The sequence below is a fragment of the Mytilus californianus genome, unplaced genomic scaffold (assembly GCF_021869535.1).
Source record: "Mytilus californianus isolate M0D057914Y unplaced genomic scaffold, xbMytCali1.0.p SCAF_12, whole genome shotgun sequence".
Lineage (NCBI taxonomy): Eukaryota > Metazoa > Mollusca > Bivalvia > Mytilida > Mytilidae > Mytilus > Mytilus californianus.
Window position 1 is genome coordinate 43,696,828 of NW_026262604.1, and position 72,089 is coordinate 43,768,916.

The 72,089-nt window shown below is 32.0% G+C and overlaps 1 protein-coding gene across 1 annotated transcript; it reads right to left on the bottom strand.

Annotated features, from left to right (window-relative positions):
• Positions 1–18,361: 18,361 nt before the first annotated feature.
• Positions 18,362–41,049, bottom strand: LOC127721084 (hepatocyte growth factor receptor-like). The gene is made up of 17 exons (XM_052227766.1): positions 41,044–41,049; positions 39,285–40,502; positions 37,834–38,043; positions 35,129–35,290; positions 34,396–34,538; positions 33,271–33,403; positions 31,334–31,473; positions 29,985–30,232; positions 28,161–28,249; positions 25,956–26,121; positions 23,455–23,607; positions 22,590–22,673; positions 22,125–22,309; positions 21,624–21,733; positions 20,692–20,854; positions 20,023–20,183; positions 18,362–18,721 (listed from the first exon to the last, which is right to left on the bottom strand). The coding sequence occupies exons 1-17, from the start codon at positions 41,047–41,049 to the stop codon at positions 18,505–18,507; spliced, it is 3,588 nt and encodes a 1,195-aa protein (XP_052083726.1). The 3' UTR covers positions 18,362–18,504.
• Positions 41,050–72,089: the final 31,040 nt, after the last annotated feature.

The window sequence follows — 72,089 nt, forward strand, 5'->3', positions numbered from 1 at the left end:
GTCTGTGCATTGTAATGAGTAGAAAATCTGTCAATAGTAAAAGGACCAAATTTACAACTAAGATCATGGAAAACATTCCTTTCAATACTCCAATCATCGGGATCAGTGTGTCTACTTAAAAAATCGGCATGCTTATTCTCAGTTCTCGGTACCCAATTGGTTTGTAAACCTATACTCTTCTTCGAGCAAGATTTATGAATATCTGTTACAACCTTCTGTAATTTGTAATTTTTGCTACCAACATTCAATATATGTGTCACATTCTTATTATCAGAATTTACTTTAACTGTTCTGTTTTCAAGGAATGAATCATATGTGTTCAAAACTCTTTTTACCGTCTCTAATTCACGCCAGGTAGAACTTTCAAATTGTTCACCCGCAAACCAATTTCCATAAATCTCATGATTTTCACTCTGAAAATCCAAAACTGTGGAGAAATATCCACCAAAGCCTACATCTGAGGCATCACAAAATAACTCAATATCATAAATGTCAGTTAAATTAACCGAACAAATATCAACACCTACAAGATTAAGTGTTCTGCAAGAGTTTTTCCAAAAACCAAGCTCATCAATAGCCTCTACTGTTATTTTAACAGGTGCGTTCCAACTAGCACGCGCTTGAACACAATCATATAAAAATCTTGTGTTCAGTCTTACAATATCACCCAAGACGATTTGCATTGAAATCAGCTGACCAATAATACTAGCCAATGTTCGAGCACTGAACAAAAGTACCCCTTTACCAATATCGCTTAAAATACGATTCGCAGCTTTTTCTGCTTTGTCAATTCTCTCATCACTCACACAGATTTTTCCTATCTTTGTGTCCCAAATATAACCTAACCATTTCACATACTGTGAAGGGAACCAGCTACATTTTTCATGTGCAATCAAAAATCCAAGAACTTCCAATTTTTGTTTTACCTCTTGACTAGTTTTAAGACACGAGCTCAAATCTCGATCACCACCTAAACCATCATCCAGAAACATGATGATCCTTTTGCCTTCAGATCTCAAATGTTTGACCAGTTCTCGTAGTATTTTTGAAAAAATATACCCAGCCGTAGCTAAACCAAAAGGCAGTACATTAAAAACAAAGTATCTAACTTTGCCTTCAAAATCCCATGAAAATCCTAAAAAACTTCTATGTATTTGACAAATCTCAATATGATGATAAGCCGACTTAAGATCAAAAGAAAACAGAAAATCATCTTTCTGAAACATTTCTCGGGCTATTTTTGTATCTTCATACTTAAATCTGAATTTGAACAAATGAATGTTTATATGTCTACAATCTAGTACAAGTCTAGGTTTGCTCGATTTGTTGTATGCGACCGTTAAAGGGTTAACTACCTGTGGAACCTGTTGTACCTCAGAAATACATTTTTTCTGTAAAAGATTGCCGATCTCATCTTGAACAAATATCTTATTGTTTAATGACGATCTGTTGTTTTTAATTACAGCGTGTTGAGGCTCGGTTTTGAATGGTATTTTATAACCGTTTTCAATAACGTCAATAATGTGTTTGTTTTCGGTAATCAATTTCCATTGACCTATATTGACCTTGAGTCTACCAACTGGCGAGACGCATTCATGCTGAACGGTTGTATTCGTATCAATACACATTACCGTCTGAGCATTTTTAACAGTATTCACTTCTGTAACAAGATTATTACTTGAAGTATTGGCTACAGGCACAAAGTGACCTTGTATTACATTAATGTTATCAAAAACTAAAATTTGTGAATAAGAATTACTTATCTTATTTTTCATATCTGGACATTCGTCTATCCAATGACCCTTATTTCCACACTTGAAACATCTTCCAGGCTTAACCGATTTGGTTTCTTTCTCTGGGTTCCTGCTATAAGGTGTTGGTCTTGGTTTGCCTTTCTTTACTTTTTCTGCCTTACTCTTTCTTTCCGCTCTAGACTGAGCCCTCATCATTTTCTTTTCGTCTTCTGAGTCGTCAGCGATAGGATTAGCTACGTACTCACTGACGACTTTCCATCCAAGTTGGGAAGAGTCGGCCAGTTTTATAAGTTTTTGCCTTTCACGCACTAAGTCAATACCTTCAATAATCTTCATCTTTGCTATCTGCACAGAATCAATTCCCAATTCTGGAGCCTCCAGGTTAGCTTTAGCTTCCTTCAGCTTGGTTAACACTTTCACCTCATGACGATACTGGTTTTCGTTTCCTTTACGCTGAAAACTATAATTGTCAGTCATTGTTTCTTCAAGCTTGGCTATCTGAGTTTGGGAAATCTCCTGCTGTGACTGTTGCAGATTTGACTGGAAAGATGTAAGCCTACTATCCATCACTGTAGTTATGCTGTTTAGAAGATCTTGCTGTGAAGAGGAAACTGCATTTTTCACCTCGCGTAGAATTACTGCCTTAATTGAATCATCTAACTCGGTGTCCATCTTGACCAGTTCGAAGTTGGCGAGAGAATGGTCTAATTGGGAAATTAACCCGCGAAAAATGACCACTCACGTGATACTACAATTAATATCACGTGTCCATACATATATATGAAAGAACCGTTAGTACAATAATTTTCTTCTATACTTCGAAACGCAGAAAATTATAATTCTATTCTTTTGATCTTCACTCAGTGAATTTTAGCCAACACGGTTCACCGTTACAGGTTTGAACAAAATTTCGTGCGAATGATAAATACATTGATTATTTGGGGAGGAATATGGTGGCAAAATACCTGAATCGCCATTATATACATGTATATCTTTTATATTTTGCGTAAGCTTAATTTTAAAATAGATAGGTGAGTATTTTGTTGTAACATCGAAATTCTGAATTACTTTCAATTAGATAATTTTATAAATTAAAATGGCCCACGAAAACGAGCGTATAAACCAAACACTGTACTAACTTTTTCAAATAATCATGGGTATTAACCTTGAATATTTCAATGTTTAGAGAAATTTATCGCGGTTACATGATTAATATAGCTTGGTCCGTCCAATCGGGAATGCCCTTATAAAAATATTTAAAATCTAACAACGTATACATACTTTAGCTATTTGACCAACGATGTTTAAAAAAAATAACAGAATCAATCTAACGTCAACTTTCTTTTTTTGAATGGACCGGCGGAATCAATTTTCAATGTGCTTTATAATATCTTGTACCTTTGCAAGACTTATCATTCATTCATAAACCCACAATATACCAGAGACATATATGTCAGTCTTAACTGACAAGAATTCACCTAAAGCGGACAAGCAGTATATTCTTTAAGTTTCTGTGATTTAATACCAAGAAAGAAAAAAATCCCGAAATTAATTTGATACTTTGATACTCAATATTTTTCCGGGAAAATATTCACCTCCTCGTTTGGTCTAAAAATAAGATAAGAATTTGGTATACAGAACATGCAGAAGTGTGAATGTCATAAAACCTTGTTATATCAGAAACCATTATAAATGTGAACCTGTATACGTAAGACCTCATGGGACGTCACCTAACCACATACATGTAATATACAAGTAGCTCTGTTATACCCGGAAATGTCAAGGTAAATCACTACCGATACAGAATGTACCAATGCAAAGAAAATTCTGATGATTGTGAAGCATGACCATTCATGATTTTAGAGGAGTCTCAGGTGGACATTGCCGGTACGATTTAAATTCTGACTAGATTTTTTTCTCTCAATTTAAATCACTGAACTTAAAAAAAAAGAAACCTACGCCCAAGATCAGAATTCTTCATGTAAATTCAAAAATACAACGTTCTTATTTTGTAACTTTCGATATACTTCACCTCCAACCACCGCCCCCTCCCAACCTGGGAACAGTATATCTAACATTACAATGTTTGTGTACCTGCCCAAATCAAAAAAAAAAAAAAGAAGAAAAAAGAAAGAGATGAACGGTAAGTCATCAGATTCAAATATTTATATGGTTGATTGTCGCTAACTAGAGATGTATAGTTGCATGTCTCTGCGTTAACTTTTAAGAATGACAGGAAAGTATATACTTGAAATAGATTTATGATGAATAATATGCAACTGCAGCACCCCTTGTTATCAAAGTGTACATGCATGTATTTTAATGACTGTCCGTTATTTCGTTTAAGAATGACAATTGTACGTGAAATTCTATAGTTGCCAGTGAGACTTTTTTTTTACCAGATATGCGACTTTTCGTATTTATATTTTCTCTTATATTACTCTCATTTAATATTGTATGCATAAGTGCAATATTAGGAATGGTTTATCCCCCCTCCCTTTTAAGCTAACTAAATAAATTAATCAACCCTCTAGCTGACCAGACGTTAATACATCTACTATCAGTCTATTCGGAGTGAAGTTTCTTTATTTCTTCAAATAGGCTTTTTGGGGATCAGTAGTGTACGTCCAGTGGCATATATATTACATGCAAGTCGGAACAGGAAAATTGACATGAGGTACTACCGGTATAATAGAACCATGTTCACATTATTACATTATTATACATAATACACAACCATTGAGATGATGACGACTTTCTTAAACTGTTCAAAATAATCTAATTGAAATAAAAATCTGTGATTTTACTATGTGCATAACTTCGATGAATCAAAGCAAGTTAGATGTCGACCTGTATTTAAATCAGATTGGTTTTGGATGTTTCTCTCGTATATTCAATATACATGTATATATTCTAAATTGCGACTATCTATAGTTCCATAACCTTCTATCTAGGCGTATAATCCAATGATCGACAAGTCCGTACATTTTGTTAAATCAATATTTGTACGTTTCAAAATGTCCATAATTATTGACAACGAGTAATAACTTACATTTTCTCCAATTTACGTTTGAAAAATATGTAAATATATTTTTATTTTATCAAATCCTTTTTTGGAATTATTTATATTTTCATAAATGTTATTTATAAATGAGCGTATGAGTTTAGTCATATATAATGGCCATTATATCTATGGTTTAGTAAAGAGTAGCATATCACTATCGGACACGCAAGACAAAGATGTATATTCACCTGATAGTTTCAAAATGGAAAGTTACAAGTTATCGGCCGTGTGCACTTCTCAATACCCTCAGAGGTGAAGTGATGCACGAACTTGCTTTATGTAATTGTGTACTAAGAGTTTTAAAGCCCGACAGGAAATCGCTTGAATACCTGGACGTGTCAACTCACAATACCTCTGGGAACAATTCCTTTAGCCATGCTGGTGATCAGATAAGGGAAGGTCCGAATTTATTTAAATAAGATTATTACATAAATGAATTATGAACACACTAGATTTTCGAAAACATTTTTACACGGAACACTTAATTTATCACTTTGAAATTTTTAACTAATTTCCATTAAAATTTCTTGTTTCAAAAACTTAGTAAAAAAACACAAGTTTTAAAACGACATACCATAGTACTAGTTATTCCAGAAAAAATATATATAATAACATTTTCCGTATCAAGTTAGTTAGAAAAGGTTGCATGCACAACCATGTCTATTATAATCTTTTTTTGTGACCCGGGAAACTGTTTAGGCATTCCTTGTCGGGTAAAACAACCGTACGTTTGGCAAGATATCGACACTCCATTACGGCTACGTTAGGTTACTGCTTGTTTTGGTCCTTTGTGGTTTATAGATATATCGTGGTTTCTATTCAGGGATGATGTCAAAATGGCCGCACGCGGAGAAGTGATACTCTAAATTTAAAATCGATGGTGATCTCTTATCTAGCAGAATTAAACTTTAATATTTATGAATTTGTGGTTTTTTATACATAATCAACATAATATCAATTTTTCATTTTTTGCGAAGTATCCCTTTAAAAGTTTTAGACATCTTTTTAACTACCTTTATTATACCTTACATTATATAGTTATTATTTGATTGGCTAATACGGAACCATGTGTCACAGTTTAATTTTGATGTTTTTCCCAAAATTGGCAGGAGCGGTGAATAACCTCGACTAATTGAACAACCCTAATATTCCCCGGTGAATAACCTTTTCAGTCCCTTGGTTTTGCGCCAGTTATCTCCCATAAAAAATGACGTCATTGACGCCTGTAAACAAAATGGCAACGGCCAGGTAAGAAGTCCATCAAGAAACAAGGAAACAAGATCAAACAAGACTTGGAAAATCATCTAGTTTAGAAGATATCTCTTGTAAACGTTCCTTTTCAAGGCCATCAATATTTTACAGAAAGAGTCTACCTTTGTTGTACATACCAAAGATTCTTAGACACAAAATAATTTACTAACGTAAGTGTTTTGAAAATCTTTTTTTCTCCCGTAAGACATTATTGTACACTCAATTATTGTTTGTTCGGTATAACAAAACAGTTATGGTCTATTGAGTCGGTGCTAAAGTCCTCGTAGAATAACCATTACTTTTGACAATTAAGTTGACAATTTTGGATATTCACCTCTTCAGCGGGCCATAATTGTATATTGATTACCTATTACTATTTAAAGTAGTAAAAACCCTAGTTTATCAAACTTATGTTTAAAGACAGATGTCCAGTGACCAGAAAAATATAGATTAAAAACTTTCCTTATCTGAGGCCTGAACTCTAAACCAAAACTTCATTATCTCCTGATCTGAGTTTCACAGTCTATCAGATGCATATGCTTGTCCAAAGTCATGTGCTTCAATCTTAGAATTTCTTTTGCCTAAGATAAGTGTGTGCTGTTGGCAGATTTATTGCAAGTCTTTAGTAATTTTGTTCACTCTAACATGTAATTGCAGAAGTTTCACAAATTGTATGAAGATTTGACAATCGTTGAAAACAATATTCATGATACCCGTTATAAAATAATGAATGTTTGTGCTTCTTTTTGTGTTTCTGTGTTGATGTCTTTTTTATGTATACCCCAATCATTTTATTAATGCCATTTCAAATTGAAAAAAACAATATAGTAATAACATCTCAGACTGGACAAAACAGTTCATTCATGTATATTCAAGGTTCGTCATTAACGGAGAACAATTGAATATGTGATAGTCACCATCGGGAAATTGAAAGCTCTGGTGTACGTGTCCGAGGGGCAAAACAAAAAGAAACAGACATAATTTCCAAAATTGAAAAATTGGTTAATGATAATGAGGTCAAGGTCAAATAAACCTTACCAGACAGACATGTCCACCGGACAAATATTCCATACACCAAAGATAGTGGCCCAATGGCCTATAGTATCCGAAATATAGCCAAGACATGAAAAATCATCATGAAAAACTTAACATTGTCCAATGAACAATGAAAAAAGGGATACGTTCAGATGAAACCTGTCAGACGGACATGTACACATTAAATCACACCAAATACAGCTAACTTATTGCTTATAGTATCTGCGTAACAGACCAAACCACAAAAACTTAACATTGACCGATGAACCATGTATACCTTATAATCGTTCCACACAACAAGTATAGTTGACCAATTGCTCATAGTATCTGAGATACGGACAACAAAAAATTAACCTTGGTCACCTATCTATAAAATGAGGTCGATGTCAAGTGAACCCTGTATAACAGACCTTGCAAACATTCCATATACGAAATATAGTTATTCTATTACATTGTATTACTCATGATAAGTGAGTAATTCACATGACAAAAAGTTAAAAATTATTTAGACGCAGAATCAATGATAATGAGGTGAAGGACAATGGACATATGACAAATGGAAACTTCGTTCAATAAGGCATCCGCATACAAGGTATAAAGCATCCACCAGGTCTAATATAAAGCTTTATGAAAATAGATGACGCATTCGCCCCTGGATTGTTATTACTATGTCGTGCATGCGTAGACTTTCGTCGCACGTGAGACAAAAATTATCCGAGACACAACAACATAAATTCGACTTCACCTTAATATCATCGATTTTCAAAACCCTTGAACAAAAGTGAAATAAAAAAAAAGAATAAATATAAAACTGATATTTATTGATATTCAGCACTACCTTATTTAAGGGAAGGGTTTCTGCTAGTGAACATTACGAGAGCTGAATAAGTTAATCGATCCCAGATTTAGCACAAGAGCCCAAAACGATTGTTTTATTCCTTTTGTTTTCACTGGATAAAGAGCACATTGCGTTGTAAAATAAAAGACAGGCGAAAGATACTGAAGGGACATTCGAACTCATACGATAAAAATTAACTGATAATATTAATAGAATGTCATGGCAAAAAAGGAAAACAAAAAACAAATGACAAATAACAGTACACAAAACTCAACATAGAAAATTAAAAACCCTTCTAAACATTGGGTGATCTCTGGTGCCTCAGAAGGGTAAGCAGATCCTGCTCCAAATGTGGCACCCGTCGTGTCGCTCATGTAAGTACAAATCCGGAGATAAGTCTTATTCGGTAGGTCACATTCGGGACAAAGAGGATGGGATTGTGGTTACATCAATCGGAACATATCCGCCGTCATCTGTAAAACAGATATTCCATAACGGTCAACCAACTCGTGGTGGCGTCCGTAAAATCGTATCAATTGGGAGATATATACTACATATGCATGCACTGCTGGAATGTTGCTACATAGAAATGGAAAGTACACAATAATGGAAGCTGAAATCATCTCTTTTGTCGTTCAGATTTGTTTTCAACCGACACTCAATTTCTATATGTAAGTCGAGAAGTGAGGCAAACTCAACGGTATCTGTTGTATCCTTTATCTCAAGTTCGAAGGGATAGATGCGTTAAAAAGAGTCACCAAACTTTGAATAATTTAGTGAGAGGACATCATCTATATAGTGAAAAGTAAAGTCAGGGGTTAATGCTAACTTCTTTTTAGCAGAATACCAGAAAAACAGAAAGCTGAATTTTACATGCTTTTATGTCTTAACATGTTTGAAATAGCTGTTTACCAAAAAAAATAACAAGAATACCGAAATCCAAGGAAATTTAAAACGAAAAGTCCCTTATCAAATGGCAAAATCAAAAGCTCAAACACATCATACGAATGGAAAACAACTGTCATATTCCTTACTTGGTACAGTCATTTCCTTATGTAGAAAATGGTGGATTGAAATTGTTTTTATAGCTAGCTAAATCTCTTACTTGTATGACAGTCGCATACAATTCCATTATATTGACAACAATGGGTGAACACAACAAAGAGACATAATAGTTAAAAATGTCATAAATAGGGGTACGACAGTCAACATTGTGTTATAATCTTAATCACTATAAAAACCATTGGCATATAGACAAAGCACATAAGCAAAAATGAAAGACAAGAATACAAACATTTAGCATAGCACAATACCAAATGACGGGATGTATACGTACCGAGCCACGCCAAAGGGACATTTCCAAAATTGGCCTAAACAATAAAGGTAATAATTTACAAAGAAAAATAAAAGAATACTATAACACGTAATTAAGATGGTAAATAACGTCCGTACCTAGAATCTATGATTCAAGACCATCATGTATTATTTGTGAAGTTGATACGGATGTTATAAGCAAGAACAAGACAAGTTTTTGTCTCTTTCGGCCAAGTAATATATCAAGGTCACGTAAATGCCCAAATGGTCAGTTGATAAACAAGTTAATGTCAAAACCCTGCTATTATTCCAAGGTTATCGTCCAATTCTGTGGAAAATATTGTATTATGTTAAGGTATTTACAGTTTTATTAATCTAAGGTTATCATCAAAAGATGCGGAAAATAGTGTATTATTCTTAGGTACTTACACCGGTAATATCGTCCCATGCCTTGATGAACATAGCATTGTCTATTTTCCCATCATCCAGGTGAGCCAGTAAGTTTCTGTAATATTTTATCCTGGCCAAATCTGAGGTAGGTGTTGTTTCATTAGGAGATGGCAGCATGTCATAGTCACCATGGCACGGGGACAAGTTGGCCGGGTTTCTAAGTAATGATATCATTAGAGTTACATCAAATGTTTAAGAACAGGTACATCTATAAATAAAATATAAGATCAGTAAATCATTGAGGAGTGAGTGAGGGAAATCACAATAATAAGCAATTAATATCATGAGAGATGACGATGATGATAATGATGATTCACATTCTTATCGGAGAGACATCAAATGTTAATTTTAGTCATTGGTCTGACCCGGTCAGAAAGTCAGGGATCAAGCCCACAACATCTAGCACACACTGGTAAGACCACATAGGCAGTTAGTTAGAATTGAAGATGAAAGAAAGTAAGTCTTTGTATAAAATGCATAATATGTAAGCTCTTCTAAGCTTTTAAAATGAAATGATATGTAATCAATTATTATTCTAAGGTGAGCGATTGCAAGTGAATATAAATAATGATCGTGCTAATGAAAACAAAAGGCTACACTAGAATTAGTAATACAATTACAGAAATACCATAGTTTCATCAGCCAATTTCGATCTTTATGAATATGCAGTAAACGAAACATTTTTTTTTTTTCATCGGGTAGGTTTTTCTTATCTTTAGTTGACTAAATTTATGTTTGTCACTGACTGATATATTGCATGTCTCCCACTACTTACCAGGAAATCTATGGAACAGAAAGTTACACTGTTACTGACATATAACATGTCTCACAAATTACATACCTACTTGATAGAAGATTGCAGTTTACAAAAACTTGTGAACCAAGGGTCCAAGAGGTAAAGTAAAAACAAAAAATAAACTCGCTATTCTTGATTTATCCCTGTCAGGAACGCTCAAAGCTCTACTCAGGTCGAAATATTTATTTCAGTTTAAAGCTGGCATAATTTTTCAAAGAAGTCCCTCCACAATTTTTACTCTTATAAATAAATGGTTGTCCACTTAGAGAAAACTAGATTATTTTTGTGATGAAAAATATACCGTACACAGGAGGCAGCTTTTAGATGAAAATAAAATCATCAAAATGCATTTTTTCTGGCCATTCTATACTTCCGAGATTATTTTTTTTTGACATGTAGGTCATATTTTTGTTTCATAATCAAACTTGTAAAGGGGAGATAATTTGTCAAAACAATACTCATAATTCCATGAAATAGTTGTAAATTCAAAGTACTTGCCTTCAATTTACAATTCTTTTGAATACATTTTTGTGTATGATATAAAGAAATGATTCGGTAAAATTGCTAATCATCAACCATTCGACAAAGACTTATGATCTGAACAACTACATATAATTGTACCTGCTTCAATAATAAATAAAGTCTATCTGTATCATGTGAATGGTAAGCTATAAAATGCTCCAGAATATCAAGCAATGTAACAATGAAATAAGGATATCCAAAAGCCTGAGTAAGTAATAACGTTAAACCGAAACAGTATTTGTAAATTATGTTTTCATTACACGTTGTGTATGTATGTACATTTTGAAGTTATTATGTCACTGCTACATACTAGGAAATCTTGGAAACAGCAGGTTCCACTGTTGCTGATTGATTATTCGCCTCTTCTGAAGGTCTTTCAGTTTGTTGTATTCTTTTTTCAGTGAGGAATCTAAGCATGCTGGAGCAAACTCATAATCAAACAAGGCTCGTGCTGCACGAGAAGATATTCCAGTCAGAAGCAAGCTCATTCTGACATAGTTTTCCTCCTCTTGTGTGAGTCCAGATGCCATTGTTTTTGTCTGTACAAATGAAAATAACTTTCTTGTTTTCTTTTGTAAAGAGTTCCAACTTTATTTCTATAAAAAGACAAACAGAAAAATAATAGTACAGATGACACAACATAGTTACTAAAGAATTAACAACACGAACCCCATATACAACATATACAAAATTAATCAAAGCTGTTCATACACAGATCTGGAAGCTGATTTTGGGCCATTTTTTGTATTGATATAAATCAAGACGGCTACTCTTCTAACGATTACTGTATTCAATATAAACCTGTGACAATTTTCTGAAGGGAAAATCTATTCACTAATAAAAAAAAATGTGGACACATACATTATTATGTACTTTTTTGTAATAAACAAATTATTGCTGTTATTTATATAAAAATGAAAAACAAAATGGTCAAATCATTCAAACCTGTCTAAATTATTCTTTTCTTATTGATCAATGAACAAGTAGACATTATCTGGACACTTTCGTAACGCCCGTGTAGACTAGCTTTCTCTTTCTATTGCCGTTATCAAGATAATAGACAAAACTGGCATATTTGAATAACCTATCTATCCTATTTTTTTTCTGACTAGTGCATTTGGCTTTACATGAATAGAGTTTAAATATTTATTTTCACACAGTATATTCAAAATTTTACATGGAAAAGTAGGGGGTCATTTGGTTTTTGTGTATGAATAAGTTAAACTATTTGAAAAGTCAAAATGTAACTTTAAATAAACCAGCCAGTAATCCTGTCAATAGAAAATAATTCACACTTTCGAGTTCGCATTGGTCTCTAAGGGTATTTTCCTGGGAAAGTTTAAAAATAGAATAGGTAAAACCAAAACAGTTATTTTTGGTACTTTTTTTAAAATTTGTTCTATGTATGTATTATACTCCGCTTTTGGGATACGGGTTTAACACGACTATTATCACCAGCCAAGTAGTCAACACGTATGTGGTCACACAAAATATCATTGCATTGGTCATATTTATAAATTAACTGCTTTAATACAAAATTTCAATTGTTCGAAAAACTAATGATTTTCTACCACAGAAATAAAAAAACATATCAAAAGACATATAATAAATTTTATTATGTTCTTTGTGCCGTAAATGGCGATATTATGAAGAACAAAAAAACAGCAGCGTATTCACTTGTATTCTCAGTCAGGCAACTGACTAAAAGTAATATAGGGTTCATATAAATCATATCAGACTGTTATGAAAAGGGAACAATTAATTTATTAGAACCAGACGTAGATCAAAAAACGAAAAGTACTAATTATACACATTATATGTTTCTGCCTCAGCTGTATGTACTATTCGGAATTATTGGTCCTTAATTTTCTTTGACTTCGGACTTTCCAGCGTTCCACATTATAAACCGGGTAATTTTGATGAGTTTTTTGTATTTATAAGGGGACGACCATTTTATTCTGAAGTGGGGGCCTGGCAAATCTTTTGAGGTCAGAATGTTTATTTCAAACTTAAGATCGGCCAGATTATTCAATTTCAATCATATAAAGGCCAGAATATGTATTTCTGCTCGTTCAAAAAGTGATATAAAAACTGTCAGCCCCCACCCCACAGAACTAAATGGTCGTCCATTAAAGTATTTAAGTTTTATGATACAGATAACCTTTTTGGGGTATACCCGTATTCAAAAAGAGTAGTCAAAATGAAGTCTGTAACATTTGTATACCTTTGCTAATTCGGTGAGAGAAGTGAGCACAAGTATTTTACGCAAGAATATTTATTTTCATGTCTGATGAGGCAACAATATATATTTCCAACTTAATGGGAAAATCCAATGTACTTGATGCTTAGGATTTGCACCGTATCACTTTGGCCCTTTTGATTGAATTGCTTCCCTTAGTTGTAGATTATAAAAATATAAATTATATCAAATTTGAGGATAATCAAGTCTTTTTCCGTCTTAGATCTAAAACAAACGTGTCTTTGCAAACTTCCTTTGGTAGATATTTTAAATATGTTGTGTAATTCTAAGGGAAAAATGCCTAAAAATTTACTATCTACGAAATGGGAAGGTTGAAATCATCATGTTTTTAAAAAAATTGGCCGAAAACTTAAAAAAAAAACACCAGGTGATATAAAAGTTATTAACCCTGAAAATCCAACCTGCAAGGTGTTTCCCTATATGCGGACATTTCATGTAGAATCTCTTCTTGCATCTAAATTTCTATTTGAATATTGCTTTTTTCACGAATTTTCGTTATTTTATATAGCAATTGTTCATTTGTACATGAACAGTAGGCAAAACATGTACAATTCACCTATTTGCGGACAAATTGCTGATTTGACTTAGGAATTGGCATGTTTGCATATTCATGTCTGGGACATATATAATCCCATTGTAATGTAAAGGCAAATGACCGCTATGCAGAAATCAAAGTACTCTAAATATTTCCCATTTTTAGTTCTAAAATGTGCCTTCCCATTCCCCTTCTGCATCAAATGGTCGTCAATAAAAATGTAACAAAATGCTGCATAGATTTCTATAATGGTCTTGCTTCAACAGAAAAAAAGGTGTGCCTGTATATTCCTGCAAACCATATAAATACTCATCCGCAGATATCTTGGAATTACGTCATGTTAGAACAACAGATCATCAGAAGATTTTCACAATGTGGTAATATGAAGGAATGCTAAAATCTAAAAATTGAAATTAATGCGTCTTTAAAAAAAGGAAGATTGTGCGATGATATAGAATAAAGGCAACAGTAGTATACCGCTGTTCGAAAGTCACAAATCAATTGAGAGAAAACAAATCCGGGTTACAAACTAAAACCGAGAGAAACACATCAATTATAAGAGGAAAACAATGAAATAACAGAAACACTGAAGTGAACAAAAAACAAACGACAATGCAACACACACAGAAACGAAATATAAGTTAATAACTGCCATTTTCCTGACTTGGTACAGGACATTTTAAGACAAAATGGTGGGTTGAACCTGGTTTTGTGGCTATCCAAACCTCACGCTTTTATGGCAATGTTAAATATAACACTAAACATATAACATATAAAAAATATGAATTATCTTTTGCATCTTTCAAAATGACAAAACATAAAATGCTTGATTAGTAAAACGTTTGGTCTGTATAGTCATGAGATATCAGGAAAATAGAAAATATCAGCAAGGGTACATAGTATCAAGACGACCATAACTTCATGGTTATCTACCTGATACATTTATCTTTAGCCTATATATCTTTAGCCTATATATATTTTACACCTAAACTTTAACCATTAAAGGGACTGATAATCAAATAAATAAACAGATTGAGGCATGCACAAACCAGAACACATCATGCTCACTGCTATTGAAGAGAGTGCATAAAAAGCACTGATTAAAGTTGACAACTATTCATGGCACAACTCATATCATGTTTCCTTACATTTCTGTAAACAGTTTTGACTGCATGTATTTGTCTCGTATTGTTTTTAATCTAAAAACAATAAAAAATAACTTTGTATAGTGTGGATATAAATTTTTAACTAAAACAGAATGTTGGTAATTAACTTTGATAAGAGTATAACCAAGGGCACAATTAAAAAGTTTGCAGTATGTATATTTGTATTATCCTTTTTAGAAACATTCATATAAGTACACCACAATAAAATCTGTCCTGCTATATCATAAATCTCTTTCCTTTTCCCCAGCATGACCGAGTGTGATCTTTGTAAATAGTATAAAATTTCATGACAAATCACAATAAAAGTATTCAAAATTTGTATTTTAAAATGCTTTCTTTGAAATTTCAGTTGCGTTTGGAGTTGACACATCACAATTTGCCCCTCAAAAAAATCAAGATGCTTGATTATTTATGCAACATCTACTTAGTTTATTTATTAATCACGATCTGTGTTTCCTACAATCTCTAAAGTCACTTTTATATTAAATTTTCTTATCAACCAAATATTTATTCACATTTTCTTCAAGTCATAAATATGTCAAACATTAGTCAGTCATTAAAATCATTTAGTTATATTTTGTTGCCAGTTTTATGTGTACAGAAAATTGTATATTAGCCCCAATCTTTGATGATATAACATTTAAAAGATCTCTTTTGATTAGTAATGAAATATTAGGAAACTCAAGTTCCAACTTCCTCGGTTGAAATTGGCTCTAGGTTGATTTGGTTATTTATTAAAGTCTGTTTGGTCATAAAGCTCTACCAGAAATTTAAACAATGTTTATTTTTACTTTCGGATTCCTAACAAAGGTTAACAATCAAAATGAGTTAATTAAATTAATAATAGTATGCAAAATAAGCATGCATAAAAATTTCTTGTGTACAATAATAAATGACTCAGATTTAATTCATAAAACTATAATAACTTAATAATAAGAATAATCATACAGCTTTAGTAAATTAACTATTCTGAGACTTTCTACTGCCATTATATCCTGATAATTGTTTTATCTACATTAACATCAAATATCTGCTTTAAGAGTTAACATATTCTCCAGTGTGTGAACGCATTCAATGAATAATAAATCATAATCATGATTATCTCTATGAAATTTCGCAACCAACTTTGATAAATGAATTTGAAAATTATGATGAAAAATGTCATGTATTGACAACTAAAATAGTAAATTATATCACAAAATCTTATCCAAATTGATTAAAAAATAGAAATCGAATGATTCTGAGCTAAATGACGAACATCAATCTAATGGAATGTAAAATGAAAACATTTAGTTAAGTTACAACAAAGTTCTGTGTCATGGCAATAGAGAGGGTCTGAATTGGGAATCGTCATTTTTGTGTTCTTGATTTTTAAGGTCATTTTTTCCAATCTTTATATTTTTGCTTTGCTTGTTATTCACAATTATTTATATTTTATCATCCAATTATTCGCTATATTTCATGCTTTTCTACTTTTCTCTCTTTTCTTAATTTTTTTTCACCAATTATTCTCTAATGGGGAGACACAATCCAGACCCAATAAAACGAATGTACATTTGGTTTGAATTTCTAGAAACAAAAGAAACATTTGTTTAAGTTTACTGTGTTTGTTCACAGAAGAATTTTTTAAATGTCAGATAAAGATTTTTTTTTTGGAAATTCAAGCATGCTCTGCAAACCATTGCTGACAAGAAACAAATTCAACACTGGCCTCAATGGTCATTGTAGTAAAAAAAAAAACCAAACAATTCAAATAAATTGTTATCATAATGTTAATTAATAAATATACATGAAACCTGATAATTTGACTAAACTAGAGGCTCTAAAGAGCCTGTGTCGCTCACCTTGGCATATGTGCATATTCAACCAAGGGCACTATCAAACATAGTAGACGAGAATAGAATTCATGATAAAAATCTCTGTTTGGTTGATCTTGTATTACTGATCATTTAGTCTGTTTAGTTTCTCTCTATCTTCTTTAGCTTTTGCTCAAAACACAAAAGAGGGTGAAAAAGGTCCTCATTTAAGGGCACACACTCCTATAAAGAGTGACAGTCGACTTACTATATCGGCAAAATTTGACTTGTTAGTAGATCTTGGCTTGCTGAATCTTTAGTGGAGCATATATATGTGGAGGAGTAGCAAGAAATGTGAGGAACAATATTTTTTTTATTTTGTTAAAAATTCAAAGAGAAAAAGGTTGAAAATAAAATGCCTTACAATTAGGCAGAATTTATGTGAATTTGAAAACCAGGTTTAACTTGCTTTGAGGAATTTATTGATTGAAGAGTTGGTGAATGGACATTGTCCCTTTTCATCCCTATATTGTTTAAAAAATCGATGTAAAATTTAAGAAATATCAAGAATGACAAAAAGTGTTTTTATTGTTAATCCTTATCCATTAAAAAAAAATAAAGATGTATCTTGAATGAAAACTGGCTATTTCATAAAGCTTACTATAACTAGTAAACTTTTCCAAATACTAAAAAAGAACCAATAAAAACAGGAAAAAAAACCAGAAGAACAAAAATGACCTTTTATAAAATATTGCATGTGTTTATGCTGTAATTGAACAACTTTCATAGGACGTTCTTAAAAAGTCATCCATATTTCAATACATTTATCAATTTAACTAAAGTCAAGTAAAATATAATTATATGTTTCTCATCACATCTAATTCTTTCAAATCTACAGGGATGTATAATATGTAGATTTTTAAATAATGTTCGTCAGGAATTTTTGGTGTGTTTTTTTTATTGTTGTTTTTGTGTTTAGGGGAAGGGGTTTGAATGTTTTTTTTATACAACTTAATTCCAAATGTGATTGTCATATAACACAATCTGAAATGTCTTCCTCTAACAAAAGTAAAATCTATATAGAAATCCAACTACTGTAAATTCAGAAATTATTGTGATGCTTTTATTAATGCAAAGAATGCGACAGTATCAGTTTCAGTTGTGATTCTTCTTCATAAAACTTTTGCAATCGCGGTAACAAGATTTTGCTTTTTTACCAGAGGTCAAGGATTCGCCTTATAAAATGAATGCATTCATTTCTGATTTTACAGTGTGTATTTTTTTGCATCAATATTATTATAATACACACTAACAGCAGCTGATTTTTTTTATAACTATCAATGCAGGTCAACTATAAAAATTATTTTAAAGGCCTAAAAAATGAATTCTTTTTGTGGTAGGCACTGTATTTACAGTATACAAATGTCGTTTGTATCATTAATTTTTATTCTCAACATAGAGTGTTTATTGATTTGTATTCTCAATATATTTGACATCTTACATATAATTTGCTATTTTTATTCTTCATATACTATTTTACAAATTCTGTAAATAAAGCCACAGACATATATTGAACACATTTTGAAGATTCAAAGTACAAAACTATAAGATATCAAATTTCAAAATGTAATTTTGAGATCAACATGTACTGTGTAGGGAAGGAAATATTTTGCTGTAGACATAATTAAAAAATATTAAATCAAACTAAAAGAAATTCGTCACTTCATGTCATAGCTTCTGTTTCTTCAGCTGGATGTCTGTTGTCATGGTAATGATAGTCTGTACAAGTTTCAGCGTTTACATATGTACTTTGAATGTCTGCTGTATGCTGGCCCTGCTTCATCTGTTGTTCCAAAACATTTATCATTTCATGGCCAAGCTCTGAAAATTTGGGACGATCATTTGGGTTAAATGACCAACACTTTGACATCATTTTGTATCTGCAAAAAAATTAGTGGATGATTACCGTATAAGTAAATAAAATAATTTGAAGTTCATAGGCAATACTATAATTTTATTAAAACCTATTTAAGTGATGCTGCAAAAGAGTAAATGGTATCAGAAGATTCCACCGACCGTGTGAGAGCTTTATGGCCAGTCAAGGTCGTTAATAACTCCCATCATCATCGTCAATGGTATTGCTGTATATTTGTAAAAACTAATATGAAAGCAGCGAAAAAGTACCAATAGCCCTTTGACTATTTGGCTTATAATTATCATTGCATAGCCACAGACTTTTTGTTTTGCGTTTTGTGTATCCTTTTCTTCCCTTGACTTCTTCTAAATAGAACATGTATATATCATATAAAAAGTTATCTCATTTAATATATAGTCTATTCATATTGTCATTAGTAAGAATAGCTTTACGTGAGTTTTACTAAAACTTCTAAAGTTATTAAGTGCATTAGTTGTTACCTTCCATACATGTAAGGGTTACAAACAGAGAAAACTATTCAGAGGTAGGTTGAACTCAGGAAAGAACTGTGCATGCACTATATTTGAAGTAATTTGTTGCTTGTTTTCCTCCCCAATGAAATTAAAGAACTATCAGCAACTATTCAAACTGTAGTTTATGCCAGAAGTAGTCCTACGTTTAGATAAAAATACAGAGTTTCCAAACTCTTTAATACAAAGAATGTAACAAAAGGTAATATAACATAAACTGAAATAATTTTATTGCACCAGATGTGCATTTGGACAATCAATGTCTCTTCAGTGATGTATGTTTAATCTATATCACATATACTAAATTCTAATATTTTACTGCTTTCATGTATATACATTTTAAAAATTGATATGTTGGGTTTTTTTCTTTTTAAAATCAAATAGTTGACCATTTTACAATCCTTTTTCAGTTGAAATATTGCAGTCTTTGTGGAGAACATTTGACTTTCAAACCAAAAATCAGTGTTCATCCACGTTTTTTGGTAAGGTTTGTGTTCAGTCTTTAGTTTTTAATGCAATATTCTGTAGACCATTTTTTGTCTTTTCATATTTTTTCATTTTTTTCCATGGTGATGATGGTTTCTCTTTGAGTATTGAATTTCATTTTCCGGATCCTTTTTATTTAATATAAAATTTCTTTAAAACAATATGTCGTGTGAAGCCACTTTTAGGAAATGTTTAATGCCACACGACAACGACATTTTTACTGGACTGGGCTGTAGGTAGGGCTTATGGTTAATCATAACGTGTCATGATTGATTAAACAACATTCAACAACATAAGAGGTAGTACTTACAAGATATCAGGACAAAATGGTGGCTGTGGCATTCGTCTACCCTTCTTTATGTATCGTAGAACATCCCAGTTATCTACGTCTGGGTATGGATGATATCTCCTTGTCATTAGCTCCCACAATACAACACCAAATGACCAGTGAAATATTATAGGTCTTATTAACTGTTATCAACAGCAAAAATGCATTAACAAAATATATAACAGGTGATAAAAAGAATGATTTTACCGTTAAAAACCTGGTCATGTGTTACGTTCACAGTTCTTTACAATATGATAAAGGTATCTTTGAAGTTCATTCGGACCAAGTGTCCTTTATTTGTATTTTCATGATGTTGGGATGGATTGTTAAATATAATATTTACTATTGTGACTCATTTGGAGACTTTCAAATGAATGACCAAACAGTCTTGCAAATATCACTCAGAAAAATGATAGAATATGTATTATCTAACATACAATACACTAAAATTTTCAAAAGGTTATTTTGAAGACGTTTAGAACTCAAAACAGCCTATAATACTGATATTATCTAACATACAATACACTAAAAGTTTCAAAAGGTTATTTTTGAAGACGTTTAGAACTCAAAACAGCCTATAATACTGATGAATAATTACTGTTAAAAGTACTTTTCTAACAGATGGGATTTTTGTTTTTCAGAAAAACTCACCACATCCGACTGAGAACTATAATGTCCTTTCTCCAAACATTCTGGGGCCATCCATTTTACTGGCAATTTAGTTTTCTTGTTATCACTTGCATAATAATCCTTGGCATAGATATCACGAGACAAACCAAAATCTCCTACCACAGCACGGAAATTTTCATCCAGCCTGCAATTTCAAATTTTTAGTTCATTTAAAAAAATTACAAGAACAAATTTATCACAGTAAAATAGTGTCTGTTTCATAACTTATTAGACTATAAAAACTGTATCTCTTTTCCAGAGGCAGTCTAAATTTTACTCTGGTAAACATAAACTTATTAATCGACCAATTATAATGTTATTTGTCATTATGTAAATTCATAAGAGGAAGACATATATATTACACAAGTTATAGATAATTTTAGACACATGATCCAAAAGCCTGTTTAGCAGATTCCAGATCACCGATCACCCCTTATCTAATTAGAAAGAAAACATTCAATCTGTTCCATATGTTTGGAGAGTGCCACACTCTCTGCAAGAAAACCTATAAATTATCTTCTTTGGAGATTTGTAAACCAAACTTTCTGGCCCAACCCAATGTATTCTCTTTTTGTACTGGCAGTCCAAATCGTCTACCCTTCATGCAGATCAACCTACAATTCTAAACCTACCTTCTGGTAATTGTGTATTTTTTTCCATCTAAGTTATCATGAAATATTTTCCATTGGACATTAAGTTAACATAATCAATAAATCTAAACATCGCATTGGTAATCATACCACATCTTCTTATTTTCAAAACAATACATTTAAAAATACGAAGATGTGGTATGATTGCCAATGAGACTACTATCCACCAGACTAAATGATGCAAAAGCAAGCATCTACAAATCACCGTAGAGCTTCCAACAATGAGCAAAACCCAAACCACATAATCAGCATTTGTATACTTACATACAATTTCTAGTAGCCAGATCTCTGTGTACAAACTTACACCAAGATAGGTACTCCATACCTCGAGCTATATCTATTCCAAGCAGGATCAGATCTTTAATAGTTGGATTCTATAAAAGACGAGACATTCATATAATCAATGGTTAATTTTCTGTTTCATTTCTATTCCAAGAAGAATCCAAAGGTCACTAATGATAAATAGGGCGGCAAAATTACTCAAATGTGAGCTGTAGGCGGGAAAACTTTGAAATTGCAGTATTGCAAATTGAAGATTTTAACAGATCATTTTAAAAACATGGATACATTTCATTAGTAACAAACAATTGAATTTTATAATAAAATGGTGCGAAAGAATTTAGTTTGTTTTGACATTACAACTGTTCACAGTATTTAGGTATAATGTGACCAGTAAGCGTTCATGTGGTCCATTATGATATGTCCAGTTATTCATTAATGATTATGTTGTCAGTTATGGTCAATTTCTTTAAGTTTTATACTCACATTTTCTTCCTTTCTGATGTATGATAACAAATCTCCATGTGCCATAAATGGTAAAATAACCAGGGGCATGTCATCCATGCCAAAACATATCCCTGTCAATGTCAAAACATTGGGATTGTGGAAATCTTTCATTCTTAAAGCCTCCTCAATAAAGTTATCGACATCTAACTGTCTTGGGTCATCTTCTGTAATAGATTGAAAATGAAAAAGTGACATACTAGTCAGGTAAAATGAACAAGTGTATGATTCATAACAAAATCTTCGTAATATTATATTTTTCATATCAAGAAAGATTACTTCTAACAAATAGAAAAGAAACATCTGAAGAGGACTTAATTTTCTATTATTTTTTTTTGCAGCAAAGGTAGAAAATAGTCTATGAGCTCCCCAATGGAAATTAAGGCAAAGATACAGAAACAATATCAATATCAAGTTTAAATTGATTTGGTTGAGAGAAAATCTTACGATGAAGTGTTTTCACTGCTACAAGCTGTGATCTTTTGACATTAGGGACTTCTAAATAGCCTCTATATACACAACCAAAATTTCCTAAAAACGAAAATAATACAAAATAAAAAAATTTATTTCATACGAATGTAAATTCAGAATTTATTGTAAAGTCTTTATTTTTGCGATTACTTTAGTATCGCAATAACAAGAACTTGCATTCTGATACCAAGTGCATATATCTCTATTTAACTTTATCTAGTACCTCAAAGATTAGACTTGCATGTATGTTCATTCATAAAAATTCGCAGTAATAAATACATGCAATAATTTCTTAATTTACAGTACACTAATATTAATGTTTCACGCTAAAAAGGCGTTTGAGAATAATACCATTATTTCTTAATTTCTTGTTTTGAGATTTTCTACAATTTGTACATGCAATTATTTTTCTAAGTAAAAGCTTTAATCATTTTAACGTTTTTTTGTCTTTGTAATGATAAGATGTTTTAACAATATATTTATATATATATATCACTAAAAAATAACTGAAGGTACAATGCGTGTATAAGTGAATACATATGTGGTGTGTTACTACAACACTTTGTGTGTCTGTTTTTGTGTCTCTCTATCATCCTGTGTTGCTGTGTCATTGTGACATATAATTCCAATGTTGTATGTCTAGTCTTATTAAGCTTATACCTATTTCATGATGTCACAACTACATAACTCCTACACTGGGAAAGAAATTTCTGTAAGAGTGAATGACATAATTTAAAGAGCATTTTATTGTAATTATAAGTAATAAAGGTAAGTTTAACAGAGTTTATCTGTATTTAACTCAAAATGAAAGCCTTATTAAACTGATACATGAAAAAAATACCTTTCCCGACAATTTCACCAAGTGTCAACCATTCTCTCTCTATGAGAAGATTTTTATCCTTTAATACCAATAGTATGTCACCATCCAACAAAATGGGAGATCTACTCTCGGCTCCATTAGGGAGTTCCTCTGACATTCTCTGTTCAACATCAGCTGTTAAAACAAACAAGTTAAATAAGTGGCAAACATATTTATGTACATCAAATTAGTCAAATAAACATTCGCTATAGTGATGATAAGACATATGTCTGTCATATATCAGCATTTTGTTTTAATTTAGCGATTCATATTTTCTTTAGACCTTCAAATTTAGAGAAAAAACTGTCAAAACTGTCAAAAAGCCATATTTTGAGATATCATTATTACGTGTAACACTAATATATAAACAAGAGTCTTACCCTGTAACACATATGGATACTATGTTGATGTGAGGTAAATATATTTTTGGGTAAAACTGGTGCACAAAATTAATTTTACCAAAACTTATATTCTCATATTCCGTTCATGTTGTAACACCTTCTCAGGCAAAGTTTACTTTTAGTGGTGAAATTTGCTATTCTTTTTATGTTTGTTTTAGTCAAATAGCTCCCTAAGCATTTAGAGATTCATACATCCTCTGCTTTCAAATATTTGCCTTTGGGCGTTATTCAAAAAGTTATATCTAGAAAAGTGCTTCAAAAACACAAAACTTATTTTCACTATGACCTCACAATGATATAACAAATATTCTATTATGGATGTGGCCTTTTATCTATTTCTTGCAGGAATAGATATTTTTCGTATCACACTGTACCGAGTGTGATACGAAAAAGTGATACGAAAATCTGCGTTAATTTGCTTGGCTTATCCAGCATAATTAGACGATATTACGGCATTTCCATTGGCTATTCGTTAGGTCATTGATGACTTTCAAAGGTTAAGACGATGTACATTTCGTCTTTGGCAACGGACATCTTTGATTTCTTCGATAATATACAAAACACTCACACTATTCACCCAAAAATCTGCTTTTTGTCAAATTTTAGTATATTCTGAAGCGTATAAAAAGTCTTAAAACGTCTGATGTTAAAGTTTGACACCGGAAAGGGACATGTGACGTCATACTGGCATGTGCAAAAGACTTTATGAACGATTCGCGGAATTTTTAGTTTAACACAATGAGAGTGTTGACCATAAGAGAAATAGGTTTAACAACTTGTGAGAATTGGATATCGCTTGATTTTGTCAGTTTTGGTCAAATTTTAGCATAATTTACTTTGGCCGCCACTAAAGACCCAGAACATTCTTGTGTCTAGAGATTCAAACCATCATTGACAACTCTTGGTAACAGAACATTTTGGATCCAAGGTTGCAGCCAACGGTCTCCTCAAGTTTTTAGGTCCGAAAAATGCACAAAATCAACGTAGTTTGACAAAATATCCAAACTGTGCTGATTTTTAAACCAATGTACTCTTATGAAGAAATTTATCTTAAGAAAGAAGCAAGGCTATTGAAATAGTTCCATTAAAAAGCCAAATTCTGGCCATCAACAGAATGGATATTTGTCATTTTCAAATTAAAACAACAAACATTCAGATTGAATATTTAGATACTTTTGAAGGTAATCAAATTTTTCTCAGTGAACTAAAAAAAATATACGTATGATTACGGTTACCCGACCGACCCTAATTTTAGCGGCGATCATTTTCTTTCCGTCATAAAGTAAAAAATTAGCTAAACTCGTGTCAAAAGCGAAGTAAGAGTTGCCAATAAATCTAATCAATTGTCAGATATGTCCCAATGTTCACAACCTTGAATATGACTTCTGTTTTAATAAAACTCGCGACTCGTATGATGGAATAAACATTTTACCACAATTTTTCCCCAACCAATAACCAAGGAAAATAATCCAATCAATACAAATATGTGTAAACTCGGCCAATGGACAGCTCCGATCACGGTAAGACGGACCCACACGACTCAAAATAATGTTGCCAAAAAAAAGAAAGAAATACCGTACTACCTACTATTTTTGTTGTGACAGAAAGATAATTCTTTTTTTTTTGCCTTGCGTCAAATACATATGAAAACCTTTTACCATTTCTTAACCTTGAAGAAAATAATTTGATATTTACCTCTAAGTTTTTGCATGGTTAGTGTGACACATCGTAATAACTTCCAATAATGGAATTCCCCTTTCAAGAGATTAACATACATTTAGCACTGAAACCTCAGTCTTAATACCTCTACGCAAACTGATTTCAGACTCATAATACAGACCCATAATGTTACTCACATTCATTATTTCAAACCAAGATTTGTTAAAATTGGCATACAGTACTATGAACCACTATAGGTAAATCTCTGTATGTAACCAGTACTACAGTCTTCAGACTTCCTACCTCAACTCTTTCCTAACAACAAACAAACAATGGTATATCTATGAGTACACAGTACAATCAACCACATCCCACAATCCTTTACATGAATTGACACTGGGTCATCTACCATTGACCTCATACTTCCTACCTCTACTGTTCTCTTTGGTTCATTATCACCAATTGATGATGGTTTATCTTTGGGTGTACAGTACAATACAGTTGTCTTCATAACAGTCACTTCACATACACTGTTACCAATGGTTACAGTCATATCTTTTGTTGTCACACCATAATTCAAGTATTCACCCTGTAATTTAACACTGGCATTTATTTCGTACATAACAAAGTTTATGCAACAAAAGGATAATCTTTTGCATATCATAATAAAAACTATTTCGATTGATTTACTTAGTTTTAATATACCTGTTAACTGTTAAAATATGATTATTTGCATTTAGAATTAAACTTATTCTAATATCTAATTCAATGATTTATCTGTATCTAATATACCTTAATTTTTAGCATCTCATCTGTAATCAAGAAATATCTGATATGTTCATCTTCAGTAAACGGAAGAATCACAGGATTAAGGAAATAATGCATGTATGACATGGACTGAGGAAGTTGTTTGACTGACTGAATCCCATCCATTATGAAACTTAAAAAGACTGATTTGTAGCCACAACAAGGCAAATTGTTCTCCAGGACATCTGTAATACTTGGTGCAGGACATAACAAAGTTGTCCCATCTCGAGAAGCATTGTAACAAGCCTGCAAAATATTTCAATTGCTTTCAAAAGTCTGTAATGGTCACTTTTGCATTTAACTGTGATGAATATTAGTGGACATGTCTGAACAAGAAATGAGCTGTCACATTGACAGCAAACCAGGTTTCTGTATTTTGAAGGTAACCAACATTGAATGTTTTCTAATGTATGGCATTTCAAGCTGAATTGATCTGCCACTTTCTGTATCTATTTCCAATAAATCAAGGATCATATGTCCTGAACATTAAAAGTGAAAATAATCAATATTCAACTTGACCTCTATTTTGTCATTAGTAACCACATATCAATATTTGAAAAGCATTCGCTGAAAAATTCAAGGGTTATTACATGGAAACGACATTAAGTGTAACTTTCCAATCTATCAAGGAGCATAACTCCTGACGGTAAAATTGTAAATCGTCAATATGAAATATGACCTCTATTTCATCATCAGTAACAACATATTAAACGTTTTAAACCGATTTTTTAATGGTTCAAATGTTATTGCACAGAAATTGCCATCTATCAAGGACTGTAACTCTTGAATTGCAAAAGTGAAAGTCATCATTATCTTACTTGACCTCCATTTAGTCATCACTACCAAATAATAAATTTTAAAAGTATTAGTTAAACAGTTCAAAAGCTTATGCAAGATAATGACATAAAGTGCAATTTTCTGATATATCAAGAATCATAACTCCTGAAAGGTTAAAATGCTAATCATAATTATCAAACTTGACCTCCAGTTTTTCCTAAGTAATAACATACTAAAATTTCAAACGCATTGGTTGAATGGTTGATAAGTTTTTCAGTGTTACATCCTGCACAAAATTGAAGGGAAACACGACCTTAATACCTCCAATCCCGTTCTGCCCTCCAATGCAAAAAATGCACCTTTATGCAGATTCAAAATTTTACTTTTTCAAAATACATGTCTTACAGTGTTTCCAGTTAGACTGTTACCTGATTGTGTAAACACTTCAACTAACTGACGATGGCATAATAGTACAAATAAAGATAAAATTTTGCAATGTATCACCTGTGTTGATGATTGGCTTATACATATATGGTGATTAATGATATTTGAAAATATACTAGATATATCCACGCGTGTTCCATTCATAGCTACATAAACTGTTCCTAGATGATCAAACAACTTAAAGGATTGTTAACAAATTTTACATTATTGGGCTGTTAATGCATTAAGAAATTTTGTTTTTAGGCATAATTATTTAATTGGTTAACAGTCTAATTCTAATATAAAATTTATCAAAAATGCTTTAAATTGTAAAATTGTATATATATAATTTATGAAGTAAGGGTATGTTTCAGGTCATTTACACTAACCAACAGTGCCTTAATTATTTGATTGATTGGGACAAAGTGTCTTATAAGTCGACTAGCCCTCTCTTGTCTCGATATTCAAGCTTGAAACTGTTGATAACTGACCAACACTCTGTCCCCTGTCTGCCATACTTCCTTTTTTTATCAAACGAATTTTGCATATGGAAAACTGTTTAGAAATTAGCTTTTAATGACAATAAAACATTTTTAGCTTCTAATTGTATAATATATTTACCACTGGAACAGATTGTTTGTTAGTACCATTAATTACTAGTATAGCTATGATCTTTGGTTCTGATATAATTTGAAGATGAGTTCCAGTTACTGTAACAGTTGTTCCTCCACTAGAAAAAAAACATTATAAGTCGACTCTGAAATATATAACTTCAGAACATATCTAAATCTAGAACCGTAAAACCATTAGAGAAATATTTTACTCATAAGCACTTGAGGTATTTAACCTTCTAGTATAGCTATGATCCTTGGTTCTGATATAATTTGAAGATGAGTTCCAGTAACTGTAACAGTTGTTCCTCCACTAGAAAAAAAAACATTATATGTCGACTCTGAAATATATAACGTCAGAACATATCTAAATCTAGAACCGTAAAACCATAAGGGAACTATTTTACACATTAGCACTTGAGGTATTTAACCTTCTTTTTTTTAATTATTATTTTGGTGTTCATATTTCTTATATATTTTAAATCATTTTTAGTGATTAAGATTAGAAGGTCAGCAAATATTTCTTAAAATAATTGTACTGTGTGCTCCTCTGAAGAAAGTTATGATGTATTCGAAAAAATACCTATATGGTCTAAATAATCATATAGTCTGGCCCGTTAATAACCAAACAAGTAACTACTCATATGATCATGAACAGACGAGCATGGTCCAAATACGCATATGGTTCAGAACATATACAATCAAGTTATTTGCGTTTATAGCATTGGTTGCAATGGATCACCTTAATTTCCCATTGAAATAAAAACCGATAATTCCACGTGAAATAAACTCGATGAATTTACTCTTTTGACGTCATACAACAGTAGCAATGTCATCAACAACATATTGTCAAGATGTTGCCGATGACATTGCATTAAAGAAAATTGTGACTGTGTTAAAAATATATATTTCGTTGTATTTTTCTATATTTGAACTTCGATTAGTTATTCTATAACTAAATTCCTTCCAATTTTATGTAACTTTTAAAGAAGAATTTACCTTAATAAAATGAGGTTTTTTGTTTAACTTTAAAGAGGTTTTTTTTTTTTTTTTTTTTTTTTTTTTTTGCCTATGTGATTTATTGCCTAACACATTGCATAGAAACGTGTCTGTTGTTGAAGACTAGTCATGATCGGTAAGTAATCAAGGGATGATCACAACCAACGCCTAGTAGTTATCAAAAAAATAAACATTCAATGAAATTATTTGTATAGATTTAGGCCAAATACAAATATATGTGCGGTTCAAGGTACATCCTGAAAAAATAGGCTCTGTAGATCGGCCTTTTTTTTAATTTAAAACAAATTTTGGTATTGTTTAAATCCGGAAACAAATGTGTGGGTTCACCTAGTCCGAATCCAGTATTATACACGCCCCTATTAAAAGTTCGCCATTGTATATATGTTTGGTTTAAAAATAAACCAACATTTGTCATTTCGGGGGATTTTATAACTGACTATGCGGTATTGGCTTTGTTCATTGTGTAGCGGTCGTACGGTTACCTATAGTTGTTAATTTCTGTGCAATTTAGTCTCTTGTGAACAGTTGTCTCAGTGGCAATTATACAACATCTTCTTGCATGTTTCGTTTTTAATTACTTTTGTTGCATTCTGTTAAATATTTGTTGCATTTTTTGCCGTAGTGGATACTTCTAATAGGAATCCAGATGACAAAAGTCTGTGAATATAATTATTGAAAATATCATTCCACAACATGGGATCGTTCGAAACTTATATTTTAGAAATGGAAAAAAAAGTTCTAGGGTCGGGGGGTTTAAACTAGGATCTATTGGGTAACTGGAAATCACAAATATATTTTTATTAGGCCTTAAGACATGAAATCACTGGAAATAAACTAGATATGCCGTACGCCTGTATAGATTTATGTGGGTCAATCGATGTGACAGTAGAGTCTTCAAAGAATTGGTAACTTTTATTAAATTGGTAAGTAAATCCATATATGTCCAATCTTATTGACACATCATACACTGGACTTGGACTATTGGTCTCTTGCTTCCTCCTACGTTTGTTGTACAGTAGCTTAGGAGTCAGACATGTCAAACTGGTACCCTGTATTCTTCCACTGTAAGTTCAAAATAGAAATATAAGAGGTGTTGCAAAGACTTTAGTAAAAAAAGTTCTTTCAGTTAATTGAAAATGATCTGATCTGCAAACTTCAATATATTCATTAATCTATAACATTGCTTTTCTTCTGTAACCAATAGAATATTGTTAGTCTTTTAGATTTAGAACTTGACACATTGCATAAACACTTGTCTATTGATGAATAAAATAGTTGAACTCTAGATGTATTTTTTTCTGGATAGTTAAGTTGCTCTTATTAAAATTGACATATGGTAAACACATCTCCTCTATTCATATTGAGATACAAATATGACATTCAGGAATATACAGAGGTCATAAGGTTCAGGATCAAGGGATAATATTTGTGTTGATATATAATATGATGTCAACATTTTTTTTAATCTTAATGTACTGTAAATTCAGAAATGTTTGTGATGTTTTAATAATTGAAAAAAGAGAAGTGATTGGTTTCCACAAAAAAATCGTGCAGTTTAAGTTAGATAACAGTAAATTCAAGCAACATTTCTGTAATCTTAATTATGGACCTTAGAATAGCATTTTACTCCATTGTTGAACAATCACTTTACTAAATGCGAGCACAAATTTCAGAATTTTAAGTGGTCAATAACATATGAATATTTACAGAGGTAAATAGGCAACATGTTCTACGACGTTCGATCTATTACATTTTCTGTTGATGTTAATTTGAATGTACTTTAGACCCGCAATGGTTCACTACAACACAAAGAATTGAATCATCTTCATACACCTGAATTTAGTTTCATTCATTAATTCAAATCAACAGCCTTGATATGAGTAATTATCTACGAAATATATCAGATGAATTTATATAATTTTTAAAGCTTGTAATAGGGTATTAGTTTTGCTCATTGTTGAAAGCCATACAGTGAAATGTAGTTGTTCATATCCTTGTTTTTGGTCTTTGTAGGTTATTTGCTTTATTCGTAATCATACATCTTTTTGTTTATTAACATGTGGTATTTTTCTCCTGGCCATTCCTTACAGACAAAACAGGCATAATAGATTAATAAATATCTTTTATGGTGCAATAAGTGTTCAGTCACTATGCTGTACAGACCTAGGTTCAATGACACATTTTTGTCCCGCCACCTGAACAGAATGCTGGGCTCCGACATTCAGATTCTTTCCAGATACCACTAACTTGGTCCCTCCAGATAAAGGCCCATATTTTGGGGTGAAATCGTAGACTTCTGGCGACTGCAAAATTTATCTCGAAATCATATATCATATATTTTATATCCAAAGAAGTAAGTTAAATAAGGGCGGTTTTTTTTGGTCCCAAATAGTTAGTCCATCGTTTCAAGAAAAAAAAGTGTTTTAAGTTGGTAAATATACATGTAAGAAAGGGATGTAGAACTATTTTTGGGTGGCAATTTTTATAAGGCATTGACATTAACAACAAAAAACACCGAAAAATCAAGATTTTAGGAAATTTGACAAACTTGTCCGGATTTGAAACAAATTCAAGCCTTAGAAATATAATGGACAAACAAATAATTCAAGTCATATATGTAATTTTTTTTATAATGAATATAATGTCAAAAGATCTTTTTAATTGACATATGTGCTGTAGGTTTTTGTTCGCAAACAAAACACCAATGGAAATAGGATATGTTTAATTGCAAATAGAGGTAAATCAAAATTTGCACTTTTTTGTGGCACCATGCAAAGAACGCCTATTCGTAAATTTCCGACAAAAAGACCTATTTCCTATTTAAACATTGTTATAGCAATGATACATTATGATGATGGTAAATAAATCATTATTTAAATTCAAGCCAGAAATATAGGGGCTCTATACGAGCCTTATAAAGCCTACTCCTTTTGGTAATTGGTATCAACCAGGTCATATGCTATAGATATGAATATACAAAGCCTCTGCTAAATATTATTTATTGCTGGATGTATTGATATTTTTTATCTCTTTTTCCTATCATATAAGAAAACACATTACTGAATCCACATGATAACATTTAGGTACAGCTTAAAGTTATCAGAAAATTCCAAATTTGATTTATTCATATTATAATGTTGTTTATTCATTATACATGTTATATATGTTGGAGCAAAGAAAATGACATAATTTTGTAAATATCTTATTTATCTTATATTTATAAATAGTCATACATAATCAAAAGTTAAGATTAATCCACATATTTTCTATTTGTCTATTTATCTATATTTGTTTTGTTTTTATCTGTTGTTTCAAGAATGAAACACCAGATTGTTTGTGCATGTTTTATGTTATTAGAAAACCAAATGCAAGCAGGCAGTCAACTGATCACTGGAATAAGGTTCATATCCAATCAAATGAAAGCAGGCAGTCAACTGATCACTGATATAGGTTCATATCCAATCAAATGTAAGCAGGCAGTCAACTGATCACTGGAATAAGGTTCATATCCAATCAAATGTAAGCAGGCAGTCAACTGATCACTTATACAGGTTAATACCCAATCAAATGTAAGCAGGTAGTCAACTGATCACTGGCATAAGGGTAATACCCAACTCAAAAATAAACTGGCAGCAAAGTGGACACTGGCATAAAGATAATACCCAATCAAATGTAATCAGGTAGTCCACTGATTATATGAATAAGGTTCATACCCGATCAAAATGTAAGCAGGTAGTCAACTGATCACTGGCATTAGATTAATACCCAATCAAATTTAGGCAGGCAGTCAACTGATCACTGGCATAAGGTTGATATCCAATCAAATGTAAGCAGGCAGCACACTGATCACTGGCATAAGGTTAAAACCCAAATGAATGTAAGCAGGCTGTCAACAGATCATTGGCATCAGGTTAAAACCAAATTAAATGTAAGCAAAAAGGCAACGGATTACTGCTTGACCACGAACCCTTTAACCTTGACCCAGCAATAGTGACTTAAAAATATCATTTCAAAATGTTGAAACGATAAAAATCTTATATGATATTAGTATGTAAGAAACAACAGATGTATAATGACACCTTTAATGCAAGATATGTTACCTTATAAGAGAACATCAAATCAGGCGATGTGTATTCTCCATTTATCTGATAGGGTGTGTTATTGCTATCATTAACTATAACCTTGACCTGTCCTTCACATTCAACAGTCATCTTTTGAGTAGTACATGTAATTCTGAATTCAAAAAGTACTATTTTATGTGAATAAAGAAAAAAATCATTGTAAGAGTCTCAAAAATACAAAAGCGATATTGATTATTAGTGATTAGTATTAGCTGATAAAAGCATGACGCCAAAACTTATATCTTAACTATTTTGATAAATATTTGACTAAGCTTACACTCTGCTAAAGGAAATACAAACGAGACAACATAACAAAACAAAGGCTGTGAACTTACATCCTATTTGATTGCTACATACTGAAAAGTGTTGAAAAGTAAAAAAAAAAAAAAAAAATTCACCTTTTACAATGGAATTGCTTTCAACGATGAGGCGTTCAAGTATATCTGATACGAATTTCCAATTTGAATAAAAGCTACGATTATATTGTTTTCTTTATTATATCTTTTCCCTCTTTAACTAGTTTAATCCAGTCACACATTACCATGCCTCCTCAAAGTCAGGAGACTTGTCATTGTTGTCCTTTTTTCTATCATTTTTGTCCTTAATCGAATTTCATGGTTAATCACAGATCTTTTGAGTCTACGTTAAATTGTGTTGATCTAACGCTTTACATACAGTATTGACATGTGTCTACTATTCAAGGAATGTATGTTGAACTCTAAATGTCCCTTTTTGGTTTATTTACATATGTTGTTTGAATGCTGTTTCGTTGATATAAACCCAAAATCGTTCCGTCATCTCATAATGGCATTGTCAAACATTCTTGATATTTACAAATTATATACAATAAGGTTTGAATGGTGTAAAAGCAAAAAAAAAACCAAATAAATATTTAAATGCTGGTCCCTGATAAGAATACTGTACAGATTTAAACAAAAATAAAATGTTGTCATATAAATTGCAGTGCTTAATGAATTATCCTAAGTTCATGTATATTTTTGCTTAAATCATGACTTTAAAACCAATGGACCATCGTAACGTTATATGTTACAACAATACAAGGCAATACTTCCCACAAAATTTTGCCAATGTCCTGAAACTAACTTTGTTGATGTTATTGTTGTTGTAACCTGGCAGACGTCTGTTCCAATAGTTATTTCCCTTACTTCCGCAAACGCGGTACCCAAATTTTGTCCTTCCAATGTCAATAGCGTTCCACCATTAGTAGGTCCAGAAATCGGGGAAATCTGAAATAAAAAATGGATAGATAAATTGAAAAGCCATATACTGATATACATATACAAAAATAAAAGGCATATTCAAATTGAATTGATATGCAGCATATGTAACGATTGATTTATAGTCAAAGATAATATGTTAACCTTTATATTACAAGTCATACCTTTCTCCTTTGGCATTTGTACTTTGCATAATTACGGAAAAAGAGACAACTGTCAGGAGTGTCAGGAAAGGTACAAATTAGAGCGTTACCATAACAATTTAATAGGACATATCCATTGGTCATACTCATTTATTTCTTTTTTGGTGTTGTGTCTTCAGGTTTCACTAACTGAACAACTACATATCTTTTCATTGATAATTAATTCATATTAAATGGGTGGACAGCTATATCTTTGCTAAATCTTTGATATGAGGCACACTAGTTGCCACACTAATCATAACCTAGGAGGTACACTCCATTACAGAGCTAAAAGTTTAAGGATTCATATTTTTAACAAGAGTAAATCAGATTTTTCATAAGTAACACTTATTCTTACATCAACCACAGCTCCTGGTGTCAAAACAAATACACTTCTAACGGGTCATATGTACTTACTTTAGTAATAATGGGAGGACAACTCTGTCCTGACCATCCAGAGCTACAATTTTGTTGTGAGGTACACTTGTTGCCACACCAGCCACAACAAAGAGGATCAACACCAACACACTGCTCGCAAGTTGTATGTACTTCACATGCATCTAGTGGAAACTTTGTCACCTGTAATTATAATAAAATCAATGTGAAATACTATTCGGCATTCAATGGCTGTATTTGACCTACATGTTTTGGCAACTTGTCCATAATTATCATTGGTATATGCTTAGGATTTTTTTCCTGATAAACCATTGAGCTAAAGAAGGAACTGTGTTAGAAGAAGGTATACAACAAAAGAATCGTGCTAAATAATTAATACCCAATGAAATTGCATAAATTATCTTCGTTGTAACAGAAAAGATATAGAAGATTCTAAACTCGTTAATCAAAGGGAAAACGCAAGGGCAAAATAAGAAAAGCAGGCAAGACATAGACAAAAAAGAACACAAAACATTTCATAGAAAACTAAACACTAACTTACACAAAAAAACGGGGGATGGGAAACCGGTCCTGTTCCAAAGGAACATTTGTTATTAAGAAATTACAGTCATCATGTTCAATCCTTATATTTGACAAAATACCATGTATTAGACAATTGACTAGCATTCAACTGTTATTAGAAGATTTAGTTAAGCATCTCCTGCAGAGGTCTCTATGACTCACTTATTGCTAACATCAACGCTTAGTCTGGAATTGAACCTTGACAATATAACTGACTTAGATCGAGGCCTTATAGAATTAAAGGATAACAAATACGGATATATTCATCTCCTTCGTTTGTTTTTTTACTATCTTAACAAAATACATTTCACCTAAATGTGTTCCCCATTTTTTAACACGATACCTATTAAAACACAACATGTAATATTCAGTAATGACATGTGTTCAAAAGCTGTGAGACCAAGAGCAGTTGAAAATTGCCACAAAAAAACTATCTGTATACTACAGTGATCTTATTTGCCCTTTTTACTTGAACATGTTGAATGCACTCTTGATAATTCATTTAAATTGAGATTTTAAAGATGTATCCGGTAATTACCTGAGTATTTGACCAAAAAAATACACTGGTCCCTGACGAATCAATTTGCGATCCAGGCTCAATCTTAACTTTTCTGTCCTTTGTTATATCATATGTCATATATGGAGATGGAAGGCTTGCTGCTGTTTTCTTCACTAAAACCTACAAAGGTCATAATGAATAACGAACGTTGTTGTAGTGTATGCCCTTATATTTTACAGTTATGGGGTTTTTTATTGTGATATAACAGACATGCTTAACGCCACCACATTCTGTATGTGCCTGTCCCAAATCAGGAGCCTGTAGATCAGAGGTTATCTTAGGTTCATATCTGTCATATTGTTTTTCGTAATTTTTTTACATATATATAAGGCCTTTAGTTTTTTCTCAATTAAATTGTTTCTCATTTTTCATGTCTATGCTATCATAGCCGACTATACGGTATTGTTTTTCTCATTGTTGAAGGCCGTATATTTGCCTATAATTGCTTACACCCACTTCAAATGAACTTGGGTGGATAGTTCTCTCATTGGCAGTCATACCAAATCACCTTATTGTTAAACTGAATAGTTCATAAAATAATCAAACAATTACAGTTTCTTCCATTTGAAGATCAATATCTGAGAATAATTTTAGGAAGACAAAATGATTTTGATATTACCAAAACATATTGATATTGACAAAGCATATTGATATGGACAAAGAATATCAATATTGACAGAAGAATGAAACTAAAATAAATCAGTTAAAGATTATTCCTACCTTTAAACCTAAAAGATTTTTAATATAGTTGATATATTGTAATCGTACAAAGTTGGATTCTAAATAGCATCATAGTTCCAGATGATTTAATTAATTCAATGACAATGAATGGACTGTCGAAATATACAAATTCCATTCCAACCAACAGTTGAATAACAGAACTATAGTATAGATATGTGAAAAAAGGAGGCGAAGTACACCAGAGGTACATTCAAACTCAAAACTAAACTGAAAACCAAAGACTAAGCAATACGAACCTCTTTAAAACTGGGGGTTATCTCAGGTGTTCCGGAAGGGTAAGCAAATCCTGCGCCACATGTGACGCCCGTTATGTTGCTCATGTAAAAACAAACCCGGTGATATGTCTTATTCGGTAGGTCACATCTGGGGGAACGGCACGAGATTGTAATTACGACAATTGGAACATATCCGTCGTCATCTGTGAAACAGATATTCCATAACGGTCAAACAACTTGAGATGATTTCTACTTCACCACTTGTAACTTTTAGTTTAGATTTTTTACCCCCATCAGTTCTGGGTTTGACAGTTGCAATAATTTGTTGTAGTGGCTAAGAAGCTTTGTTTTATTAGTTAAACTACAACTGAAATTTTACAATCGTCAAATGCTTTTTTAGAATATAAGGAAATGAAAAAATTAATCATTTTAGAATTCAAATCGTCCTCTCATCAAATACAACCATATATATCCTAGTTAGGGGGTCATGAAAATCTACATGTAAATACTTGTTTTAACTTTAATTTGTTGGTCTTACTTCTATATTTTTAGCATTTTGTTCTCACCACTGTGTTTATTAATCACAAACACAATTTGTTATATAATTAATTCAAGCTCTTCATTTAGAATGGATGCTTAGAGATAAATACCTTCATTAGATAACCTTTATCTGTACCAAGTACTGCTATATTCTTTCGGTTCTGTTTTATTACATTTACAGTAGACAGGATAGAATTTGCCTCATGATAAATTGCTGAATGCTTTAAGGTTTGTCTGCCTCTGACTGCTAAATTAGTACTTTCCTGAATACCATGCAAATTTTGTTTTCCTCCGCAAAAGTTACTAAGATGTTGTTCAGTCTAAAACATTCAGGAATTAATGATATAATTACAAGTTACTTAGTTATGTAAGTTAGTCAATAACAAAAAAAAACAACAAAAAACTTATATCAAAATTGTATATAAGAAAATTTAAGAATTTCCCCTGGTTTAGATTTGCTGATTTATGTAAACATAATGACCTTCTTATTTTTTGTAGTAACACTGGATATTTTAGATTTCTTTTAATCTTTTTGCTTAATTTTGTGTAGGAGCTTCTCAAGAAAATGAAAGATAGCTAGTTTTGTCATTTAACTTCATGTTCCACTAATATATAGATCACTTTTTCTCACTAAAAAATTAGAAGTTTAATGACATTGTTAAAAGCTTCTATCCTGTTAAACTATTGAGTTATATCTCCCAGTTGATAAGATGTTACATTCTTTATTATGATTTCATTGACAGAGGATTGCAGATTCTTGGAACCTATATTACCAAGTGTTCCTTAATATATGTGAATTTACTAAAGTTGTAGTCTTTCCGTTGAACGTTTTATAGACACCATCATGATTTGGTTAACCGTTATGGAATCTCAGTGTAACAGGTGACCACTGATGTGTCCTAATTGCCGTAGCCACAATCCCATCATCTTTCCCACAATGGTGGCATCTGACCTACATGTAAGTGACGGTATAACGATAGCTACTTGCTGTGAGGTACACAACAGTGTCGCTAATGGAACAGGATCTGCCTACCCTCCCATAAATGGCACCCGAGTTCAATCCCTTCTAATTTTTTGGTGGGGTAACTGTTGTTTACGGTGTAGTGATTGTAGCCTATTGTTTATCTTTTCATTATTTCTAATTGTTGGTCATGCTTAATACATATATGTTCTATGGTCCAGGGTTTTCACTGCGACGAGTCCATGAGTTGTAGACTCATCATTTTCAAAACTAGTGGGTCCAAAGATGCATCAAGATTGTAAAATGTTGTATCATATACGGATATAAGGAGCCATGTACACATATCATCATTTTAAAGCCTTAGTTTAAAAAATAATCTAAATTAAATGTCATTTCCCTTCTCTATTTTGTCATGGAGAATGAAATAATATATTAATTAGCAATGATATTTCTTCTTTGTACTGTTGAATTTGTCATGGTTGTACATGATGATCCCTGGACCTGTCTTCAAAAATAATTAGTGAGATCCCTGAGTTCTGCCTCTACATAAATGTAAGTAATTAAAATAGTTGTTGATTGGTTTTTGCTCTCCATACTTACATCTCTTACACATTCTCTTGCCTCAGTCAGATTTTTTCCAACAAACCAAGCAACCTCATTCCCAAGACCACAGGCAAAACAGTCTTTTTGTAACTGTTCAAACATCACGGTAATTCTGTTAGAGTCAAAAGTACACAAAACTGACCCTAAAATCCTATCTGAAGAAGGATTAAGTTCATCTTGTTTTCCAAAAGTAACGTATAAATACTTTTCAAATGGCAAATATCCATAATCTGAAAATGTTGCACTCGTTGCTATGTGATAAATTTTGTCTCCATGGGTACATTCGATTGGGAGTTCTGTGTAGGAAGAATAGTCTGTGTCACCTTGGCAAATTTTTATTATTTTTGTTACAAATTTATTGTTCTCAACTTCAAAGGCTGTTGGATCATTCATCTGAACTGAGATAAAATATGTAGAGCCACTATTTTCAAATCCATAGATATAGAAGGATTGAAACTTATACTGTAATGATGGATTAACATTCATATATGATGTAGTAGAATTTAGAAAATAATCCATATTCCATGGGTTCGAGGAATATTTTACCTCTCGACTTGAAATCATTGCTGGTGTATACTGTAAGGACTGATTGGCTGTCCCCATGGCAACATAGAGTACACGATTGTCTGAATATGGTAACTGACCATAATCTGACCCAAAAAAGGCATAAGAATTTGAGTAAGAACTACCACTAACACTTCCGGCAATATTATTTGTTGCTTTATTTGGGTTCAGTGTTCTGTTCATTGCCCCAATGTCACTTAATGAGTATGCCGAACACAAGCCATGGTTCGCAGTACCACATGCTAAAATGTATTCCCTTCGTTCATTGATAGCCAGAATATGTATTTTATTATCAGTTAACTCCCTTTGATAGCTACATGAAGCAGGCAGTGGGTAACACATTGAATTGTCCAAAATTGGCCCAACTGCTATCTCACTAATCACAGTTAAATTGCTGTAAAGCTGAAGAAGAATATTGTTTCCGCCAACATACAAATATCCTGATCTTTTATCGATTGTAATTTTCCCCAGAGGTCCATTATTCTGATCGACATTGTATGACTGGAATATACCAGTAACAACTAAAAATGACCACAAAAGCTGTAAAAATACTTTAATCAGTTTCCCAAACATGACTGGATCTATAAGAACAACAGAAACAGCATTTGATGAGTTGATGGCTACATGATTGTTACTTGGGATGCCTGTAATCTAAAAAAAAAAGAGTTAATATCTAAGCTACAGTACATAAAAGTATGTGATTCAGTTGCCAATTACTTTAGCTTGTGTTGACTTATCTACTTTGATACAAGACTATTTTTCGAATGTTTTAGATAATACCTCATCTATTTGTGACCCTGTCGTTTATATCGTTTATTCAATATTTTTCACCAACAATCACTTGCATTTACTGAGAAAATTCAACAACATCAAACTGTTTTTAACTACTTCAGCTATATTGAACTGTACTAGGCCATCCTTTTTAAAATCATAGGTTGACTGTGATAAATAAACATATGCATCCCTGTACTTTTCCCTTCCAGCAGTAACATTCTTGCTTGTTTATTTACTGTGTGGGATACATAAATACACAGCCAAGTCTATTTGGAATGGCGATATTGAATATTTTGCCTCCTGTAGGGTAAGTTAATGCTTTCGGCAAGTTAAAGAACCCTCGAAAACAACATTTATTTGCTGAGAGGTCCATAGGTGGCTTTTTGAAATAACAAATTTATGTGCCTATCCTGCATACTTGCATTTCCCATGTTGAGTGGTACAGTACTACATGTTTAGATAAACAAAAGACCATTATGAGACAAATAACCTGCATGATTTTGTAAAATGGTTTATTATGAAATAGGATTTTTATGCATATGTATATCGATACACCAAGTTTTGATAAATGAAACAGGGCCTGCAAAAAAGGATAACAGAAGGGGTACCAGTGATATAACTTAATTATATTTTACATACTGTTATACAAGCAGTAAAGACTACATTGCATACAATGTAATCCAAGAAAACCTTTATTTCAAAACCTACTTGAATATTTCCTTCCCCTTTTTGTCTGACGTATCTCTACATTTATTCTATAATAAGATAGACCACCTGTCTTCAATTTTTCAATGATACTGTTGCAACTAGATAAAACAACAAAATAACATAAACAGATATACATTTAACCGATTTATATCATTAAAAAAAATTAAATGACAATCAATTTTCTCACAGAAAATTTCATGCATTTCCAGTTAGATCTACCTCTGGTAAAACACCTGATTATGTCCCTTTAATATACATATGCATATCTCTCTTTCTACAGATATATGTTGTACTGAGAGGTAGAAAAAACTAGGGTTTTTTGGTATTTGTGTCTGTACCAAGCGGTAACCTGATTAATTTAGCACACATTTCGTTTAAACTATAATAAAAGTTTTAAAATTTTATGTTAATTGTAAGAAATATTGTAATTGAAATTACACTGTTTTTCCAACATAGTTATACCTAAATATTCCGCGTTATTAATCGAACAATAATACAAAACCCGACAACAGTATACACGTCTAAAATGAACAGTCGTGTCGTTTGTTATCTACTCGTAATTCGTTTATTTAAACATGAAATTAGGTAACAACATAAAAATTGTATTTTAAAAGTTATATATGCGAATAAGTTAAATACTTATTATATTAAGGAACTTATTTAAAACCTTTAGCTTAATACTAAAATATTTCAATATTTGCATTAGTTTAATCTATATTATGATTTATTTGTAAATATCAAAAGGAAATTAGTTTCTGGAAAACTACTCCCAGATTATTTGAAATTACCGAAAGTTCTAGATCCTCATGGGTACCGTGATCCGACAAGAGTTTTTATATAAAGTTCATAATATGTTTACATATACATCTTTCAAATGTTTTACTTATAACACTCAACAATTGGATGGGTCTATAATTGCCAAAAGATTTTTTTTCGTCCTTCTTTAAACAGGAATAACATACTTCTAAGCTAGTGGATAATACATTTTAGTCTACCTTTGAATGTAAATATAGCACAAAGGTTTTGCTAAAATATCTGAGATAACTTTTAAACTTGAGCTAATACAGAACCAGATGCTTTATTAACATTGGTTATTTGTAGAATGTCTTTCACCTCATGCTCCTGAAGAATTATATTGTCAAGACACGTGACGGGAGGAGTATCGTCAGTAGGAATATACATGTTCTCATCAGAATTGTTTGACTGCGACGCAAAAAAAAACAATCTAGATTGTTCAAATCTATTGGTTTCCAAAAGTATTTATGCTTAGCTTGATGCCTTCTAAGCTGCCACATTTTTCATTTAGCTGCTGGACATTTTTGAGACAACTTTATTAAACACGCGTTAGAAAGATAAACACTTACTTTGAGTTTTTAGGAAAACGTCTAAAAACATATCTTATTTATTCAATTGTTTTAGTTTAATCATATACTATCTTGACATACTTGTTTAACAATTTATTGACACATATTCTCTCCACTTTTATCAACTTTTGCATCATTCAACAAACTTTTTTTTATAATTTATCAATTAATATTATCTTTAACTTTTATGCATTTTTACCTCATTATATTTCCCTAGACTCGGACGAGTTTGTGCTAAACCTATTATATAGACATTTGTATATTCACGGTTGAAAGCAGTCATGACGTGTCTTTCTATGTTGTGATGTTACACTATTGTTTCAGGTTAGGTTGAAGGTTGGCACCTATTTAAACGTTAAAACCCGCTGCATTTGTTTGCACCTGTCCTAAGTCAGGAACCTGATGTTCAGTGGTTGTCGTTTGTTGATGTGGTTCATAAGCGTTTCTCGTTTCTCGTTTTTTATACAGATTAGACCTTTGGTTTTCCTGTTTGAGTGGTTTTTCACTAGTCATTTTTGGAAACCCTTTATAGATTGCTGTTCGGTGTGAGCCAAGGTTCCGTGTTGAAGGGTGTGCTTTGACCTCAAATGGTATACTTTTACAAATTGTGACTTGGATGGAGAGTTGTCTCATTGGCACTCATACCACATCTTCTTATATCTGTATGATGTTGACCTTTAATTGTCTTATTTTTTTTATTGTTATATAGAGAATAATATAATTTTTGTTTTTGATATTGACTTTACCAGCAAGAATAGCAAGCGAGCCCGCTAGGTTGATCTGATATTCGAGCTAATGAAGTCAATATAAAAAAATAAAATGCCATTACTCTTTTTATCGGCAACTTGTCATAATTATAGGTTCGTTATGTTTGAGAGTATGATGTAGAATGAAATAGTTGGTAAAACTACTTTTACGCCTACAAAACGTTGGGATAGTTGTGCGGTTGTATGAATGACGTCGCGTGCATTTCATTGATAAATTGACGCGGATGGACTTGAGCACGCGACGTCGCTGCACTTATACATGACGTCATTGCCTAATATTTTCGAGTATCAAGTCCTGTCCATTATCTTAAAAAATATGAGGCAGTAAGATCAAAGGGAAAATGTACAAATTGCAGATAAACATTATTAAACTTTATCCACTTATTCTTTTTCTAATTATATAATTATTATTATTCAAATAATACATTGTAACAAAGAAACCATCATCGATTTACTATTAATACTGAAGTCTTAAAGGAGGAACATGCCATACAATATAAATTAAGACATACAACTACTGTCCATGTTGTTGTTTCTCTATTTATTACATCATTGTCAAAAACAGATATTGAAAAAAATGTTAATAATCAAAGGCATTAATCAATTAAATAGTCAATTGGTAATTTCGGCCAATCTAACTGAGATGTTGAATAAAGTTTGCTGATGCTTTAAACTGTGTACAGATTTTGCCATTTTTTTATAAATCAGAGAATACTATAACTATATGTGTAATAGTAATCTCAGTATAAATGCAATATTTAAGATAATTGTTAAAAACGAGGAAAAAAAAATTGGATATAATTCCTCTAAGGAACAAGAGGCTCTCAAGAGCCTGAATCTCTCACCTGTATTTCAGAAGAGAAGATTTTTAAATGTTAGCAAACTTGATGAACAAATTGTGTGAATATGTCTTTAAAGGGCAATAACTCCTTAAGGGGTCAATTGGCAATTTTTGTCATATTAACTTTTTTGTAGATCTTACTTTGCTGAACATTATTGCTGCTTAAGGTTTATATATATCTATAATAATATTCAAAATAATAACAAAAAACAGCAAAATTTTGTTAAAACTACCAATTCGGTGGCAGCAACCCAACAATGGTTTCGATTCGTCTGATAATTTCAGGGCCGATAGATCTTGACCAATTAAACAATTTTACCCCTTGGCACATTTGCTCTAAAAGATTTAGTTTTTGAGATATAAGCCAAAAACTGCATTTGACCCTTATGTTCTTTTTTTAGCCATGGCGGCCATATTTGTCGATGGATACAAACTTCGGATACAATTTAATAAGATACCCTAAGGAACATTTAGTTAAAGTTTGAAGATAATTGGCCAAGTAGTTTCAGAGGAGAAGATTTTTAAATGTTAGCAAACTTGATGAACAAATTGTGTAAAATTGTCTTTAAAGGGCAATAACTCCTTAAGGGGTCAATTGACAATTATGGTCATATTTACTTTTTTGTGGATCTTACTTTGCTGAACATTATTGCTGCTTACAGTTTATATATATCTATAATAATATTCAAAATAATAAGAAAAAACTACAAAAATTTGCTAAAACTACCAATTCGGTGGCAGCAACCCAACAATGGGTTGTTCGATTCGTCTGAAAATTGCAGAGCAGATAGATCTTGACCAATTGATCAATTTTACCCCTAGTCAGATTTGCTCTAAAAGCTTTAGTTTTTGAGATATAAGCCAAAAACTGCATTTGACCCCTATGTTCTATTTTTAGCCATGGCGGCCATGTTTGTCGATGGATCAAAACTTCGGATACAATTTATAAACTAGATACCCTAAGGAACATTTAGTTAAAGATTGAAGGTATTTGGCCCAGAAGTTTCAGAGGAGAAGATTTTTGAAATAGTTTACGACGACAGACGACGACGACAGAGACGACGACAAACGACGACAGACGACGACGACAGACGACGGACGACGACGACAGACGACGGACGCCAAGTGATGGCATAAGCTCACATGGGGCCCTTCGGGCCCCGGCGAGCTAAAAACGGAATTTATTATTTTGAATGTGTTTTTCAGATTTTTCTTTGGACTTCTATAATTGTTTTCAGGATATTAACAATTATTGCAATTGACTCTTGTGTTATATTTTTAGTCAAGGCGGTCATGTTGGTTGTTTGACCGGAACACAAATTACAACTTTATACGAGATACTGTAAGGATCATTCAGCTCTCAAATTTGCTATAAATTGTTTTAGTGGTTTTTAGAGGATATGTTTAAATTACCATGACGGACACACTGACGAAGAACGAATTACGTAAAATGATGGCATAAGCTCATGTGAGATATAAAAAAAACTACAACATTTACAAAATCATATTAATTATAACAAGTAAACTTCTGTGACAAATCATTTATAAACTAAAAAAGTGGACGAGATGAAAAGACTTCGACATTTGCCATTGTGAATCATTAGTCAGTAGCTTTCTTGTATTAAAAGCAGCAGTCAGGCTCTAACACGGATATCGCTACAGGTCAAAAGCATTTCAAGGTCTGGAGTATTGAATTTATGACAAAACAATAAACAAAAAAAAGGACACACAGCCTTTAGGACAAGTATTATGCAAGAGCTTGGTCCCGTCTTTGGAATCTGTGTTGTTATCTTTGTTTCATATAGTTCTTAATTTTATTTTGCGGGCAACTGCTCACATTGATGTTGCATTGTTTGGGAACTACCTTGGACTCGGCATGACAACGGGACCTTAAAAGAAAATCCAGTCTGATAACTACATTTTTATTCTAGTTCACAATCTATTTATATTTATAACAGTTACAATATGATTTACATTGTTTTTACATTATATTTATACACTGAATGTTCCGCGACATTAATCGAACAATAATACAAAACCCGACAATAGTATACGCTTCATAAATGAACAGTTATGTGATTTGTTATCTCCCCTTAATTCGTTTTACTTTTACCATGAAGTCAAGTATAAAAATAAGAATAGCATTTTCAAAAGTTATTTATACGAAGAAGTTAAATACTTTATAAGCAAAGGACTTTTTTTACACACTTTGCCTATAATTTATTTCATCTATATCATGATTTTTTTGTGAATATAAATAAAAAATCACTTAACTTGAAAGCTTCTCCCTGATTATTTGAGATTATGAACCGTGCTAGACCCTCATCGGTAGTCAAGGTCGTTGAAACTTCCATCTTCCTCGTCGACTTTTAAATGATTTAACTCAATTCTTCGAAACCTATTAGCAAACTACTAAACAATATTTACTAACCTTAAAAATCTTTCCAGTCTTCTAACTACATTATATTCTGGATCACAGTCATATGAACCAAATAAATTTGTACAACTTAATATAGCAGAACTAGACTTATATTGACACGTGAATATTTTGTTGCTCAGTACAACCTTAATTTAATCTATGGTTTAATAAACAATGAAACTTACCGGATAAAGGAAGAATTATTTAATCTTAATTATCAAAATGTATTAGTTTCATAAAGTATGTATAATTATTGTTATGTTTTTTAAGCTGACACATTTATCAATTAGCTGAAGGACATTTCTGAGAAAACCTTATTCAGGTGGCTTGGGTGTCTTCCTCCATCTTGGATTTTGAAGTAGTAAATAACAATTGGTCTAGATCTTTAATGAAATGTGCAAATTTTGAAAGTAGTATGTAATTCATGTGTAAGACTTTTCGTGTTAATATAGAAAATTATGTGTTTTATCATATTAACGGCTGTATTTTCTAAAAAACACAATATTTGTGTTTGATTCATTGTTTTTCAACTTTGCCACGCAAGGTAAGAAAACGTAGGTAGTAGGGGAGATAAATCAGATTAAGTAATTTTTATAATAGAAAGTGTTGTGAATTTACGTATTTTAATATGAAGCAAGAAAACAAGTCCGGTGACCCCATTTTTTTCTTTTTTTATCTGAAAGCATGTTATAAGAGCTATCTTCTCACATTTTATCTTAACATTATATGGTGTAGTTTTCTTTTTATCACACAAAATTGGATTTTCCATGCATAATCTATACAAAGATTGACAATTTTGCACAGCCTGTAGCGTGAAAAAAAGTCCGGTGACCCATACTTTTTATCATACTTTGGAAGAAAGCATGATAAAATCTGCATTTTGACAAAATATTAAAAAATTCTTTGGATTTTAATTAAGACATCCCATCCACCTTAAGCACGCTTTACAAATGTAAACAGTTACACTAAAATTAAATCTTATTTTATTTAATCGTTTTAGTTTACTTATATACTATCTTGACATACTTCGTTTTACAAATCATTGACAAATATTCTCTCCACTTTTATCAAATTTTGCATCATTTAACAAACTTTTTTATAATTTATCAATTAATATTATCTTTAACTTTTACGCATGTGTGCCTCATTATATTTCCCCTAGTCTCAGACGAGTTTGTGCTGAACCTATTATATAGACATTTGTATATTCACGGCTAAAAACAGTTATGATGTTGACCTCCAATTGCTCATTTCCTTTTGTCTCATGTAATTGCAATATATCATTGAACTCTGTGCACTCATTCCATTTCTTATTATATTAGATATGTTTGCCGGGATAAATGCAGCTCGAGTTCTGAAGTATTTGATCTATGACAAAACAATAAACAAAAACAAAAAGTCGGACAAGAGTAATGCGTAGATTTTTACCCGTTTTGGGAATCTGTATTGTTATCTTTGTTTCATACTGTTTTTTTTTTTTTTTTTTTTTTTTGCGGGGAACTGCTCACACTGATGTACATTGCTTGGGAACTCCCTTGTACTCGGCATGATAGCAGGACCTTAAAAGACAATCCAATCTGCTAACTACATTTTTACTCTGGTTCACAGTCTTATCTATATTTAATATAGTTACAATATAATTGACATTAGTTTCCCAACCTATTTATACACTAAATATTCTGCGATATCAATCGAACAATAATACAAAATATACGCGCCATAACTGAACAGTCATGCCATTTGTTATCACCACTTTATTCGTTTACTTTTAACATTAAATTAAGTATCAAAATAAGAATGGTATTTTCAAAAGATATCTAAACGAAGGAGTTAAATACTTTTTTATAATTTAAGGACTTTTCATTTCAATCATTTACTTAAATATTATTTAAAACTTTGGCTATAGATCAGCAGCCGGTTGTATGAACGTTTCAATAAATTTGACGGCTCATTAAAGTGTCATTAGCGCGCCATTAACTAATGTGTCATTACATCTGTTGTACAAATAGTTTAATGAAGTAAAAGTTCGTTAAACTGTCATTAAAAATCAAGTTATTTAATGATGCCCATGTGGCATCATTGAGCGTTCATTAGCAATCAAAGATGGCAGCCAATATTTTGTTTGACCAACTTGGACGCCAAAGACCAACGAGCTGATCATTTAGATCAAATGCGCGACTAGGAAGTTAGAATGAGGTATAGGTTTAGAAAAGAAAACATACGCTTCATATGTAATTTACTTAGAGGCAAATTACAGAAAGCAACTAAGAGATCACAGGCTCTCTCTGTAGAGCTCCAAGTTAATTATGAAACAGTTTTCGTATACAAGTTCATTTCCACCTGTCTAAATACTGTTTACTAAATGACATCATATATTTATAAAATTGGGAGCGATTACGGGCACTATTTTGGTCCTGATCCGGTTTCTTCAATCAAATATGTAAACCTCATTGTTATACCTGTATTAACCCGATGAAAAAAGTAAATACACATATTTTGTCAAACGGTATAACGACAAACAGCATAGCGACTGCTAGTCCGAGATTGCTTTGACGTCTTACTGCCTTTTTTAGGGACTTCCTTTGGGCATGGGATGTAAAAGAGCACTCCATAGAAAAAACATAATTGCCGATCCAGCGGACTTGGGGTTGTCCTTTTCTATCTCGAAATCGGTATAAATGCTTTGCAAAATATATAAATATCATATACCTTTCGATTCAATATTCATTTTCCTCCGCGAGTATATATATATTATTCGCATTATCATCTCCCAAAAAAAAAAAAAAAAAGATTTCCATCAACTCTCAATTTTCAGCAACTGAAAAAGTTTTCACGTGATTGTGTTATTTTATTCCGTGAACATAACTGTAGACAATTCTTTTGTAAACGATATTAGACGGATCCAAGAGGGCACACTTATCTGTATTTAAAAGAGAATATAGGGACTTTGGGGTAAAATTTGGTCCGGGTACCCTCTTATATATCATTGAGACAAAAAAATCTGGATGTGTTGGCTCTGGATTTGTATACGCTGTCCAGAATGAATTTATACCTATTTCGAGATAAAAATGTGCCGCCCAAAATCGACAATTTCCGCTAGCTCTGGTGTCCAACGATCCTAACCAAGATCTATTGAAACAAGAAAATGTGTCCACAGTACAAAGATGAGATCGAGCATTTGTAGTTTTAACTTCAACATCATAAAAAACTACCAGAAAGACACACACACCTTACAATTATTCCATACACCAAATATAGTTCTACTATCCGTAAAACATATGAAAAAAAAAGACCAAATCAGAGGCATGAGGACCTTATATACAAAAAACACACATACCAGATATTGTAATCCTATAACTTATAATAAGAGAAAATTAACGTAACAAAAAATATGAACTTTTTTCCAAGTAGTCACTGAATCATAAAATTAAAGTCAAGAACAATGGTCATATGACAAATTGAAAGTTCGTAACACAAGGCATCTATGAACTAATTATGAAGCATCCAGATAGTTTACCCTGTGAAATATTCAGCGTTTAAGTCAAGAGAAGTCGGTCCCCGCCAGATCTTTATCCGTAAGTCTCGCTTTCTGCGACAGAAGTTAGGCGAGACAGAAACTGACTTGAATAAAACCTAAACCTGTTTCAGAACGGACGGACGGACGAACAACGAACTGACCAGAAAACATAATGCCTTTCTGATATTGTAGATTTAAAAAAAAATAATCTCGGACTAAACGAAATACTTTTTTTTTGTATATTTTTTTTCTTTTTGGGTGGGGGGGTATTCAACTCTCGTCATTTGGCACTGCTTTAACCGCGTATATCGGGGATTTGTAATAATTTATGGTCACCACTGATCACTCATGTCTGAATTATTACAAAATTCATCATATATCTTGCGAATGCTGGAATACCAGCCATATCAACTCCTGTGTTCTGATTCCCAGGGTTTGTATAATTCTAATTATGAATATTATCAAAGGCCGGTGAAACAAAAAAATATTAACTTCAAATGTATAGTTATAAATTGACTTTTCGCGCATAAGATGTAAAATAAATGTAATAAATAAAACTATCTTTTGATGTACATGTCTGATTGACATCTAAAACATTTATTTTAGATATAAGTCTTGATAGCATTACGTTTTTATACTACTGGCAGTTTCCTGCAAGTGTTGGGAGATACAGTGGGAGTCGATAAGGCAACAGCATCAAGAGTTGTAAGAAAGGTATCCCTTGCCTTGGCAGAACTACTCCCAGTTTATGTGAAATGGCCGTCCGATGACGACAAGAAAGAGATTAAAAATGAGTTTTACAGAATGGCTGGCTTTCCAGGAGTAATTGGTTGTATCGATGGTACACATGTTCGGATACAGCGCCCGTCTGAAAATGAACCCGTCTTTATAAACAGGAAAGGGTACCATTCAATCAATGTACAGGCTGTTTGTGACAGCAAAGGTATATACTTATATAATAAATCTTTCTGTCAAACATTTCCATCAAGGCTATATGCCATTCAGTCGAGTGTGGTACTAATAAAACGCTGGGCTGAAAGCCGAACCACAATTCAATTATGGTTTTCATTCTTAGTCAGAATTTTTTTCGCGCAAAGAAGGGTAAGCAAATACTGTTCAGCATCCATAGTGTTGCTCATGCACTGACAGAAATAATTAGTCAGTACGACTATTTAAAAAAGGGACGAAAGATACCAGAGGGACAGTCAAACTCATAGATCGAAAACAAACTGACAACGCCATGGCCAAAAATAAAAAGACAAACAGACAAATAATAGTACAGATGACAAAGCATAGAAAACTAAAGACTAAGCAACACGAACCCCACCAAAAACTGGGGGTGATCTCAGGTGCTCCGGAAGGGTAAGCAGATCCTGCTCTACATGCTTAAATTCTGAAAGTCATTTTGACTAGCCCTGAAAGTCATTTTGACTAACCCTGAAAGTCTATGTAACTAAATATAATTGTCAAACAGACTTCTTGAAATGGTAAAGTTGACTGATGGTTAAAGTTAAGATGACCCACTTCAATTGTAAAGTTGACTATCCAGCATAGTCATATCTACTCTTAGTCACAGTCATACTGACTAGTATATTAGTCTATCAAACTAATATTAATAGTTAAATTACCTTTATGTTGTTCAAACGGATCGATCAAAATTGCAAAACCAATCCTTTAGAACATTCATTCCTGTTTACCCCAAACAGCGACAAACCAAGATTGTAAATAATACTGATCAGTGCAGGATTCAATTTTCAAACTTACATATTCCAACTATGTGTCTTTAGGTATGAAATCCAAATATCAAAACTTTAAGAGGAATATCAAACAGACATAGTTGTGGATAGTTGTTCCATTGGCAATCACACTTCATCTCCTTTTTTTATATAGTACATGTTATTTAGGAACTTTATTATTTGCAAAACATGAGGCAAAATTATAGGCTTTATAACAACAGTAGCAACAGTCAAAACATCATTTATTTTGTACCATGTGCTCAAACAAGAAACAATAATACAAGTTATCAAAATGAAGCAAACAGTGAGAAGCAATGATTGTTTAATAACAATGTTATTTTTATTTCACTCAACAGAAATAATGATATTGAAAGAATCACATTCAAATAAGAAAGTTTCTTTATTTTTCTCAACAGTGTTTACACAACATGACTCAATCTTGAAACTGAATAAATTTTACTATATAAAAGTATAAAAAAATAAGTACAAAGGCAAGACAATCACAAAATTATTTAAACACAGATCAAAACACTAAAACTAAAAAACAATTTAAGACACCATATGTATACAATATAACTAAATGAAAGAATATTTACAGCAGGGCCAATTTCATGTTTTACTTTACTGCACAATGTAAATAAATTTCTATGAAAAAATCTACATATTCTTGAGACAGAATGTCATTGGTAACAGGGATGTTTATTATTAAATGAAGACGTATATATTTGTCAATCTTAGTTAAACTGCATTTTAAAGTTATAATCGAGAGGACTAGTTTCCCAAAACAAGATTGAAATGTTAAATGTTAACAAACTTCTTGATGATGAAAAAAAATTATTTACAAGACATAAGACTCAATTTATATGTGCATACTAAAACAATTCTTTCAATCAGTTTTTAATTAATAAAAAAAAGTTGTTATCAGATATATTTGTCTTTTTGCATTATTATTATTATTCACAATATTTATATTGAGCATTATTGGTAGATTTTTGTTCGTCTCTCACCATGCTTGTTCATTTGCTAAAGGATCAATATTGCATATCTCACCTTGCCCTTTGAATAGCTAATGGTTTGTGACAATTAAAAGTTTTTATTTCAAAAGACTTTGAATTCTCTATTTATGTCGGTTAGAACAGATACAATTCTCTTGTCAACTTTATCACCATCCTTCAGGCCAAGAATAACATTTTGAATCATTGTTAAAGTTTTCTCCCAGACCTTGGGATAAACCAAATTAAAGGCATAAATTGTGGCTATTAAACCACAAATGAATTCAAGGAAAGTGTCACATTCGAACAGGATAGAACCCTCTAACTTTAAATAGAAGGCCTTGTTGTCTACTGTAAGGACCCCCTGTCTCACATGGAGCTCTAGCTGGGTTTCTTCTGCGGTTTCATCTTCAAAGAATAATATTTTTTCTGTTCTAAAGAGAACAGCAATCCCTAACACAGCTCAACACTGACTTGTATCTGAAATACAAATGAATACAGTCTAATGTTATGTTTACCATTGCAAAACAATTTTGACAGTATACAAATTTATCAATTTTTCTGGTTATTCTCAAGAGGTAATAATAGAGTGGCCGGCAGTTTTTCTCACTTTTGGAGGACACATTTTGTTTATGTTTTTTCGTTACGATAGATACTGGGAAAGTATATACACAGGAGGAAAATCTAGTGAATTTTTTTAATTACATAAAAAACTTTAAAGACAATAATTTTGACAGAAATATATTAACAAATTAATGTACTAATCTGATGAGTCAAACCCTATCAAACTGATTTAAACAGTTAGTTATTATGCTGTGCAGATACACTACTATCTTAGGTTAAGGGAGGGGTGAATTTTCCCAAACATATTCAACCCTGCCACATTCTGAGTGTAACTGTCCCATGTCTAGAGCCTGCAATTTAGAATTGTCATTTTATGTTTGTTTTCCTGTTTTTATCTTTTCACAGGTTTGTCCTGTTGGGGATTTTTATATACATTACTTTTGTGTTTGAGTTTGCCCATAGTTGTACATGTACAGTGATCTATAGTTGCTGACATCTCCTTTGTTTGGTTTCTGGTTGAATCATACCACATCTCCTTATGTTTATATTTACAGATATACATTGTAATAATAAAAGATCAGTGATTGTATTAAAAGTACTTACATTTCCTCTGGGATTCAATTCTTTGAATGCTTAATGCATCATGCATTTCTTGGAGTTGTTTGATACATTTCTTTTTCCTAGATAAACGGACTATGGCCTCAATGTATCTTGCCAATCCATCATACAGCAACTCTTCCATATCCTTCACTCGGACATTAGGCCCAAGTCTTACAAACTCTCTCAGCAACTAAAATAAAAGATTTTCGTTTAATGTAATTCACAGTACAATGCTTGTAGTAAAGAATAGCTGCTTTGTTTGAACAATTTAAGAAAAGATAACTTTTCCTTTATACATGCAGGATAAAATTTTCAGCATAAAAATACATGTACTTAGATAAAAAAATCTATCCATATGAGTGAACAAATATTACTTTATAATATCAACTTGGCTATATTGTTGAATTTTAACATATACTGTTTTGTTTGTTATCATTAATTTTTTAACCATAATAAAATTAAACTAACCAATAATTATCTTTTTTTAATTTAAAAGGTTGCCATACCTGTCTATGGGATTGAAGCCAAGGATATTCTTGGATGACTTCTTTTACTGTTGCCTCTTTCAGAATGAGGCTTCTCCTACTTGGAAATGTAAGGTCCATCTTCATATCAAGAATGTTAAGGTCTGGCTCGGATCTCCGCCATTCCCTTAACATCCATTCTTTGTGGCTTCCTCCTCTGATATACTCTGAGAGGGTGAATAATTCTCTAGCCCCCATGTCAAAATTCCACCCTCTTTTCTTTCTGGTTCTTTATCTTTCTTTCTTTTCATTTCAACAACTTCAGGCAGGTTGCCATCATGTCTCTTTCTTGAATTTCCAAACTTGTAAACAAGCTTTCCTTTCCAATAAGCCTGAATTAATACAAATTGAACATATAGAAACAGTAATAACAAAGACTTCAAAGAGAATCAAAATATAAAAAAAAATAAGTTTAGTTACATATTTTGAACTTGACAAGTACTGTAAATTCAGAAATTATGGCGCGAATTTATCATTGCGATTTGTCATTGTAGATTTAAATGTGTTTTTTTTTATTTTTACGATTTTGAGAAAAAAAACTGGTTTAATTCATATAAAATATTTCAAAAAGTGAGTTTAAATTATTACGTTTACAATTCTGTCGCATTTTCCCAATATTAAAAACATCGCAATAATTTCTGAATTTACAGTATGCATAATTCCCTATACTGAACAAAAAGCTCATTATATCCTATCAATTTGAACATTTATAAATTCGTTTGTGTAATTTTGTATTGAAAAAAACCTCATTGTTGAAAATTGGTAAGTTTCAAATAAATTTAAAACTATCAAGCATATGCCCAGAAATTTCATTTCTACATACCCTTACTGATACTAATGGAAGACCGTCCACTTTCAGCAGATATGGATGAGCTCCAAGGATTGCATCCACTATCTCCTCATACATTTCTGATGATGGATATCTGAAAAGGTTAAATTCATCTCATTTAAATCTTAAACATTTGTCATTTTCATGCATGGTACAAATGTACTCAGTGTTATATTAAAACATTTCCAGTTTAACTGCATCCAATGCACCTTTGGACGATACCTGTCTTGTCAGTAATGCTTAAGGCCAAACAATTTTAGAATCCAAAATGTAAAAACAAATATTTATGAGCTGATGCATAAAAAGTTCTTTTTGAAATAACTAATGTTTACAAATAAACACAAGTAGATATTGGACACCTTATCATGACCCAACTTGTGTTCTTTTGAAAGTCCTGAGATTTGAGCTGAGCCAAAAATTTGTTGTTGTTTCATCAGTCAGTGGATTCAGAAATTTTCATGAGGGCTCACTGACTGCATAAGAGGGTGCCCACACCAGTCATGCTTCAGTGATTTCCTATAAAAAAAATTCCAACAAAAAGGGAAGGGGCAACCTGGGCCTCCCTAAATCTACCTCTGTCAGTGTTTTGATTTTTTGTAGAGTTGTTCGTCCAATTATGTTATTCTACTTTTATTTTTAAGCTGAAAGAAAATTGATCAACTACAAACTTACAATCCACCATCATATTTTGTAATATCCAGGTACAATGTGTCCATGAACATTCTCATTTCTTTTTTGGGGAATAAAAACACTTAATTTTAAACATAAACAGTAAAGAAAAACTACTTATTTATGATGTTCCTCCCGAGTCATCTGATAAAGAGTCAGAAAACGACACTGACAGCAACAATTCTTCTATGGAAGGGGTTGAGCAGACTCATGATAAATTAATTCGACGGTATAAAAATGAACGCGTATCTTCCTCGGGCGAAGATGACATTCCTTAAATGAAACTTATTTAAAGGGTAAAATACCGTAAAAAACAGATAAAAACTTAATATGAAAATACGACGGACGAGGAAGACAATATTGCTTTACTTGAACTCCAAAATGAGTTGAAATCTCGGGAAACGACTTAAAAAACAATGGATGAGGAAATGTCAGTGAATCATTTAATTGAAAAACCTGCGAGTAAGCGGGATGACATTACAAAAAATGATAAAATTATGAATATAATTTCTGATATGTCAAAATGTTTAAAAGATATTCTAGAACAGTATACTGTTTTTGTTATTAATATATAGAAAATACTAATATATTTATATTACTAAATAAGATGCTGTTCAGAGGAATAAACACTGGAAAGAGTGTGGATGTGATCGCACAGAGCAGAGACTCGACCTGATATTGACTGAATTTGCATTCATCGCGTACTCAGGTTGCCACGAATCGTTGGTTGAAAAGGGGATTCTTCCCCCTGTAATTAAATGTATTTATATAACCTGGTCACAAAAGGCCAGATTGTTTCATGAAAAAAGGATGATAGGGCCAATTTTCAGGGATTCTCAGAAACATTCTTTGACACTTCCCACCATGATAAACTTTAAATTCCCTTCTTGGTTAAAGAAGTAGTTCAAATTGTAGTCGGTAGGGCAAGACACAATGGTTCCTTTTATTTTTTGTGTCCTGAAGTTGCAAATGAAAAATCAAGTGCGGTACAACACGGCGTTCGCCTGAGTTCATGGCAGAGCTTGGAAGGAAATACGAGACGATGTTTTGTTGTTGTTCCGTGGTGAGATCTAGTTGTGCTCAGAACATACAAAACGCAACTAATTAAAATTACTTTTTTTAAGAATTTACAATGAGACATGACGAATAGGTATTTTGTTTAATTGTAGGACATGGGACTGACGACTGGACTTATTTTGCTAACGCTTCTTTTTGGTTTTGGAGAGCTGGCTTTTATGTCGGACAATATAGTATTTTACAAAATAAATACTGTTACTACGAGGTCGAAATGATTGGTGACTGTCGTATTTGACTTAAAACCTTTTGAAGGATTTTTAGACAGAATATCTAATGACATGGTTCAATCTGCAGCATTTGCACAATATGTTTTGAGACGGTATGAAAACCCTGGAAAAGAACATTTTTATACTACATTTTCAAATTTAGAACAAGAACTTTAACTTACTAATATAAATGCATCGTTCGATAACAGAAAGTTTCAATGATTACAAAACTTTACATCGTCACCGACGTTCTGTTTTGCAGTTTATAGGTAGTGCGATGAGTTTTTTGTTTTGTACATTGACAGAAGACGATATCAATTCGATTAAACGCAACGTTCGTACATTAGCACAAAATCATTTTTCAATTCATTAAAAACATATTTTCTAATATTATAACTTAAATCGGTATATGGTATATCACAGTTAGATAAAGGGTCATCCAGTGCATTTTTTGCTTCCATGGAGGGCATTTACAAGTTTCAACTTGAGCAACAGATTTTAAATCAAAAGTAGTTAAATGTGGTTTTAAACGAATTCCTTAAGGCGGAATTTTAATGTTTTGCCAATATCGGACTCTGAGTCTGAAGGACCATCAGAAAGTGACGATTCTAATCGGGAAAACATTGATATTCCTCTTTATCATGGGGTGACAATGCACTTGATAAAGTTATAGAACGCCGAGGAGTTCGAAGTGTTTTTGATAGACTATGTTGGGAAACCTCCACTGAACTTTCAGAGTGTCGAATTCGACATTCAAAACGTTTGTGGGCCACGTCGAGTGCTGGATGAGAGTCATACCGCCCTAAACTATTTTCAGTTATTTTTTTACAGATGAACTTATAAATAAAATTTGTGAAGGGACCCAGAAAAAATGCAACTACCGAAATTAAAAATGACTCCGACCATAACAAAGGAAAATGGACGCCTATAACATTACTTGAAATAAAGGCATATTTTGGAATTAAATTGGCAACTCTCTTGTGTGAAAAATGTCCTAGACTTAACCACAACACCATAATTCAACATGGTTTTTAACTGCACATACGATTCCCCTGAAAAGTTGACAGGTCTTAGACGGCCGTCGGATACAGAAAGGTCGTCAGTGTAGGGTTAATAAATAATCTGTATGTGATGACTCTCTTCGACAACTCGAAGCAGCCAAGCAAGTATATTTCAACACCATAATTCCACATGGCTTTAAACTGCACATATGATTCAAAAGTTGACAGGTCTAAAACGGCCGTCGAATACAGAAAGGTCTTCAGTGTAGGATTAATAATTGATCGCTATGCGATGACTCTCTTCGACAACTCGAAAGAGTCAAGAAAGTATATTTCAAAACCATCATTTAACATGACTTTTAACTGCACATATGATTCTAATCAAAAGTTAATAGTTTTTAGACCGCCGTCGGATACAGAAAGGCCGTCAGTAAAGGGTTAATTAAAGATCAATATGCAATGACTCTCTGCGACAACACGAAGGAGCCAAGCAAAAATATCTCAATGGGTTGTGACGATCGGTTGTTGCTTTCCAACATCATGAAGTATACCGATATGTATCGGGCAGCATTTTAAACACCTTTCAAGTTCACATTTGTTTCGATTTCTAATCATGAAAAAAGTTTAAAACAAATTTGAATTAACATGAAAACGGTTGTATTAACTTTAAAATCGCAGTGATTTAAAAAAAAAACTTGTAAATGTATTGTATTGTATTAATTTCAGTTTTATATAATTTGAATTCAATACTGATTTTTATGGTGTCGTGATATTATTGTTAATGATATTGAAAAGAAGATGTGGTATGATTGTCAATGAGACAACTCTTCTCAAGAGACCAATTGACACAGAAATTAACAACTGTAGGTCACCGTAGATTTTTTGCTTTCAGATACCAAATTATTTAGAGACAACTAACCTATGATTGAAACGAGTGGCTGCAATGGTGGGGCCGATGACACCACCACCTATCCCACCAAAGAAGAGAAGGGTAGAGGGAAGCTTCGTGGCTGAGCTTATTGGCAGTATAAAGAAAAATTCAATTTCGAAGCGGGTGACGCAGAGAGCAGCTCGATACCAGGCCTGATGGATTGTTTTTAAAAAAGAACCGACGTATTGAAGAGGGGAGTGGCATTAGAAGAGTGGTAGGTAACGATAACAGTATGGATACAACAATTAGATAAATATTGTTATATAGTTATTTTTTTCGTGTTTTGTAATTGTAATTGAAGAAGAGATCAAGCATGCATAACGTATAGCTATGTTTAACCTCCTATTCATTTAGAAAAAAAATATTTCCGAGGTTGTGTGTATCGTTTTAGTTCGTTTTAAGGTATTCTTAGTTTTAAAATCAACATTTAAAAACTTAAAAACTGCAAAAACATATCAAACATCCAACATTTTTTTTTCATTGTTTGAATTTCATTTATATACATGAAAAATTATTGAATAGTTGGAATTCGAAAATCACCATAGGCGTTATCTTTTTTTTAGTATTTTCAAAACCGTATATATTCGAAGTTACAAACGAAAAAAAAACCTGATGAAATATGTAGCAAAGCCTTCCTTTGATTTATAGTTTATAGTTATTATTAAAGTCAATATTTATGATTTTTTCTACAATGTGATGGAAACTCGATATGCATCGAACCTTTATCTACTGATTAACGACAGAGGCAGTCTGATATATGACACATTCACAGATGATAATTATCAGGACGTGACACTGTCCCAAGACCGCTTCGATACATCAAAATATGATTCTAGTTAACAGCTCTACAATGTCGAGTATAATAAAAGAACCAGGAAAATAAAACATGGGCCTGCAAACCTGTGTTTGTGTCACTAATTGATAACAGTTATCCAATAAGTTTTTTTTTCTTAATAGGAGTACCAGCAAATTGATCAACAAATGATGCATCCTCCTATGTCGCAGCCGAGAGATGAATTGAACTCCCAAATGCTAGAGGCGAGTTTTAATCTATTTTTTTCCAGAGAAAAAAAACATTCGTCGATCATTCTTCTTTATTGAAGTGTATGATCTTTTTTTTATTTTTTAAAAGATAATTTGATTGTTCATACTTGATTAAATTTACTTTATCCGTCTTTTAAAGTTGAAACAAACTTTATAATACAACTAATACTTATTCGTATGCTTGCCTAAAAGCAAGAACCACGTCAGTCGTTTTATTTTTTTTTTTTTTTTGTTGGTAAAATCATGTGTTTTTATTTTATTTTTAAACGTATGTTGACAACAGATCTTTCGTTGGTTATTTTCTCTCGATTCATTTACAATGTTAAGAATCCAGTCTAAACGAAAATAGGAGATATCTATTCCAGAATAGGTATTTGAATATTTATTTATTCTAATTAATTCCATTTTAATTTGCAATATTTTCTATTGATATAACCAACTTTTTATTCATTCATATCCAATTTATTTTATTTTTTATAATTTATTTAGAGATAATTACTCAGTTAACTTCTCCTCTATATTGGACGTTAAGACGACCAAAACAAAGTTTTTATCCGGTTGAATTCAGGAAGACGCATTGAATTTATGACAAGTTTTGCTTTCCAAAAACCCATAGTTCTGACATGTGTTAAAGGATATTTTTTCTGATACTTTTACAAAAATTCAAAATAAAATCTAGGAAGCTGTTAAATCAGTTATATACTCAGCTTGAGGAATTTCTATCAATTCATGATTTGAAACTCCAAATGCTACGGATAGGTTTATTTCATTTTTTTATCCTGAAAATGGCGTGATAAATTTCAAATAATACTTTATGACATCGCTTTTGAGGTTGCAATCTTTAAGAACGATCATTGACGCAGTTTAAATTTTTCTTAATAGGGGTACTAGTAAGGTGATCAACAAATGATGCTTCCTCCTATGTCGCAGCCGAGAGATGAATTGAACTCCCAAATGCTGGGGGCGAGTCTTCATCTACTTTTTACGGAAAATAAAATAGATTAAGAATTTTAAATTACACGCCATAATTTCATGTTTAGGTTGCAAACTTATAGAGCGACCACTTACACTATTTGTTTTCTATAATAAGAGTACCAGATAATGATACATGTACCTCCTTATGTTCAAAGTAAAGACGAAATGTCAGTTTGACAGGAGAGCAACCATTTAGGAAACAAAGAGTGAGTGAAGAGGAAACCTGGTACCTTTTAAGTTTTGCATAGCCAGAAATTATTAGTACTTTTGCTAATTAATATTCATGATATGTAAATGAGAATTGTACCACGTGATAATAGTTTGAACTGGACTGGCTTGATATCATTAAAATCTTTAAAACACGGATATTATAAGTTGCGCGTCACAGAGTCCTTGTTTATAATCACTCTGATATTTCCGTAAAGTTGTCAGGCGGTCAAAATCAAAACAATAAACGCGAATTTAGTGAATTTTTCGTGTTTTCGTGAGTTTATTCTTCTTGAAATAGGGGCATTTTAACTTTACGTGGGAACCTAGAGTTCAACGACTACACATACAAGGTTTGGACTTGCTTATTCTTTGGACATTCAAGTTTCAAGTTTCATCCCCGCAACCTGTTTTTGTAATGACCTTGTTAGCCAATTTTCAACACGAAGTTTGCAAATTTGACGTTACAGTAATTTTAGCCTGTATTTTATACTGCAATGTTAAAAGCCTCTCGCTTCGATTTTTAAAATAGCTCAGGAACCTTGATTTTTGCAACGACCGTCATTATGTTTCGTTTAAATGGTGTATATTGTTGTGTATATTTATTTTCTGTCCCCACAACCTGTCTATCACTTAAATTAAAGTTAAAACAGACATTTTTTTTCAAAATTCCCTATCATTTCAAAATAATTTCCGTGACCCGTATCCGATTCTTTAGTATTATATTCAAATAAGCAAAGTGGCGTTGATTTCCGGATATGATACTTTGTTTTACAATCAACATTTAAAACCTAAAAACTGTAAAACACTTTTTTTTCATTTCAACAATCAAACCTACAACAGGTTTTTTCTTCATTTTCATATAACAAATATATATATATATAAATATATATAATGACTGAATAATAGCCAATGATAAATCTTACGTGACGATGGATCATATAATTATGATACAGTACACTACAAAATATAATATATATCAAGTCTAAAAGGGTACAACATCACCAAAAAATAATAATAAAATGAACAAATGTTAAATATTTTGGATAACAGATATTCTTCATCAGTATGATCACAATGTAAAATGATCATATCAATCTAGTCTGATCATAAAACTATAACAATCTTGAAATTTGTACAATAAAACAGTCAAAACTGAACATCATAGAGACGCTAGTACAATTTTAAAATTTTTAAACATGACGTAGGTTATGTAGCTATTTACAACAGAGACTGCAAAGATATGCTTCAAATGAAAATAGAAATGTGCAATATAAACTGGTACAACTCTTAAATTTCAAAGGTTACGACAGTTAAATTGTTACAACAACGATTGCGTGAAAATACATTTCCAATAAACAGCACTGACCGATCTAAGCTAGTATATTATTTCAAATTTGACAACGGTAGAGTAAATCCCAAATAGATAGCAGTTTGAAAATTATTAAAAAAGTAATAATAAATTTTGACTAAGGTTAAATAATTGAACGTGACTGCGTACTTATACATCCCTACCAAATGAATAGAACTCTGTAATTTAAACTGGTATATTTTAAAAATTCCTTAAAACTGTAAGAGTCCAGTACGGAAGCCTGAGTTACTGGAAACAAGTGATGGTAGGAAAATGAGTGATAGTAGGGAATATATATATATATATTGCAACATAATTGAACATTTCGGATTTTTAATGACCATATGTACAACCATTAATCGTTTTTTTTTTAAATCGTTTTTCATCGAAATTACAAAGTCCTGTTCATATTTAATATTTTCTTACTCAAGATTTGTGACTTTTTTCCCTATCAGATATGTGATTTCAATGTTTACCAACTTAGTATCACTGTAACCAATGAAAATAAGAAAAATGAACGAAAAGTAAAATCATTGGTGGTTGAAGCCCATTTAATGAAAATACATTTGAAAATCTTTCATATTTTGAACACGAGACATTTATGAAAGGTAATTTAATGTTACAAATGAGTGGAAATAGTTTCCTGTCAATTAATGTAAAAGAAAGACAAATTTCGAGATTTAAAATGTTTTTGAAATAATTAAAAATGTCCATTCCAAAAAGAAGGGCGTGGTGTTTTATATGCAGTGAAAATCAACTGTGGTATTCCTGTGTTGATACAGGTAAATTGCAAATTTCATGATTCCTTAGGGGCATTTTAAATGTCAAATGTCGCACCCCTGAACTTCATGTAAATTATTTATAAGAACAGTGTGCATCACGTTTTAATGTATTCCTGAGCAATATACTTATAAGACTTATTAATCAGAACAGTGTGTATCACGTTCAAAGGTATTCCTGAATGTCATGTCAATTATTTATAAGACCAGTGTGGTATTTGAACTTCATGTAAGTATTTATAAGAACAGTGTACATCATGTTCAAAGATATTTTAATCCGGATATTTCAGAGACGGCAAAGCTGTTTAAGTAGAGGTCTGTGGATCAGACGGACCAACCTCCTCCAGATTATTCCAGGGAACCAGGAAGGACTGAAACATTGAACTTAGGACACGTACTTGGTTTTCAAAAAAACCAAAGTTCTGAAATGTTTTAAATTTTTTTTCTTAAACCTTAATCAAATCCAGGAAGCTATTTCATCATTTATAATCAGCTTTACGAACTAGGACTTGGAACTTAAAATGCTTCAGATAAGTATATTTCATTTTTTATTCCTTAGAATAAATAAATTTAAAAATATACTTTATGACTTCGCGTTAGTGGTTGCAAACTTTTAGAACGATCACTGACGCATTTGAAATTTTTCTAAATAGGAGTACCAGCAAAGGAATCAACACATGATGCCTCCTCTTATGTCACAGCCGAGAGGTGAATTGAACTCCCAAATGCAGGAGGCGAGTTTTAATCTGTTTGTTTCTTTAAAATTTAAGAAAAAATAAGATTATCAATTTTAAATTATACGCCATAATTTCATGTTAAGGTTGCAAACTTATAGAACGACCACTAACACGGTTTAATTTGTTTTCTATAAGAGTACCAGATAATGATACATGTTCAAACAAAAGACGAAATATCAGTTCGACAGGAGAGCCACCATTTAGAAAACAGAAGATGGGTGAAGAGGAAACCTGGGACCCTCTAAATATGCTTAAGTTTATACTTTGTTTCACAATCAACATTTAAAACCTAAACACTGTAAAACATTTTTTTTTATTTTCAAAATATCAAACATACAACAGGTTTTTTTCTTCATATTCATATATATATAAATATATATTGCAACAATGTAGCAGAGTGATTTTTATGATCATTTTATATATTATAAAAATCATCTATTTCATTACTATTTTTATTATAAAAGCTTAATTACATATTTTGAATATTGTATTTTAGTTTGAATTATTACTTGCAAACCTTACTTTTATGTATAGTAATATTCACTTTATTTTCTATGAATATTCATTGGGGATTTACTTGAATCGTTGTATTTGATTGGCTGCTAGTATTTCGCGGTCAAGTTTAATTTCCTTTGTTTTGTACCTAGAACATTTCCGCGGAACCATAACTATGACAGTTGGTTATATTTATGTCCCGATTATATTGACCATATAGATAGTTACCTGTGTACCTTATTATTTTGGACACAACATAATTATTGAATACTGTAAGTTTACTTCTTTATTAACATGATTGTTTATATTTTTCACGTAAATAATATTCTAGTAAAGTTACTATTTTCTTGTATCGTTCTCCTCATATCGCTTGTATGTTACACTAGTAAGAAAGATGTACATGAGAGCATATGTTTTTTAAACTTACGAGTATATCATTTTATAAAGTACGGTTTATTTGCCACGGTATAATTATATTGTTAATTTGCGTACATTACTATTTGATTTTGTCTCGAATATTCTATATTTATAAATGGCGGATTGTAAACAAACGATGAGAAAGTGTTTCCATTTATATAAAGTAATAGTTTTGTATTGAATTGTTTTTATAAAGTACAAATATGAATGAGTAAAGAATATTTGCCACATTGTATATTTTTATAATTTGAGTCTGAGTATTTATGTTCATATTTTGGTTTCAGGACTCCAATTCATATACTTATATATAGAACACATGATTGTATGATGTGCTGTTAACCTTTATCCGTTACACTCACTCCACAAGTGGTAAGAGTATATTTAGTTATAGTTTGGCATTGTTTATACCCTATCAATAATATTGTATTGTAAACATGAGCTGCCTCCCGTTGATTTGGAGATTTTAATGAATCATTAATATTAACATCATTATATTTTAATGAACTCATTAATAAATGCAGATATAGCATTTATTATATACCGTATGCAAAGTAAATCAGTAGTAAATGCATATACACAGATACACGTATTAATTATAGATCACATTCCAAAATAGTAGATAAAAAAAATTCTTTTTGGTACAAACCAATTGTAAAAGTACACGTGACACCGATGTCAATTTCACTGACTCGAAACATTGAACATTTTCTACTTGCAATACATTTTACTTGCTAATTAGTTAATAACAGTTAAATGTATTATTTATTATTATATTTCTGTATTATATAATTTGTGATATTTCGTAAAAGTACATACTTATGTTATATGAAATAGCTAGTTATTTGTATATGTTATATTGCTATTTCAGAGTTGTCTTAAACTACTGGTAATAAACATCAGAACCCTAGATCCTCGTTATAGTTGTTATTCCTTAGCATAGGAAATCATCTACTACAAGAACATTTTAGATTATGTAATTACCATACGAACAACCATTAAGTGTTTTTTTTTCAAAATTGTTTTTTATCGAAAACATTCCGGTTTATATTTAGTAATTTTCTTACTCAAGATTTGTGACTTTTTACCCTATCAGATATATGATTGTAACGTTTATCAACTCAGTTTCACTGTACACCATAAAATAAGTTAAATGAATGAAAAGTCAAAACGCTGGTGGTTGAGGTCCATTTTATGATAATACATTTGAAAATCTTTTATATCTTGAACATGAGACATTGATGAAAGGTAATATAATGTTACAAATGAGTGGAAATAGTTTTCTTTTAATTCATGTAAAAGAAAGACAAATTTCGAGATTTAAAATGTTTTTGAAATAATTAAAATGTGCATTCCAAAAAGAAAGGAGTGATGTTCTTTTTAATATATGCAGTGAAAATCAACTGTGGTATTCCTGTGTTGGTACAGGTAAATGACAAGTTTCATGATTCCTTAGGGACATTTTTAAATGTCACATATCGCACTCCTGAAATTCATGTAAATTATTATGAGAATAGTGTGCATCAAGTTCTAATGTATTCCTAAACTGCATGCAAATTACTTATAATAGTTACTTATAAAAACAGTGTGTATCACGTTCAAAGGTATTCCTGAATCTTAAGTAAATTATTTATAAAACAAGTGTAAAACATGTTCTAATGTATTTGAACTTTGTGTAAACTATTTATAAGAACAGTGTGTATCATGTTCAAAGATATTTGGTAGGTGTAAGAGTAAATATTGTCATTGCACAGAAAGATGAAACACAGAAATAGTACATAGCAAAGATTGGAGTAAAACTAACTTAGATTACGATTACGTAATCCGATAGTTTTCTGTCCTCAAAGAGTCTAGATATTGCCATGTTACTTGCTCGTAATGGGTCTTTCCAGGAATGATTCACTCCTTATACCTTGCAATTTAATGTGTTACATCGTTTATTTATCTACAACAAATTCGATGAAATAAATCGAATTGTACATAAAGTTTCGTATGAAGAAACTTCGGAATTCCAGAGAACTACATATTTTTTGTGTTAATCAACAATTTTGAATTAGTAGCATATGAACCGCTGAAGAAAGCGAGTTTTCATTGAATATTGTACATGTATTTATTAAACTTCACTTAAACGTGCAGATTGGAAATATTATTGTTTTTCTGTCACAAAGTTTGTTATCGTACCTATGGCATAATAAAAACATAGTGTCAGGATTATGTATCGACAAAGCCTCTACAGGAGCGCAGATTAAACAAAATCACAAAAATACACACATCGAAGGTAGACTTAAAAGGTGAAGTCCATGTAGATGGCATTACCAAACGCACGACTAGATTAACTTACAGACGGACTGTGAAATTTGCCTTGGTACAGGTAAATTGACATATTTTTAATTCCTTGAGGCAATTTAACTGTCCAAATGCCGACTCCTTAACTTCATAATGTATATTAACAGTGTGCACCATGTTCAAAGGAAATGGTAGGACATAATACATTTTATTCACGCACATCATATTTTCAATTCACAAAAAGATAGAACGCAATATCGAAACTTTGGATTGGGGGCGATAACAGAGAAACAACTCCAGTGAACAGGTCCAAACGATAACTCAATATTGTGTCGTCTTCTATTGTTCCAATCTAGGTCACGATTCGCAATGGAGCTAATTCAAATATACATGGTAGTGTAATAGCCTTTTCTTTTTAATATTAACCAACCTCTACGTGGTAAAGCTTGGTGTACTTCAACTTTTGAATGATATTCAACGTGTGTCAAGCAGTTGGATGCTTCAAAACGACAAGGAAAGATTCCCAAATGGCAACCCACCCTATAATGTACATTTTCAGATTAGAAAACATTCTGAAAAGAATTTCTTTAAGGCGAAACCGATATGCTGAGTCAAAAAATGAGTGACTCCTCCAAAACATAAACCTCACACCTTCCTACAAAAGGAATTTGGTACGTGTTAAAAACGCATTTAACATTCAAAAGATGTATAATCAGTGCATAATAACATTTCCGGTTTACATTACGTTCCAATGGTTAATGGAAGCATATTGTTCGGTAACAAGACATTTCGGAACCCAGGTCCGAAGACATTTCTGCATCCGTTTTGGACATTTCGGAGTCCGGACATTCAGAGACCAAGACAATTCGGCACCTCATTTTTTTCTAAATATATGTTAAGAAATATAAATGAATTGTTTCAGTAATGTTTTAATCCGTAGATAAATTATGCAATACAAAATAATCATCATCATCATCATCATCATCATCATCATTTAATTAAATCCTAAATGATTGTGTATGAATAAACATCATTTAATTAAATCTTAATTGATTGTTAACTGTCTAGAATTCTGTTCTGTACCATGACATCTATACTTACACAATGTCAGACGACAGCTGTTTTGATAATCAACACGTATATCATAAGTAAGGTTTTATATACAGCAAGGGTAATTCCTCCATCTGACGATGTTATAAAGAAGATGAATAAACATATTTTTTGGCTTTTTCTGTGATAATTTAGAACTATTAAAAATAAAAACAGCAATAAAATCATATTAAAAGGGAGGACAACAGATTCGAGATATTCAGCATAAAATAGAAGCATTATTTTTGGACAGAATAAGATATCCCAGGACAATCGATCAGTATGGACAATTTAATTCATATCCTTTCTGGGGCTAACGACAAGAGATATTCTGCCAGATATGGCAGGAAATTGTTGCATACATACAGTCAATATATCAGGAGTATCTGAACTTCTGAGAAAAGTCTACATCAAATATAAAAGTAAAATAAAGATAGAAAAGGCAAATCTAAGAGACATCTATAACCAAATTATACAAGTTGCGGAAAATAAAATGAATATTGAAAAACAACATCCACATATAGAATTTGACCAAATCTGGATTAATCTACAATCAATCAATAATTCATATATAAGTGATTTTTTTATACCAGCTGGTACATAGGTACAATACTAACGGGAGAATTAACGAGAAAACGAAATTGAAGACAGCTATCATACAAATAGATATAAGTAAATGTGGTATGAGTGCCAATGAGACAACTCTCCATCTAAGTCAAAATTTATAAAAGTAAACCATTATAGGTCAATGTACGGTCTTCAACACGGAGCCTTGGCTCACACCGAACAGCAAGCTATGAAGGGCCCCAAAAGTTACTAGTGTAAAACCATTCAAACGGGAAAACCAACGGTCTAATCTATATAAAAAACGAGAAACACTTATGAACCACATCAACAAACGACAACTACTGAACATCTGATTACTGACTTAAGACAGGTGCAAACAATTGCAGCGGGTTTAAGCGTTTTAATGGTACCAACCCTTCACTCTTATCTGAAACAATAGTGTAACATCACAACATAAAAAAGACACACTATAAAATAGCAATTGAAATGGCTTAACTGAATCTAAAGACATATTAACACCAGTGAACATACACTGAACAAATAAATTTGATCTATGATACAATGTCAATACAAAATAAATAAACTAAGGGAGGAATAATTAAAGTAACATGTTATACCGCTGTGAAATGTTAAACAATTTAAGAAAAAACAATATTCTTGATAAAAAAAACTCTTTATGATAGATCAAAATGAACGTGGGTGTGTCTTTATACATCCCGTTTGAAAAGAATACAAATTTAGTTATGTTTTAATTTGCTGATGACAAAATCGATATTAGTGCCAATGTAAACTATATTTAAAGATCTAATTACAACATTGGTAAGATAACCTTTACTAATAAGTTTGTTTAAAGATTCGATGAGTTTTCACGGATCACATAGTGATTTCTGCGCTTTAAGTACAATATTACCGTAAAATTTAGGATGTGAAATACCGTTTTTAATCAGTTTTCTACAGGTACAGCCAAATTTACTAATCAACTCTTTGTATCTATGGAAGAATTTAGTAAAAGTTTTACGTAATTTATGGTAACGAAATCTCTGACTTAATAATGTACTAGAGATGCATTGATTACATTCGTTAAACTATATGACATCACTACACACACGGGCATAACGAACGAGTTGGGATATATAAACACCGTATGATGGAGCCAAATGAACATCGCCGTCTAAAAAAGGAAAATTAACAATAGGGAATGAAAAGTCGTCTCTCTTGTCGTAAATTTTAGAATGGAGTTTTCCTTTACAGATTGAAATGTCCAAATGTAGAAAAGGACAACTACTGCTGTTTATGTTAGATTTAGTTAAAGTAAGTTCTTTTGGGTATATTTCGGTAGTATATTTAAAGAACTCTGGATTATTTGACGAAAAAATATCATTTAGATAACGGAAGGTATTGTTAAATGTATCAACCAAATGTAACAATGCCGTGTCTTTACTGAGGAATAAATCTGCTATTAAAGGAGCGCAGTTAGTGCCCATAGGAATACCTACTACCTGTCGATACACTTTATTGCCGAAACGTACATATATGTTGTCTAAGAGAAAATTTAAATGTCCGTTTTGTAAAATACATCTAGAAACTATAGGACACCTTTTTATCAAATGTAAGGCATTGACAGACTTTCGGGATTTGAAATGAAACATTATTCGAAATGAAAATGAAATGAACAGTTTTGATTGAAATATGTATGGACAACTGCATACTTTTAATTTGAGATAATTCCATGTATATTTGGTTATACACACAGTATTTGGAGTTGCAAGAAATCTACAAGTGAAAACCTTTATGAAAAGGTAAAGTACCATAAAGATGAGAACTGTTACAGAAAACTGAATGACACATGAATCTAACATAATGTTATATACTAATTAAAGTAGATGATTTTAAAATTTTAACTTTTTTTAGAAATAAAAACAATCAATTAACACTATATATATAAATATATATATAGTTACAACAATGAATATGTGTTTTCTTCTTTATTTATACTGGCACGGGTTTTATTGAAATTTTTACCGTTTGTATTATCATTTATACTTTATCTCGAGTTATTTCATACCATATGATTATTTTTATGTTACGATATTCTGATTTTCAATTCATAATCAATTTAAGTATTCAATAATGTATTTTATTTCAGGTCATAGACGAAGACCCTTCTATAGTAGTAGACCGTTCTTTTGACATCCAGGAGCAAGTTCAAGACGATTCTATAGCAGAAGAGTCAATAGGTGACATAGCAGAAGAGGACCCAACAGTCCACTACCAAACCATAGAAGAAGGCAGCACCCATGGCAAGCGTAAGCTGTGCGACTCTGACGGCTTCACCTACACAGTTAAGGTATTTGTTTATTAGTATTATTAAAATTATGAAACATAAGATACTTTAAACATAAAAATGTAAAGGTGAGGTATGGTTACCAATGAGACCACTCTCCATCATTGACCAAATAACATAAAAGGTTACAACTATAGGTCACCGTACGGCAATGATCATATCCCATACTGCATAGTCAGCTATAAAAGATACTCTGCTAGATAAAAAAATGAAAAAAACAGAAACTGTATATCTTTGTATTTTTGCTTGCAGAAACAGAAGAATGACCATATCCTCTGGTGCTGCACCAAGCGAAACAAGACTGTCAACTGTCCAGCTACGGTTATCCAAGATGGTGACAACTATAGACCCGGTTTGAAACAGCATGTCCACCCAGTAGAACCAGGATCTATGATAGCTGTCATGATGAAAAAGAGGTATGTCTGTTATCT

Coding starts and splice junctions, on each gene's coding strand:
- LOC127721084 (XM_052227766.1), bottom strand. Junction 28,250..29,984: donor TTTATTTCCAGTGATTTCAT/GTCTTAAGGCCT, acceptor CAACTGTTACAG/TAACTGGAACTCATCTTCAA. Junction 22,310..22,589: donor AGCAGTGAAAACACTTCATC/GTAAGATTTTCT, acceptor AATCTATTACAG/AAGATGACCCAAGACAGTTA.